The 72,089-nt window shown below is 33.4% G+C and overlaps 6 protein-coding genes across 6 annotated transcripts; 3 read left to right on the top strand and 3 right to left on the bottom strand.

Annotated features, from left to right (window-relative positions):
• Nucleotides 1-3,632: 3,632 nt before the first annotated feature.
• On the bottom strand, nucleotides 3,633-16,455 carry LOC133181733 (voltage-gated hydrogen channel 1-like). Its single transcript, XM_061316307.1, has 8 exons — nucleotides 16,403-16,455; nucleotides 8,445-8,569; nucleotides 7,333-7,433; nucleotides 6,027-6,080; nucleotides 5,518-5,656; nucleotides 5,215-5,321; nucleotides 4,172-4,221; nucleotides 3,633-3,865 (listed from the first exon to the last, which is right to left on the bottom strand). The coding sequence occupies exons 1-7, from the start codon at nucleotides 16,438-16,440 to the stop codon at nucleotides 4,216-4,218; spliced, it is 570 nt and encodes a 189-aa protein (XP_061172291.1). The 5' UTR covers nucleotides 16,441-16,455; the 3' UTR covers nucleotides 3,633-3,865; nucleotides 4,172-4,215.
• Nucleotides 16,456-19,770: 3,315 nt separating this feature from the next.
• Nucleotides 19,771-20,986, top strand: LOC133181537 (angiopoietin-4-like). The gene is made up of 4 exons (XM_061316023.1): nucleotides 19,771-19,776; nucleotides 20,292-20,477; nucleotides 20,621-20,717; nucleotides 20,799-20,986. Exons 1-4 carry the CDS (start codon nucleotides 19,771-19,773, stop codon nucleotides 20,984-20,986), a joined length of 477 nt encoding a protein of 158 aa, XP_061172007.1.
• Nucleotides 20,987-28,987: 8,001 nt separating this feature from the next.
• LOC133181536 (microfibril-associated glycoprotein 4-like) lies at nucleotides 28,988-39,739 on the top strand. Its single transcript, XM_061316022.1, has 6 exons — nucleotides 28,988-29,060; nucleotides 29,317-29,439; nucleotides 29,585-29,739; nucleotides 29,881-29,977; nucleotides 30,062-30,226; nucleotides 39,471-39,739. The coding sequence occupies exons 1-6, from the start codon at nucleotides 28,988-28,990 to the stop codon at nucleotides 39,737-39,739; spliced, it is 882 nt and encodes a 293-aa protein (XP_061172006.1).
• A 6,631-nt stretch (nucleotides 39,740-46,370) lies between these two features.
• Nucleotides 46,371-60,915, bottom strand: LOC133183260 (dual specificity mitogen-activated protein kinase kinase 5-like). Its single transcript, XM_061318221.1, has 20 exons — nucleotides 60,788-60,915; nucleotides 59,375-59,423; nucleotides 58,666-58,733; nucleotides 57,651-57,720; nucleotides 57,481-57,521; nucleotides 57,318-57,379; nucleotides 56,675-56,872; nucleotides 56,378-56,417; nucleotides 55,822-55,890; nucleotides 53,935-54,016; nucleotides 53,456-53,566; nucleotides 49,124-49,197; nucleotides 48,816-48,866; nucleotides 48,560-48,631; nucleotides 48,404-48,433; nucleotides 48,235-48,246; nucleotides 48,016-48,048; nucleotides 47,630-47,691; nucleotides 47,464-47,509; nucleotides 46,371-47,332 (listed from the first exon to the last, which is right to left on the bottom strand). Exons 1-20 carry the CDS (start codon nucleotides 60,884-60,886, stop codon nucleotides 47,228-47,230), a joined length of 1,374 nt encoding a protein of 457 aa, XP_061174205.1. The 5' UTR covers nucleotides 60,887-60,915; the 3' UTR covers nucleotides 46,371-47,227.
• Nucleotides 60,916-63,738: 2,823 nt separating this feature from the next.
• Nucleotides 63,739-66,935, top strand: LOC133183258 (uncharacterized). Its single transcript, XM_061318220.1, has 3 exons — nucleotides 63,739-63,854; nucleotides 66,008-66,152; nucleotides 66,423-66,935. Exons 1-3 carry the CDS (start codon nucleotides 63,758-63,760, stop codon nucleotides 66,859-66,861), a joined length of 681 nt encoding a protein of 226 aa, XP_061174204.1. The 5' UTR covers nucleotides 63,739-63,757; the 3' UTR covers nucleotides 66,862-66,935.
• Nucleotides 66,936-69,245: 2,310 nt separating this feature from the next.
• LOC133183257 (membrane progestin receptor alpha-B-like) lies at nucleotides 69,246-70,680 on the bottom strand. The gene has a single exon (XM_061318219.1). The coding sequence runs from the start codon at nucleotides 70,593-70,595 to the stop codon at nucleotides 69,600-69,602; it is 996 nt and encodes a 331-aa protein (XP_061174203.1). The 5' UTR covers nucleotides 70,596-70,680; the 3' UTR covers nucleotides 69,246-69,599.
• Between the last annotated feature and the right edge of the window lie 1,409 nt (nucleotides 70,681-72,089).

Below are 72,089 nucleotides of genomic sequence, written 5' to 3'. Positions count from 1 at the left end.
CTTAGCTTCTGTGAACAGACCGCAACGAAGCATGTCACGTGACCGCCTGGATCACGTGATTCGCGCATGGGCAGAACAATGGCAGATGTGCATTTACATCGGAGAAGACTACTTTAAAAAATAATGAACACTAAAATTTCATTTTATTTCTTTTAAGGAAGTAATTCAATTAGTTTGCGAACTTTTTGATCACCCCTCGTATATCATAAATAGTTTATATAAACTGGAAATTTAAATTCAATTCAATACTCTTTTGAAACTACGTTTATATATATTTTTACTTGAATTTTAAGAAAAATCTTCCTCCTTAACTTTACCTTTATATTTTGTTCGAATAATACATGTATGACAACAGTAAGTAATGAATAGAGTTTCAAAAAGTGCCAATCTTATTAAAATTAGATGTTCCGAATCCGCTACCGCTTCTCAAACATCTAACAACATCCCATTCGGAGTCACGTCAGAACGACCTTTCGATCACCCAATGAAATCGCCGTCGCCGAAATCTTGCCTTATAGTTCGGATGCGTTTCTTTTTTTACTGCCAAACCTGAACGCCCGAGTGGTTTCGTAGTAAACAAAATATGCATGGTAAAGACCGTGCTATATATATGAATGTGACGTGCGGGATATATAGTAGTTTGTGCATTTTCGTTTGCGTTATTCAGGTAAGAATGTCAGATTGGCGGACTATACGTTCAATTTATACCAAAATTACTTTAATTCAACGTAAAACAGTCTACTGAGCATCAGTAATGTAAAGATGTAGCCGGGAACTAATTTTAGAATTGTATACAGAAGGTTGAATCTGATTGGCCAAAGTTTTTATGTTTATTCATAATCGAAAGGTCGCTCTGACGTGGCCCCTAATGAGATGTTGTTAGATGTTTGAGAAGCGGTAGCGGATTCGGAACATCTAATTTTAATTAGATTGAAAAAGTGCAATTTCCCCTTTTATATGAATCGAAAAGTGCAATTTGGAGTGTTATTTCTTTCTTTCTTTCTTTTTTTTTTTTTTTTTTTTTTTTTTTTTTTTTTGATTGTTATGATTGTTGTGTATATACTTTGTGTATATACTGTATAGCATAATGAAAAAAAAAGATTCTGTATAATTTTATAATGAAATTCTTTAGTTTTTTTTTTTAAGAAAACAAATTAAAAAGATAGATTTTTAATGTACCGATTCCTATAACCGTCAAAAGAATTCTGAAATCTTTCAGCATTAGCTATTCAACCTCATTTATTTGAGAATCTAAAACGTATAATGATACAACTGTTTAACAATCATTTGGCTACTCTTTAATTGCAGGGAGAACAATTGAACTAATCATTTGCCAATCTTTTAATTTATTTCATTTATTAATCTATTGAATTAAACACATTACATACATTACAAAATGCGGACCAGCCGTTCATTGTGCACTTGCGGAGTTCAACTCTGCTAAGTCGACGCTATATAAGAAAATTTAATGTAAGAGCCTAACGATTACAAAATGTTTAGAATTTGGTTTTAATTCAGTTGCTTAAAATGTAAATATTAATTTATTCTCCACTGTAATAGACGACTTAAACATGGCTCTAAAACTCTGGATGTGAATCAATGCATTTCACAGAATTCCAACAAAATCGGGTTGAATATATAGAAAGGCATAGGCTGCTTTTGAAATTGCCACGTCTGACTGACTTTGTGAGACTGTTTTCTAGATGTGGTTAACCGGTCTAAAGGATTCCCCATTTGATTTCCTTTCACCCTGATCGTAGTCGTGAAGAACATTATCCATCTTTTCACTCATGTCAATGGTCTCAATGCGGGTGTGATCGTCAACAACTGCCCACGTTTTCTCTCCACTTTTATACCGTTTACTAACGAATAAATATAGTCCCAAAATGATGCCAATACACCCAACTATTGTGCAGGCCGCAGCAATGGCGCCAATAGAACGCTTACTTAATCCAGTTCTTTGAGGGATTTGATTGGACAAAGAGATATCAGAGGTGGAGGAGACGTGCATTTCAGTGGTGTAAAGATTATTTGTATGGTGGTTTGAACTTGAATAACCATGATCTGCGGAGGAATGTTTATGCTCTTGAGAATTTGCAGTAGTTGAAGTGAGAGGTACTGTGCTTGTGAATCTAGTTGACTTCCCGGAATCTGATCCCGAGCTAGGCAAAGGCGATAGAGATGCAGAATTTCTATGAATAGGTGAAACTGTTGTGTTCATTTTAAGGTGAGTCGCGGTTGATACAATGGCAGATGTTGATGGAGTACCTTTTGCTGTAGCAGTTGAAGCTTGAATTGTTTGTTCTGGTAAAGTAGATTTATGCACTGTCCAACGACTGGTTGTTTTCATTGAAGATTTCAGTCTTGATGCTGTGGACAGATTATTGCTGATGGTGATACCTGATGATGGCGGTTCATTTGAGGTTGGTGGATTAGAAATATGGATATTAGTGTTTGAGGATATTGTTGATGACAAATGAGACTCATCTGTAGTTGGTGGTGTTGTCTTTATGGAAGATAAACTTATAGGGATTAAAGTCTTTGAGTCTATTGTTGTTTGAATTGTTGTCTTTGTGAATGGTAGACTTTTAGGCGTTGTTGTTTTGGAAGGTACTGTTGTTGTTTGAATTGTTGTCTTTGTTAAAGGTGGGCTTTTAGTCGTTGTTGTTTTGGAAGGTTCCGCTGTTGTTTGAATTGTTGTCTTTGATAATGGTAGACTTTTAGGTGTTGTTGTTATGGAAGGTGCCATTATTGTAATTGATGTCTTTGTAAAAGGTGGAATTTTAGGCGTTGTTGTTTTGGAAGGTTCTGTTGTTGTTGTTGTTTGAATTGCTGTCTTTGTTGAATATGAACTTTTAGCCGTTGATGTTTTGGCAGCTTCTATTGTTGTTTGAATTGTCGTCTTTATTGACGGTAGACTTTTAGTCGTTGTCGTTTTGGGGGGTTCTTTTGTTGTTTGAATTGATGTTTTCGTAAAAGGAGGATTTATAGTCATTAATGTTTTGGACTGATCTGTTGATTTAGTTCTCAACGACGTTAACATCGTAGGGGTAGTGTTTGAAGCTCTTGATTTAGTAGGTGTAGTCTTAGAGCTAACGGTTTTTGTAGCTGTATCTCCAGAATGAGGTTTTTGAGTTGTGATTTTTTGGAAAGATTTCGTCGTGGTTGTCTTTGAATTATTTGTTGGTTTAGATGTAAGAACAGTGGAATGTATTACTGTTTTTTGCGAAATCGATGATGTTTGGACAATCTGCGTTGGAATTGCTTGTGTGGGCTTTGAGCTTTTCCAAACGGTAGATTGAAATGGAGCATTGGATAATTGTATAGTTCGCAATGTTGAAGAGGTTGTTAAATTTTTCGAAGCAGATGTTAAAGGACGTAAATTAGATGTTCTCAGCGTTGAAATTATCAAATTTAATGATGTCTCTTTTCTTGTACTCACTGAAGGAGTTTTGGAAGATATATTTGTACTAGTTGATACTTTTATCTGTGAAGGAGATCCAGTACTTTGGATTTTCATGTTGTAAGTTGAAGAAACTTTGGATGTTGCAAGTGCACTAGGTGTAGCATATATGGTTTGTGCACTGAAGGTCATTGGAGGAATAGAACTTGTAAATGAAGATTTTGGCATGGTTGACAAGGAACTTGGTGCATTGACCTTCAAAGTGTTTGCGAAAGATAAACGTGAAAAAGTTGATCTAGAAGTTTTGATTGCTGACAATGAGGGCGAATTACTCGATAGTAAAGAAGAAATCGTCGTATGTCTGTTCGAGGCCCCAAATGATAAAGGCGTAGGAGTGAATGAAGTTTTTCTATTAGCATCTCCATGAAGTTGAAAGTTAGAAATCGATCTTCTAAATTTACTCTGCAATAAAAGAATTAAACAAAGGAACACACATGAATTACAGAAAGTTTTGGTGACAGGCTGTTAAATATATTTATTGTTCTACCATTTAAGCTTTAATTTCAATTTTTATATAAATAAAAGCTAGATCTGTTGCCGCATTAAATGTTTGCTCAGTACTTATACACAGGATAATATTGTCCGCACCATGTACGGGGTTTCACTTTAAGATTATTATTATAAGAGTGTACTCTTAGTTGCATTCGATGTCTTTCACTCGATAATACACATCATATTTACTTTGAAATTCTACTATTTAGTATATACCTGTGCATTTTGAGAAAACCTGATGCGACTTGAGGAGCTCACAGTTAAACCTGTAAAGGAAAGTGGAAAGTCTTTTGATTAAAGTCATGTACTAAGGAAACAAAATTTTACCAATGTCACATGTATCTCTAACACTATCATTTAACATCGACGAACATGTATAACTCAGAAAAGAGATAATTCAAAGTATATTTACCACAAATAGCAATCCATATAATCAAAAAATGTGAAATATTGTTCATCATTTTGCATAACAAGAAAAGTTCAGTATAGTCCTCTAAATTATTGATAAGTTAATGCAGTATTTCATCCACGCATTATGATAGTATTTAAGCTAATAACTGATAAAAGATTAATCTCTGGCATTACAAAGGGTATTGTATTGTACACACTTTTGTTTATATAAGGTCAACTAGTTATCCGAACTATTTACATTTCATTATTCAGTTTGACCCGACATACTGGAGTTGATATATGATTGTTCATTCATACTACATCGATATCTAATCACACTATTGTTGATACAATGACAAAATATAGGCTATCACGTGATGGAAATGAAATCGTCTAATTTAATATGTACTAGTATATTAAATACAAATGAACACATCTCATTTGTCAGATATAATGAAGAAAACTTAAAAATATTTCGGGAGGACTGATAAATGGAAAATATAGTAAATCTTACTATCTAGGAGATTTACAATGTAATAAATTTAATGATCTTCGAAATATTATTTATATTCTTTTTGATAAAATATGCTTTTATTCTGTTTTGTTTGTTATTTAAAAATTAAAATCAACAAAGATATGAAGCATTTAAAGCGCATATTGTTTAAGGTATTCTTTAATCTAATAGAGGATAAAATAGTTCATTACGAATGACTTCTTATTGCGTCAATCATCAAGTATTTCCTTTGATTCATGCCTCTTATATTACACTTAATAATCTTCTCGTGTATTTTTGATTTTTACATTCTAATTACTATTGTGTATCTCTTATCTAGCACATCCTCAAACACAAAGTGTACAGTCATACTAACATTAGTGTGTGCCTCCTTGCGTCTTGCAAGCCAATCTGCTTTCTCTTTGGCCAGTTTCTCTTTATCAATGGTTTCAGGAACTTCTTTCCTCACACAATACTGGATTTCTTTGGGCAAAAATATCAGTAAAATTTCTTAACGAAGCTTGAATTGTAAAAGCTCAAACTGTGCATAATACCGGTATTTCGTTTATTATATTCACAAGTATTTACAGTTAAATATCCATTTCGTTGACAGGAAATAGATTATATAATAAAAATTTTCCTACAAAAGTATACTGGAGAAAATAAAGTGCTTTCTCACCGGCCATAATTTTGATGACTCTCCACAATCTGAAGAAGATAAGCAATGATACACTGTCCCTGACCACGTAACTAACAGGACTGAAGGCTAACGCAAGGTCAAGGCCAAAGGTCACGAAGATAATGACAGCATCAAATATCTGAGAAAAAATATAGTCTTTATAAACAACAAAAACATTATAGTGTAGATATGGATTTTTTTTTGCAGAACACTTTTAATACCTGTTAGTCTTTTCATCTTCCTCCTCATCGGGATATATATAATTTGAACAAAGTAATGAAGGTCATTATCTTTGAAACAGTAATATATATATATATATATAGATATTTACAAATATTGATTTAGATATATATGTACTTGAAATAAGGCGAACGTTTCCAATAGAATTTACCTATAAAGTTGTAACAGAGCATATATGTATAACATAAATACCTGGAAAACTAATCGATAAATTAAAAGCATATAAATCAAATACCAAAGACTTAGAAAATATTTGCATATTCTTTTACCTCCCACTTTTCATCAAAGAAGTGCTTTCCTTCTACTGCCATCTTTAAAATCACCTGTAAAATTCTAAAGCAATTATATGCATATTCATTTATGCTTTGCATTTGATATGCTGACTTCTGTATATTTCTTTCTGTAAATTTTCATATACATGTAGAAGGAAATTCATCGACTGCTCATGCTTTCATTGACGTATCTTTTATCAAACTGTTTTTGAAGTGAACTCCGAGTAAAATATTGTAGTTTATCTTGAACACAGTCTGTATTTATGCGTGTTCTAGCTCTATAACTGAATTAGCTCTGTCTACTGAAAAATATATTTTGATTGAGTACAATCTTCTTTACAGCGTTGGTTAGATGAAAGATCAAAGTGTTCGTGCGAACATTTTATAACCGAACTAAATACTCCAACAAAATTTTTGTTTCAGTTATCGAAACATAGATGTACATGCAAGTTCTAACAATAAAAACCAAATTAGTCTGACTTGAATTTTCATAACAAATATTTTGGTATACATTAAGTATATCTAGAACCATTCATTTTGACAAAAACGTCATTGTCCACAAACTTTATGGACAACCCTCGTAAATTATAGCTTGAAATCAGTTTTTTATCATATGACAATACTTGTTACATTTGTATTTTATATGCAGTTTTCATGAATAACTCAGCATTTCATATACTGCCAATCGATTGCTATGTTCGAAATGAAAAAAAGAAAGCCAGTTGAAGGTGTTAAATGTAATATCAAAGAATTACAAAACTGGCAATACTTTTGAAACACTGGTATTCCACTGTCTACTATTGATTCACGTGGGACAAAATATTGAAAACTAGAAAGGAATTCGGTAGAGGGAAAGAGCTGGTAGGGCTAGGTATGAAACCCCAATTTTCTACATTTAGTGGTTTTCTCCAGGCCTACTTTGATCTGTGTATGTTAGTTTATTAAGCCTAATAGACTCTTTTTTTAATTGATACCCTCTTATTCTTAATATTTTGTATCACATAATACAAGGTAGACGATGGAATATTCGGTCTTTCAGAAATATCGTCAGATTTAACAACTCCTTAATTATGCATTACTTACATGGACCTTCTATTTTCAATGGCAGTAATTTTAAATATCAGCAAGTATATTTAATAAATGGGAGGCTATCCATTATTTAAAACTGCATGTGTCATTAGAAAGTACGAAGTATTGTCATTAAATAAAATAGTAAAATTAAATGATTTGTATGCTATCAATTCAATATTTTAGATAAATTTATCAATAAAAAATATCTCCATAATTTCTGTGAACACTATACCTCTACCACGAAGAGGGAGATAATTGTGAGAGCGGCATAGTGTAATCCCTCCTCCACCTCCAGCTTCAGTTCCTCCTCCTCCTCGGGGGTCTCAGCGTGAACTGTTACAAAGATAAGTGTTTATATCTAACTTCCATTAAGTCAGAGTTCTGAGTGTTTGAAGGTACCCTTTTCATTAATTGAAGGTGCTTTTTAGATACGTGTTTGTACTTTCCTCTTTCAGTGAACTAAGGTGCTTTTTAGACACATGTTTGTGCGTACCCTTTTTCATTGAATTAAGGTGCGTTTTAGACACATGTTTATAAGTACCCTCTCTCATTTAAGTAAGGTGCTTTTTAGATGTTTGTACGTATCCTCTTTCAGTGAACTTAGGTACTTTTTCGATGCTGTCTTTCTTTGAACTAAGATGCTTTTTAGATTTTTGTACCTACCCTCTTACATGAAACTAAAAAGAATTTTAGATGTATGTACATACCCTATTTAAAAGAAATAACTAAAGGTGTTTTTTTTTTTTTAGATGTTTGTACGTTCCTTCTTCCATTGAACTAAGGTGCAAATTAGATGTTTTATGTGTATACCCTCTCCCATTGATTTAAGGTGCTAATCAGATGTTTACGTTCCCTCTTTCATTAAACTAAGGTGCTTTTTAGATATTTGTATGTATTCCCTTTAATTCAATTAATGTGCTTTTTATATGTGTGTACGTACTTTCAATGACGTCGTTGTGTTTGTATGTACCTTTATTGACGTCGTACATCAGGCCCTCAGGAAGCAATTTCAGTTTTGGGGGGGGGGGGCACAGCTATACATTTTCAGTTGAGGGGGCACTACCAACTACCAAAAATTCCTTGACAAGCAAAAAAAAAAAGGTCAAAAGGTCATCAGACGTTTTTATTGAGGGGGCACAAGCATATAGTAGCTATATTTTCTATAGTAAACTATAGATCGGCAAAATTATCGGGGGGAGCATGGCTCCCCCGTGCCCCCCCCCCCCCCGGTTCCTACGGCCATGTACATACCATTTATGACGTTGATATATCTTAAAATATCCTCTGTGACGTTGATATATCTATAAGTACCCCCCTCTATGACGTCAGTATGTCTGTACGTACCCTCTATGACGTCGATGTCTACCAGCAGTACCACCAGAAGGAGAAGAACGTCTATTATAATGAGAGCAATAATGACGGCGTGGGTGGCGGGACTGTGAAACACCTTCTTCATCCTCATCCTTAAGCTAGAGATTAATAAAAATCAAATCATTACAGATATACGACAGTTGAAAGACACTTGTTTGTAAAACACTCATTACAGAGCATCTTACACTATATAGATTCAATTACGTATAATGTGTCTTTCGATCTCTGAGTAAGTTTCAAATTGAGGGAGCGTAATGGAGTTTATAGTTATAACAATTAAGATTACACATGTTATATGTAATAGTGTTGGATTTGTACAAAAATAAAGTAACAGAACTTGCCAGAAGATATATTTTAACTTTTATTTAAATTTGTTATTCAAAACCTAGATCCACCCCTTAGTTCTCCCTTACCTGTACATACTTATATATATTACCTAAGGGCATTGGTCAGGTGTTTTGGAAGTGGTTATTGTTATTTTGGTTTTTATTGGTTATTGATTTGAAAGGTCTGATTCTATTGGTTTTATTGACTGGGTTGGAGTTTTCCCGCTTTATTCTGAGTATTCTTTGTTCAGTGGTTGATTTGACCAGACTATATATATATATTCATAAAAGACATTTTTGACTTTGGACAGATTTCCATTTCTGATCACCATTCATGTAGATACTTCTATATTAACAATTTGTGGGAAAGCCTATTCCCATAAAATGGGCTTACATAATACAACACTATATATTTATAATCACTCCACTGTGCAATAAATCTGATGAACCCTGACAGGAGTGTTGTGTTATATACTTCCATAGTGATACCCCTGTTACATTTTGGCGCCCACGTTGGGACACAGTGGCTTTGAGTGCAGACTGGAGACGAGTGTATGGTGTGTGGTACGTTTAAGGATCCATGGAGATCGTCAGGCCATCAGTGACGCATAAACTTACCTGTGATGACTGTGTTTATCCACCCAAGTTACAAACTTTGATCCGCGCCTAACAAGTGACATTCTGAAGGATCATCAGTGGCACCGGTGTAGTGCATTTGAGACTGCATGCAATAATTTAATCTGTGATATTTATCTTTACCAGCTGGTGAGTTACATGCATGTTTATAAACTGTAGATTTTAGAACTTGGTGCACCGTTAGAGTTGAATATGTAAATATATATATTTTTTTCTTTGTAAAGAATTTAATATTCACGATCGATCAGTGGTGTAAATTTTTTTTGGATAGGCCTACATTTAGCTAGCTAGTAATATTTTTATAGTTCAAAGTTGATCATTGTCTGTCTGTTCTGTCCGTCATAACTGGGTTATTATTTTTTTATTGTGCACATATTGGTATTAGAACTTTAAAATGTAAGAAGAACTACAGTGAGAGTGAGAGCATGGGTAAGTTGTGTAATTAACAGTGCACATATTTCCCTCATTCCATCCCCAGTATTAATTAGTAGCTAATTTCTATATCTTTCATCTGACATTTTATAGACGAGACAGTAAGACTACAACAGTTGAATTTACTAGTTATATTGGTCGTATTCAAGTCAGTTCATCTGAGTTTGTCGTGATATTTTGTGAGGTCATTGTTGCTTCAGTGTTATCAGTGGTTTTGTAATTGTCTGGTAGTTAATCCCAAAAAAACCTATTACCCAAAATTCCATTACCTTTGCATTGTACATATTATTTATTTTTTACAGCAGAGTTTGTATAATTTCATTCGTATCAATTTAGATCGGGTTCGGTTTCATCTCCGCATTTCAGTCGAGTTCGGTTTTGTTTTGCGAATTCCGTTCGAGCTCGAAATCCGTTTCATTCATAAACCGGAAGTTTACAAAACGTGATTCGGTAATTCTTAACTTTTTGTTTTCAGCACTTTAATTTTGTTTTAAAACATCAACAACAATCTTTGCATTCAGTTTTTGTGTTCTTGTGTTGTTATCTTAAAGATTCCTACGTCTCAGGTAAATATTTCTGCTTAAAACCTTGTGTTTATTTGATTATTTGCACTTCATTTCTTCAACATAAAATCAGCTGATTTTGATCGACAAGTAAGTTCATAGTGACAAAGTTATCTGTTTGTTTTCAGGATTGAAATTACTCGCTGATACTTTTGATTTGTTTTTGAATTGATTCACGCTTACCAAACTTGCTTATTACAGTGCAAAGAATTAAAAGTTATCTTTATTGCAGGTTGTAAATAGTATTTTGTGTTTCAGCCATAAGATAAAATATTTTGAGTGCATTTATTGACCGGAAGTGCAACACTTAGCGGAAGTGCATCCTACTTTCATTTTCTATTTATATTTTGACATTGTTTATACTTTCCCAAAGATTATTAGTTCATTTTGAACTACCCTCCTGGAATTATTTGCAATTTTATTTCACCATGAGATAAATTACAGGTACAAACAGTTGCTTTATTTTAAATGTTGTGTATTATTCTGCAGCATTGTAAATATTGTGTACTATTATTTGTGTTACCATACAATTATTCAACAATCATGTCTGAAGAAGCAGCGATGACAAAGGAGGAAGTGAAGAACATGCTTATTGCCTGGAAGGCAATGACGTTGAAGCCTAAGGCTGATACCCCACAGGACTTCATAGACTGGATGACAGCTACATTTATTAAGGAAGAACCTACAGAGACAACTGAATCTCCAAGCACAACAGCTTCCAGTAACACAGCTCAACCTCCACCATCTTCTGGGAAACCTATGCCTTACACTCCGTTCCCACGGATATCGACTTTCTCAGGAGATAGTAAGAGTGATGTTACTTATGATGTTTGGAAGTATGAAGTGGAATGTCTCATCAATGAATCATATCATCCAGACACTATCCATCATGCCATTAGACGTTCGTTGAAGGGAGAAGCGAGTCGTGTGATAGTGCATCTTGGACCAGGGGCATCCACTCAAAGTATCATCAAGAAATTAGATAGCATCTATGGTACTGTAGCTGAGAAAGAGGACATCCTGTCCGAGTTCTATAGTGCTAGACAAAAGGATGATGAGGAATGTGCAAGATGGAGTTGCAGATTAGAGGATATTCTAAGCAAAGCCATACAGAAAGGACTTATTGCACAGTCACAGTCCAATGAGATGCTACGAACAATGTTCTTCAAAGGATTAAGGCCATCACTGAAAGATATTTGTGGACATCTCTTTGACAAGACTCTCAACTTTGATGAGCTCAGATCAGCAGTGAGAAAAGTAGAGATGGAGCATCAACCTCAAATCAAAGAGAAGAAATCAGCAACTGCAAAAGCTGCAACACCTGCTGAACACTCTACTGATAGACTCGATGATCTTGAGGCAAAGATTAATCAACTGACCACTGCAATGCAAGGTTTTACAAATCGTCAGTACACTTAAAACCAAATGAGATTACAGTTGCCATCAATGACATTCAGTGTACTGCTCTTCTAGATACTGGTGCTACTGTATCTACTATAAGCCAGTCTTTTTATGATCAGTACCTTCAAGATGTAGAGTTACATCCCATTGAAGAGGCTATTAATATAGAATGTGCTGATGGACAACTGATGCCATATAGTGGTTATGTGTGTGTCAACCTAACACCATTTGGTATTCCAACATTGGACAGACTCCAGAATTGTTTATTCCTTGTTGTTCCAAATAGCAACTACAATATGCATGTTCCTGTGCTTATTGGAACCAACATAATCCAGAGTCTTATAGATGTCACAAAGGAGGAATATGGATCCAGATTTCTTCAAGAAGCAGCTTTAATGACACCCTGGTACTTAGCCTTCCGCTGTATTGCTATTAGAGAGAAGGAATTAAGCAGGAATGGGTATTCACTAGGCTTAGTGAAAAGTGCAGAGACATCCAGAGTGATCATTCCTCCAAACAGCAACATTACCATCAATGGGTACATTGACAAGAAGATTCCTTACCACAGATGTATTGTTATGATGCATGAATCTAACAAATCCTGTATTCCAAGTGATGTTGATATTGAGGCAACTCTCCATCCTTATCTGTTTGAGGATCATCAGATAATGCCAGTAAACATCAACAACGTCACAACTAGAACCATATCAGTTTCACCAAAGAGCATCATTTGTGAGATTCAGCCAGTAGAAATACAGGATACAGGACCAACATCTAGAGAATCTTCATCAGTGTCACCAGAATTAGAAGACATCTTATCCAAAATTCACCTACCAGAGAATATATCAGATGAAGAACAACAAGCATTCAGAGAATTAGTGGAGTCATACCAGGATATTTTTTCCACAGGTGCTACAGACATTGGAACAACAGACAAAGTGAAACACAGGATTGAACTTGCTGACTCAACACCATTTAAGCAAAAGTACCGACGGATTCCACCTGCTATGATAGATGAAGTCCGGTCACATATTAAAGAGTTGTTGGCAGCAGGAATTATTAGACCTTCACACTCACCTTTCTCCTCCAATGTTGTACTGGTCAGGAAGAGTGATGGATCTCTACGACTCTGCATAGATTATCGACAGTTGAATTCAAGAACTGTAAAAGACAACTATGCCTTGCCCAGAATTGAGGAGATACTGGACTCACTATCAGGAAACACCTATTTCAGTGTTCTCGATATGAAATCAGGATACCACCAAATAGAAATCGAAGAGCGGCATAAAGAACGAACTGCATTTACTGTGGGCCCTCTTGGATTTTATGAATTCAATAAAATGAGTTTTGGCTTAGCGAACACACCTGCAACTTACCAACGTTTACAAGAGCAAAGCTTAGGTGATTTACATCTTAAAATTTGTTTTATATATTTAGACGATTTAATTATTTTTTCAAAGTCTTTCAGGGAACATATTAACAGATTGCAGCAAGTATTCCAGCGTATCAGAGAATATGGGCTTAAACTTTCTCCCAAGAAGTGTTCACTCTTCAAGAAGAAAGTTAGATATGTTGGACACATCGTGTCTGAAGATGGGGTGGAGCCAGACCCAGACAAGTTGTTGAAAGTCAAAAACTGACCAGTTCCAACAAACGCAGAGGAAATTAGGCAATTTTTAGGCTTTGCGGGTTATTAACGTAAATTTATACAGGACTTTGCAAAAATTGCCAGACCATTAATTGACATTATGGCTGTTGGAAAGAAGTCTAGAGGGAAGCAGAAACCAGACCCAAAATGGAAATGGGAACAAGAACAACAGGAGGCATTTACTTTACTTAAGGATAAGCTTACTTCACCACCTGTTCTAGGTTATCCAGATTTCACCAAACCATTTAAGTTACACACGGATGCTTGCCAGACAGGTCTTGGTGCAGTATTATACCAAGAACAGGGAGGAAAAGATAGAGTCATTGCATACGCAAGCAGAGGATTGAGCAAGTCTGAGAAGAACTATCCAACTCACAAGCTTGAATTTTTGGCATTGAAGTGGGCGATTACTGAAAAATTTTCCGACTATCTACAAGGAAAGGAATTTACTGTCTACACTGACAACAACCCACTTACCTATGTTCTTAGTACTGCAAAATTAGATTCTACTGGACATCGTTGGATTTCTGCTTTGGCCTCCTTCAACTTCAAAATTTTATACAGACCGGGAAAATCAAACACAGATGCGGATAGACTTTCCAGACTCGACAACACAGAAACCATCGACAGCGACTCTATTAAAGCTATATGCCAAATTGGACAGCCATATGCAGAGACTTTAGCCATAGATGATGCTATTTGCCAGCTTATGCAGCCAAGTTTAGAAATAGCAGATCATTTGGACATATCAGCTATTCAAGATAAAGACCCTACTGTTTCTTTCTGGAAAACCCAAGTGGAATTAGGAACCAGACCAGATAGGGATTCTTTGAACACTGAAAATGACTTGATTTTCTACAGAAATTTTTCCAAATTCAAAGTCAAAGAAAACATGCTATTGAGAGAAGTGAAAACAGAAGATAGCACCATCCATCAATCTGTCATTCCCATGTCAACCATTCCAACTGTATTACATCACCTGCACAATAAGATGGGACATTTGGGCAGAGACAAGACTATTTCATTAGTGCGACGACGATTTTATTGGCCAAAGATGCAGAAAGATAAAATAGTGTTGGATTTGTACAAAAATAAAGTAACAGAACTTGCCAGAAGATATATTTTAACTTTTATTTAAATTTGTTATTCAAAACCTAGATCCACCCCTTAGTTCTCCCTTACCTGTACATACTTATATATATTACCTAAGGGCATTGGTCAGGTGTTTTGGAAGTGGTTATTGTTATTTTGGTTTTTATTGGTTATTGATTTGAAAGGTCTGATTCTATTGGTTTTATTGACTGGGTTGGAGTTTTCCCGCTTTATTCTGAGTATTCTTTGTTCAGTGGTTGATTTGACCAGACTATATATATATATTCATAAAAGACATTTTTGACTTTGGACAGATTTCCATTTCTGATCACCATTCATGTAGATACTTCTATATTAACAATTTGTGGGAAAGCCTATTCCCATAAAATGGGCTTACATAATACAACACTATATATTTATAATCACTCCACTGTGCAATAAATCTGATGAACCCTGACAGGAGTGTTGTGTTATATACTTCCATAGTGATACCCCTGTTACACACCAGGGTAATGATGCAACAATTCCAATGACCCTTGACCTTACATTGATAAAGAAAAAGAATATAAACAATGTAGCTGACTTTATGAGCAAAATACAAGCACATAATTGTAAACATAGTGAAGGTATACCTTTCCTTGGGTCTACATAAACAATAATATATTCAAAATTTTGCACGTCGATTTTTTTTAAAATCCGTAACGAAATTCCCACAAGCACATTTTTATAAATGAATGTTTTCGATTCTCATAAACTTGAAGCGTAACAAACCACACAAAATGTAGTACGGGGAGCGAGGTGGATATTCCTTGTTTTTAATTCCAACACAAATCGCTGCATCCAGTAATTTAGAGAATCGCTGTTCATCTCGGTCAAAAGTGGACATTTTCCCGTGCCGCACGCCACTCCTTAGCTTGAACGTTACGAGGATATTTTTTGAGAGTCTATCAAACGCTGAATTTCATGATCGGACACTTGTACAAACCTTTCATTTTTCGTCTTCGTGTCGACCTCGAGACTGGTGAAATTAACGCACTCAACTCAGTCTCCATCATGTCTAAAATATTTCCTATATCGAAATCCATAATGATAGGTCAATTTTTAGTTCCGTAGATCAAACCTCATACTTCCTAAACAATCTTCAACCTGCATCTGGTTTCCTAACTGATCTAAGGAATTTTCCTTCATAATTTCGGTTTCCGTGTCTATAAGAATTGCGAAAGCATAAAATCACAACCGTCATCCATGGCGTTCAGAATATGAATGGACGAGGTAGAAATTTCAAGAAGTACAGCGCGCTATACTTTTCGAATCACGTGCTCTTTTTTCATTGGTTATATAAAATAGTATAATGAAATTTTGATAGATCATGGCTAATTCAGTGCATGAGAATATGTAGTTGAATTAAGTGCTATTAACGTGAATTTGATAGATCATGGGTAGCTCAATACCTGAGAACAATGATACAAAACATATAGAGTACCTTTTAACTCGTGCATCTTCAGATATCAGACTCGGGGGGCAAGCCCCCTCGTCCGATATCTGAAGATACACTCGTTAAATGGTACTCTATATATTACTAATTATCTTAATATTTGCTTCAAGATTTAAGCACAAGATAAAGTCAGTGTTCTGGACTATTAATTCAGCCTATTTAGAGATGAAAAATATTAAAATTATGGAATAAATTGGGATGAGCAAAATCGCTACACTTAGGTATTATATTATCTTCTTCCTATGATTGAAAATTTGAAATTTAATGATAAATAAAATTTACTTAATGAATAAACAACTTAGTATTTAATTAAAGTATCTCCTTCCTCAATCATTTACCTGTTTCTGCCGTCTCGAAGATCTCCGCCTTCTTCCATTACTTTAAATATATATATATATATATATACAACCTCACTCGCGTCAGTATTTCTTATATTCTATTAACTCCTCGAATTCTCAGCTTCAAAGAGAGAGACCCAGTTCTCAAGGGACCCTGGGTGTCACTTCAGCAAATATGGATCTTCATGTACTTCCTAGTATCTGTTACAAAGGAAATTTTAAATATTTTTGTCGATGTTTTTTTTTCCTGTAGAATTTTCACATCCTCTATTTGGCATTAGCTTAACAACAAAATCTTAAACAGGTCCAAGACCTTTTATTCTTGAAAAATGGTACGTGATGCTAAAAAGTGTCATATTTTCTGTGTGCTTTTTACCATATTTTTTTTATCAACAAGCATACAGTTAGACTAATTTTGATCAAGGTATTCATAATATATTTCTAATTTAACCAAAAGCGTACTAACCTTGAAATTATATTGAGAAATAAAAAATGTTCTCCCACAATCTGAAGCTGGAGACTTCACGACAGTAATTTTAATACACAAGCTAACCCGATATCACTTAGTAAATAAGTATGTTGATCACTAAATCCGGGAGAGCTACTCAGTCATTTCCCCTTGTGTCTATCGTGTAGATCCTAAGATTACTCAATCCATGACTGTACTGTGTAACGTCGCACCAGCAAAGTATAACTATTATCTGCTCTCCCGAGAAACATTTTTTTTTATATTTAGTAGTAACAACTTAGAATATTAAGCATGTACTTAAAACCAGACCCGTATGAAGCGAGGTAAGGGGGAGGGGGGTTAAGGGAGTCATCCCCCCCCCATAATACTTTACAATAGAAAAACATAGCTAAAATACACATGTACCCCATCAATAATCCCTTCTTAAGAAAAATACTATTTTTATTCTAATAATGACAATAATTAAATCCTGAGATCTTGTGGATTAAAAAGAAAAAAAAATAGTAAATAAAATGCAGCTTGATATCAACAGTTCTAGCCACATTAAAACAATTTGTTAGTAGGACAGAGCATCATTTGCAGAAAATTATTTGTGGTATTGATATAATTTAGAAATCATTCAAGTAATACAAAATCATAAGCATGATTGTCAAATATATGAATAAAGCTCGACTGCAATGAGAAATAGTCGACAAGTAAAGATATAGGCCAAAACCGTCCATTCTGTGAGAAGAAAGAACTGTTGGAGGACCGTAGGGCCCAACAGTAGTTCTTTTTTTGTTAAAGAATAGATAGTTTGAGGCCTATAACCTACTTAATTAACTCTATTGTGTTCAAAATGTTCCCTCTTAGAATTTTTTTCTCATCCACTGTATGAAGTAAAACATTGTCCAATTATTACCAGTTTACCAGTTTATTAGAATCTCATTGTTTGCATAGAGATCAGAGTAACATATTAAAATTATAACATTGACATAGATGCATGAGCAGAATATATATCACATATGTACAAATTGTGTTTAAAGCATTAAATTTCGAATATTAATATTAATAACAAGGAAGTTTGACTCTCTCATTTACAATGTTTATGAATGGACACAGTTTACAAAAATACGCTCACATTTTTAGAAGAAAACAATTACATGTAATCAAATTTGATAAACAATTTCTAAAAGGAGACAAGCTATTGACAAACAAGTTGATGAAAAAAGGATATCAACAGTCTCGTTTAAAGTCGTCATTTCGCAAGTTAAATGGTCGATACAATGACTTTGTCGGGACGTACAATCTATCATGCTGACTGACGATTTTCATACTGATTGTTAGGCCATTATTTAAAGATTGAATTGTCAACGAATTTTTCCATTTGTTCGATCATAGCAAGGGGTACACGGCGGGTGTGACCGGTCGACAGGGGATGCTAACTCCTCCATGGAACCTGATCCGACCTCTGATGTTTTAAGAGGTCCTTTCTTGCCACTCCGGGTAGATGTCGAATTCCGGGGGTGCGAGTATCTGAAAAGAAGATTTTAAAATATTTTGTCATATATATATATATATATATATATATATATATATATATATATATATATATATATATATATATATATATATATATATATATATATATATGACAAAATATTTAAAAATCTTCTTTTCAACAGTACCTGATTTAGTCAAATTGAAAGCATCCACGTTTCGTTGATTTATAAGTTGTTCAAATCATGACCCCAGGAGATAGTGTGGGGCAACAAAATGGGATCAAATTTCCAATGGGAAAAATCGGGGGAAATGTCAAATTAAAGTTTAAATAATGACCTAACTTCAGTCAGCATTCGACATAAAATGATAGATTGTATTTGCTGACAAGGTCATTGTATCGACCATGGAACTTGCGAATGTTGATTTTCTTGTTTCATCAGCTTGTTTGTCAATAACTTGCCTCGTTTTAGAAATTGTTCATACGTTGAGCATGCTCTTGCTTATTGAATCAACTGGGAGATATAAACCCCATTTGTAGGTGATAGGGGTATATTGCTACATAAGTAAGAGATGTTAACGATAGAAAAGTTGAAGACATAACATTTATTACAAAGTTTTGTTGTTATGTTACCATTAATATCTTTATCTAGTAAAATATCCATTTATGAAACAGATGTGTTAGACTCTGTGGTATCTTTTATTTCAAGTTCACCGGAATATATCTAGTCGACATTAAAATTTGTGTTTATTCTTTTTGTTCTTTGTTTTTACTGTCTTTTCAATGGTAGGGCCAGTGTCCCTACAAAGCTGCTGAAGAAACACAAAGCCAAGAATTACTCAATAATAATTTATCCTGATAGGTGTATCTCAGTTGACTGTTTAAGGTTGTTGTTTAAGACCGCAAACCGTTTTGTAAAAACTATACTTGTCACATTCTTAATTTCAAAGTGACAGATCCCGATTTTTCCATGAATTCAATGTATGTATGTCAAAAAGAGACAAACACGCACGCACTAAAACGGATAAAAGACATTTATTCCTCGAATAACCAGATCTAGATTTTGTATTACTATCAATGAGTAAATAAAAAAAAATTTTACAACACATTGCAAATGGATACGAGTTGTAACGTGAATATTTATTAAATTTCAAATTACTAACACGAATACATGTATCTATCAAATGACTCTAATTTACACGCATTCATATAAAACAGTGCGCATTATTGATTTTATTTCACAATGTACAAGTATACAACGACCAATATAATTTTTAATTTGCTCGGTGGAACTAAATTATAACCATTTCTAATTTCTTGTCTAGCTACCTAAGGTTTTCATGTTTCGAGAAATGAATCTTGTTTGTGTGGTATTTATCTTTTATGTATGTGTCCAAAACTCAAGTGCAAAGGAAATAAATGAAGGTAAATAAATAATAGTTCTTACAAGTATGTATTATTCTAATATACGGTGTTCAGGAAAAAAAAATAAAAAAAAATAAAAAGACGTACAATGTTAAAATGAATTGCTTTTTTCATAAACCATTATCATAAGTATTCCATCTTTGACTTTATAGTATTTCATTCTTTAATACATGTACCAGTTTTTTCTTGCATATAATTCTGCATAGATGACGTTACCACTCTGTATATAACCTTTTCCTTTTTTATTTTATGTAGTCTTAAAGAATTTTTTATTATCAAACAAAAATTGGTCAGAGAACATTACGAAAGCTGTCGATGGGTCAACCATTTTGATAACCTCGTACCGGTTTCCGGTGATTCCCAAATCTTATAAAGGTAAGCACGACTATCCTTTGGTGCTTTCTTGCCGAAACCTTACTGGTTGCTATACACTAAAACTCGCACAAAGAAAAATTTTTCGCCATCGATTTTTCCGTAAAACCCAAATTTTATTTTTATAAAATATATATCAACAGAACTGTATTGTCACTGGAATTTTCTCTGAAGGTAAACTTATTCAGTCTGGTCTGGTTCCCGTAGACTGTAGTGATGTTCGTAAGGCTTTGCCGAGTGCACCTAGTGGAGTTTATAAAATATACCCGGCAGGAGGTCATGGTCACACAGCATACTGTGATATGACCATGGATGGCGGGGGATGGACGGTATTGTAAATCCTTTATATATAACGTTTATACTTGTTTGGAAATGAGGTCATGTAAGCTAAAATTTGGCAAGGTCATTATTGTTTAACTTTTTGTAAATTAATATGCAAAGTATATGGGCATAAAAAATATTTTTAACAAAGGTTTTCCAAAGAAGAATGGATGGGTCTGTGAATTTTTTTCGGACGTGGAAGGAATATAAAGACGGATTCGGAAATTTAAAGGGAGAGCACTGGCTTGGTCAGTATTTGGAATGAACAAATCTTAATTGCCTTAAAATTGCAAGATTTTTACTGCAATTGTAAATGTTTAAATTTCAAGGAAACCAGGTGTTGTATGAAATAACAAATCTCGGGTGGTACGAATTAAGGATCGATCTTGAAGATTTTGATGGTAAAAGGAGGTTTGCAAAATACAGTCACTTCAAAATCAGTACGGAGTCGCGGGGATACAGATTGGCAATCTCAGGATATACTGGAAATGCGGGTAAGCGATTCGGAAGTTCATAATTATTTGATTTTCCAATAAGAAAGGAAATTGCTCATTTTTCATTGAATGAAAACTTTTCTCATCAATCAACAATATGAATTGTCCGAATAATATTTCCTTAGTTTTGAATCATATTTATTGTGCATAAAATACATTATGTGAAAGTTGTGCAACGCATCTAAATGTATTCGAAAAGTTAAAGATCAAAGATCTAGAGATGGTAATCCTGAATTTATATTCAATAAATAAGTGCAGTATTCTTCTTTGACAACAAAGATATTATTTAGCCCGAGTTTTGATTTGTGTTTATATTTTTGTGGGGCAGTCTTTTGTTTAAGATATGAAATCACGTGACATTGATAACTACTTTATTAAATACTGCCATTGTAATGTTCATAGGAGATTCTATGGCTTTCGCAAATGATATCAAGTTTACAACCTATGATCGGGATCAAGATTCGTACAGAGAAAACTGTGCAGTCCAAACCAGCGGCGCTTGGTGGTTTACTAACTGTCATCATAGTCACCTTAATGGGTTTTATTATAGGAATCCTACTATCGCCGCCAATACACATGGTATCGTTTGGTATCACTGGAAGGGGCATAAGTATTCTCTCAAAAGTACAACCATGATGCTGAGAAAGCACACTAGCAAGAAATCAAATCAAAAAAATTAAACTAATTGTTGTTATGCTTGTTGTCTTATCTTTTATCATTGCGTCTTCAAAGCACGTGTTCGTGGTACCCCTGACAAACTTTATTGGGTTTCCTACGAGCTGGCTTCTCTCACTGCGAATAAAACTATTCTGTAAAAAGGGCATAAAATTCCAGAGGTTGGATCATGTTCCTAGGAGAAGTAACCATCCCTTTTTGACCGGTCAAACCCGCCATGAGCTCTATGTATTGATCAGGTAGACAAAACATTGCGTAGTCAAATTCATTATAAAAAACAAAGGCCTAACAGTTGGTATGAAACATGTCAGCCAAAAAAGAACCAAATGATAGATTATATTTGCTAACAAGGTCACGATAACTTTTAACGAGGTTGTAAAAAGAACCCTGTGACATCAACATATCAGTCAGTAGCCTGTCTCGGTTTAAAACTGATAGTACTCAGAGCATTCTCTTGAGTATCGAATAAGTTTGGCGATGTAAACACCATTTACAGGTGATAGTGGGATATTACTACATAAATAAGGAAAGTTGACGATCGAAAAGCTGAAGTCAACTTGTTTGTCATACAATTTAGCTGTTAGTTGGCCCTTATCGTCAGTAAAAAAAATCCAAATATAAAACAGATGTGCCAGACTCTGTGGTTTCTTTAATTTTAAGTTCACTGGGATATATCGAGGCGACATATGAATTGAAGTAACTATAGCTTTCTGTTTATACGTCGTCGATATTCTAAATGTCGAGTTGAAGGCAAGAGCAAGTTTTATTCTTCTTCTCATGTAGAAGTCTTTGAATAAATTCTGCTTCAGTGGAATATAAAAAAATGTTGGCTAATAAAGGAGCACAAATAGTGCCCAACACAATTCCAAAAGTTTATTGGAAGACCTTGTATCCGAAGACTACACGAACCTAAATGTTGTCAACTCCAGCATCCTTTTAAAAACAATTTCAGAGTACTTGATTTTTAACAAAGTAAATTTGTAGATGACCAATCACAAGATACGAAAATTTATACTTCCATTTTTGTTGAAGAAGCCATTGTTTATGATATCAAAAAGCCTAATTTTTAATTTATTGTGAGGAATGGTTGTGTAAAATGTAGCAAAGTCGTAAGTTTTTATGTTAATGACTTTTGAAAAATTGGGCGATTTTGAATTTTCTAAAAGTTCTTTGGGTTTTTTGAGAATCCGCATCTGATTTTCACCACTTCTAGAATACGCTGTAGCACAGTACGTCTTAAGTTTCTCCTTCACAGCAGTTAATATTTTTGTAAGGAGTAAAGATACGGGTTTAATAGATCATTTGCTGGACCCAGCAATGTATATCTGTTTGAATGGATTTTATGAAGTTTAGGATTGCAATATAGGTAGGCTAGATCGATCTCACCTTGGTTGACTGGAAGAATATCATATTTAGAAAGTGAACTGCGTGTATGCTTTGGATTTCCAAAAGTAGAATTAAAACCAAGTTCTTCTAAAATACAGTTATAATAATGAGCCTTATAAACAAAGACGATATTGATACAAACCTTTTCGGCTGGAACCATTGTAAATATTGTTCATGTGGCCTTTTAGTTCTTTTATCACCTCCGATTATATGAAAACGGAAGAATAGATGGTTCGTATATTTCCTTTTAAATTTCATATACGATATGAGCAAACAAAAAACTTTCTCTTGATATTTGATTTTACAATAAAAAGGAATCGTTTCTTTTTGGTACTTATATAATAAAAATAATTCTGTTTTCTAATATAAGAGACTGCCATAGTCATGTTGTATACAAGTATATTAAAATTCCAAGGTCGTAATTAAATACAAAGTATGCCAATTATATGCCAATGTGTTCTTGTGTCACCTGCAGAGCAGACCGACATTTAGGGATCACTTTACCCGGGGTGTTTGTCCATCTGTCTGTCTGATTGTCACACCTTTTATCTCGAGAACTGTGAGAGATATGGTTTGATATTTTACACATATATTGCTTGGCTTTATGGCTTTTGTAAATTTCCATGGCTACCGACCTAGTAACCTTTGAACTCATCCTTTGATCTAATTTTCAAAGTAGATCATAGTGCCGATATACCACATTTAAGAGGTAAAGCTTTGCTATTTAGGAAGTGCCTTGTTTCTCATAACACATTATGAAAAATACTTGCGTTACAATCTTCTTGACCTTTTGAACTACTTTACACAAAATGCCCTTGGCAGTTTAATTTGACTTACGTCTTTTGAATTTTGAGAGGCAGAGTTTTGATATTTGGCATTTATACATGTTTATGAGCTAATAATATATATGATATTCAGTTATCACACAAACTTATATTTAATTACTATGAAAATACATCGGGATTGGTATTCCACAATGGGGTCGTGTAGACTGAGTGAAATCTCTTATGGAGGATTGTTGGAAAACAATGAAAAAGGTTAAGGTAACGGACGGTGATCGATCTCAAAAATCTATAAAAAAACAATTCTGTGAAAAGGATATAAATCACACCCCTGGAAGTTCCAGAGATGGAATCAGGTGTCTACGAAGAGTAAGCTTTCTCTGTCGACCGGTCAAACCCGCCATGGGCCCTATGTATTGATCAAGTAGACAAAACATTGCATAGTCAAATTCAGTATAAAAACAAATGCCTAACAAATGGTATAAAACGTGTCAGTCAAAAAGGTTATATTTTCTAACAAGGTCATTATAACGACCATATAATTTACGAAATGCTGACTTTAAGCGAGGTTGTTGAAATCCTTGTAACATGAACTTATCTTTCAATAGCCTGCCTCAGTTTAATGATCTTTTTGGAGCATGCTCTTGAATGTGAATAAATTGGGAGATGTTAACACCATTTGCAGGTGATAGCGGGATTTAACTACATAAATAAGGAAAATTGACGATGGAAAAGTTGAAATCTCGTTTCTCATGCGATTTATTTGTTTATTTGATTATTTCCTTTAATTTCATTTTTTTATTCATTTGAGTGCAGGGGAATAGTATTTTCTTTGATTGTCAGATTCTATTGCAGTCTTATACCATTCAAGGATGTTTTTACAGTGCCTGGATATCGAGCATCTGAAACATAATTCTCCAACGTGGTCATGTTCTTCTTCACACTACAACTTTAGTCCTGCTGAACACGTCATTACTCGCGACGTAAATATAGTTAATAACGAAGATCTAAATTCACTTATTATAAGAGTGCCAAAGTTTAGGGAACCCCGATCTTTCAACTGGCGTCATAATTTCATAAATATTATGAATTCAGTAGAAGATTACGACAGACGACGGACCAAACATAAAAAAGAAGACCATGACACTTTGTTGAAATGGATAAAATGTATGAGATGGATGTTGAAATCGCGCAGTAAGCGATTAGGGGGTAATATGGAAACATCTATCCTTCTGTCTTCGACAATGCAGAAGTAAAACAAGAATTAGAGAGATTACACGATCAGTATGTACTGGTTCCCGCTGACAAAGCAGGTAACACTGTTTGTAAGGCTCATTATTTGAAAAGTATTTTAGAGGAACTGGGATTTAATTCTGCAAGTGGTAATCCAACATATACCCATAGCTCCCTTTCTAAGGAAGAAATTCTTAAAACCCATATGTCAGTTTTAGACATTTTTAATATTCCGTACAATCAAAATGAATTTGAATTACCATATCTATACTTGATTTCAAAACTCCATAAAAATCCTTACAAAGATACATAGCAGGTTCCAGTTAATGTTCTACCAAGCCTCTTTCTATACTCCTCACTAAAATATATACAACAGAAGGAGAAACTTCAGGAGTACTGTACAACAGTATATTCAAGAAGTGGCGTAAATCAGATGTGGATGCTTAAAAACTCCAAACAACCTTTTAAAAATTTGAAATCAAAAAATTCTAACAAAGCCAATAACATCAAAACGACTACGACTTTTCATCTCTGTATACAACCATTCCAAACGATAAATTAAAGACCTGGCTTTTTGACTAAAATATTTTTATAGACAGCTTTTTTTTTTCTATAAAATGGAACTTGTAAATATACTTACCTTGTCACTGGTCATCTGCAAAATTATTTTGTTAAAAAAACATTCTAATTGTACACACACCTACTCTGAAGTTGATATTAAAAAGATGCTTGAGATTCTGAAAATACATGTACCTATGTAGTTTTTGGAGATCATGTCTTCCAAAAATCTATTGGAATACCTATGGGTACCAATTGCGCCCCGTTATTAGCAGACCTTTTTTTGTATTCATATGAAGCAGAATTTGTCCAAAATCTTGTACGTGAAAAGAAGAAAACACTTGCTGTGGCCTTCAACTCGACATTTAGATATATCGACGACGTATTGTCAATTAACAATGGCTATTTTCATTCTTATGTCGATACGATATATCCTGGTGAACTTGAGATAAAAGATACCACAGAGTCTGACACATCTGTTTCATATTTGGATATTTTACTTGAAAAAGACGTTAATGGTAATCTAACAACCAAGCTTTATGATAAACGTGATGACTTTAACTTTTCAATCGTCAACTTCCCTTACTTATGCAGCAATATACCTTCATCACCTGCATACGGGGTATATATCTCTCAGTTGATTCGATACGCAAGAGCATGCTCTACGTATGTACAATTTCTAAAACGAGGTAAATTATTGACAAATAAGTTGATGAAACAAGAATATCAGCTGTCTCGTTTAAAGTCATCATTTCGTAAGTTCTATGGTCGATACAATGACCTTGTCAGCAAATACAATTTATCATTGAGTCAAATGCTGACTGACGTTTTTCATACTAATTGTTAGGCCATTATTTACACACTGAATTGTCGACGGATTTTTCCGTTATTTCCCGATCATGACAAAGAGCACACGGCGGGTGTGACCGGTCGGCAGGGGATGCTCACTCCTCCATGGCACCTGATCCCACCTCTGATGTTTGGAGGTCAGTGTTTGCTCTGCTCCTATTTTGTATTGTATAATGGACTTTGAGCTTGAATACTGTTCGTTATCTCCATATATTTCATTTACGTGAGAAGAAGAAAACACTTATTGTGGCCTTCAACTCGACAATTAGATATATCGACAACCTATTACATTCATACAATATAAAAGTTAAATTGTACATATATCAGAAATTTGCATTCTAATTTGATTTTGATAATTTATGAAAAATATAGCAGCTGTTGAAGCTCGTCATTTTTTGGCACAATATTGAATACAGGGTAACCCATTTTTCCGGATAAATCCTACTACCATTTTCAAGATGGGAAGTCCTTTTTGTAGATTATAATTATATATATATTGTACAAATATAAGAGATTTGTAAAGTACTCGAATTTTTGAGAAAAATATAAGCTATTGAACTTCCAGCAAAATATTGCATATAGGTTACAACATTTGTCCGAATAATTCCTACTACAATTTTGAAGATACATGTGTATTTTTTTTAGATCAATTGCACATGTATCAGAGATGTGCATAGTATTTGGAATTTTGATAATTTATAAGAAAAATAAAAGTTTATGAACGTAGTCATTGAGTACATTGATATTGTTCGAATGTCATCTCCTACAGTTTTCAGAACGGTTTTTTTTTATAATTTATATGAGTAATACTAGAACTCTTCATACTAAAGAAAACCAGGTTTGCTCTTGCATTGACAGTCCCCTCCTTTTTTGGTCGCATTTCCAAATAATATTATCAAATGCCGCAATGTGTTGGTTATATCTGCATACACATAATATTTGATATGGAAAATTTTATAACAAAAAGAAAATTAAACACAGTGTCAAATTTATGCTTCAGACGAGTTTTATCAGACACACGATTCCAGAAGTTCACAAACGAGCTAATTTTGATGTCGTCAATGTTGTGCCGACAGCGATTTTGTACGATTGGTTTACCAGAGAGAAAAAAATGTTATTTATAGATATATTTTATTGATTTTTTAGGCCTTATTCAAAAAATGGTGTTTATGATGTATGCCAATTTTTAACTTTATAGTATTAGTGAAACAAAAGATATTGAAAATGTTCGCGTTTTTATGGGACAGCCCTCGTAATGGCCTAACAATTAGTACGAAAAACGTCAGAAAGCATTTGACTTAAGCAAATAGACACGTATTCCTTAAATAGCTAATTAAGTACCCTGGTGCAATACACCACAGAGGTGAGTTTCATGAGATTGTATAGTATACAAATAACATTGAAGATTTGTACTGTCAAGAAAATGTTACCATATATATTTGAGAGTTAGAGAAACATTTCCACAATGAAAAAATACAAAATTTTATAGCCAAAATGATAAATATGTTTTGTCGTTACTGCGCGCATTATTGAAGTGAATTGTCATAACTTAATCGCAAGAGACACCTGAGTATATTATAAATTTCAATAAAGTTTTAACAATGTATAGTTTTACCTACCCATGAATATGAGGATGCTCTAACGCGCCAAATCTGATTACCTTTAAAACACCCAGATGTCTCTTGCGATTGAGCTATGTCCAAGAACAGAATAGGACAATAAATTCGAATAAATCGATGTAGACCAATATTATTGCTCCTAGTTTGACAAAATCGTAATTCTTTTAATTTATTTTTTTAGTTCTATAAAATAGAAAATTTCTATTGTGTTACGTAACAGTTTTCTTTACTTCAATAAAAACAACACAAACTCCCAAGACATCAGGGATATGTTCATGGTGAGATGACATGAAATAAAAATGAATACATGTATGTGTTCTTATTATTTAGAAGAAAGAAAACATCCAATAACAGTGAAGAGACTAATGAATATCTAACTATACAATTCAATATAAGGAATTCGACTTATTTTTTATGACAATAATAACGATAATAATCACCTTATTGAACGTGCAAACAATTTTTGTTCAATTGATCGATTTATTTAGACGTTAAGGGTTAGATAATCTACTAATTTGTCGCCTTAAAATACATTTTCATGTCGTCTCAGATAAACACACACGGGCAAAAACCAACAACAACAACTGCACAATAAAAACCATTTAATCATTGAATAACCTGATCAATATTGAGATTCTGTATCATGTAAAAAAAATTCTATTAAAAGTCACCTTGCAAAGGGATACTAGTATTAGCATGAATACTTATTTTATTTCAGATTACTAACACGAATATCTATCAAATGACTAATTTACACGCATTCGATATAAATGTGTGCGCAATATTGATTTTATTTCAGAGTGTACGGTTTTTCATCGACAATGCTTAGTACTTTATCATTCTGTTAATTTTGAATTTACTGGGTGGAGGTAAATAATTCGTCATTTCCTTTCTAGCTACTAAGGTTTACATGTATATAGAAATGGATTTTATGTGTGTGGTTTTTATTTTATATGCTTGCGTCATAAAGATCAATGCAAAAGAAGAAAAGCAAGGTAAATAATTGATGGTCCTTATGTACATATATAATTCTATAATACACTGCGCTCAAGAAAATATTTAATCATTAAAAAATATTAAAATCATTTAACAGAACGACCATTCAAAATGAACTGTCTCTATTTAGATACCATTTCTCTGTGAATTTACATTATTTCATCCACTGATGCCAGCTTCTATTGTACATTTGTACGGATACTTATATAACGCTAGCATAATGTAAAATAAAAAAAAATTATTTTCCTTTTCTAGTCTTAAAGGAATTTATATTATCTACCAAGAATTGGTCACAGAACATTTCAAAAGCCGTCGATGGGTCGACCATCTTGATAACTTCATATCGGTTTCCAGTCATTCAAAAAAATTATCCCAAAGGTAATCACTTCTTTTTTTATTTAACTAGGTGTCATTGAGTTCTGTTGAGTTTATTGAGATCGGTACAATCCCTCTGGTTGCCATACACAAAAATCTCCTGAAAAAAAATTATTTCTTATCTTTAAGTATATATTTATCTCTGAAGGTAAACTTATTCAGTCTGGTCTGGTTCCCGTAGACTGTAGTGATGTTCGTAAGGCTTTGCCGAGTGCACCTAGTGGAGTTTATAAAATATACCCGGCAGGAGGTCATGGTCACACAGCGTACTGTGACATGACCATGGATGGTGGAGGATGGACGGTATTGTAAATCCTTTATATATAAGGTTTATAATTGTTTGAAATGAGGTCATGTAAGCTAAAATTTGGTAAGGTCATGATTGTGCAACTTTTGTAAATTAATTTGCTAAGTATACGGGCATAAAAATTTTTTTCAACAAAGGTTTTCCAAAGAAGAATGGATGGGTCTGTGAATTTTTTTCGGACGTGGAAGGAATATAAAGACGGATTCGGAAATTTGAATGGGGAACACTGGCTTGGTCAGTATTTAGAATAAACAAATCTTAATTGCCTTAAAATGCAAGATTGCTCAGTATACCGCTATTGTGCACGTTCAATTTTAGGCAATCAAGTTTTGTATGAAATAACAAATCTCGGGTGGTACGAATTAAGGATCGATCTTGAAGATTTTGATGGTAAAAAGAGGTTTGCAAAATACAGTCACTTCAAAATTAGTACGGAGTCGCAGGGATACAAACTAACAATCTCAGGATACACTGGAAATGCCGGTAAGCTATGTTGATAGTCCTTTCATTTATATTTCAAGTGCGCAATTTTACCATTGAATTAGAATTGACTTTCTTCATGAACTTCCTACTTGAATCAACAATCAATCTGATCTATTTTGTGTGCGAATGATATTTTCCTCCTTTTGAGTCTTATTCAATGCGCATAAAAATTTGATCATGTAAAGACAAAGAACAAAGATTTAAAGCTTTAAAATTGCTAAATCCGGATTTTTATTTAATTACATGCAGTACTGTTCTTTTGACATTGAAGAAAATACAAATGTATTATACTGTCTTGATCGTACGGACCATAATGAAAGCTGGTTTTGAACATGGACATGCTTTTTGTATTTTTCGGAGATTGCCATATTTTTATTCTTTTGCTTAAGGTAGAGGGCCGTTCAATAAATAATGCAACATGTAGTATATCATAATAAATGTACAAGTATAATTTAATTTTATCCTTTCACAGTTGAAAAGTTTTATTAAAAGAAAATCTCTTGATTTTTCCTATTGTCCTCGCAAAGGAATTCCACTTTTAAAGTAAAGTAAGCACGGTCACTTCACTGAGCTGAAAACTGTTTAAAATGATCTCTGCCAAGAAGCGTGTGTGAAAACTGTGCTTCTTCACACAAATCGCTGAAGAATTTATACTAAGGCTTAATTTTTATATGTGGAAAAAAGAGTCTTTGACGCTATATAGTTTTCAGATGGAACCAGAAATTTAAAAGTACGAAAGGAGAGTTAAAATATAATGGTCTAACTGGTCGATTGAAATCTGTAGGGACAACAAAAATATCGATGCTGTGTGCAACTTGATATCTGAAAATGCCAGATTTACACTGAAAGACATTGCTAAGACACTAAACATTTCATCATCACAACATTTTATAGAATTCTGACAAAGGAAATGATAATAATAACATTTTTATCAGATATGTGCTTTATTTTCTTACAAAAAGTCTAAGAGAAAAACGCGTTAAATGTGCCAATGATCTATTTAAAAACAAATATTTTAACAAAATGGAGGATTTGATAAACTTCCGTGATGAATGACGAAACATGGATGCACTTTTTATAGCCAAAAAGGAAGATCAATATTAAAATGTGGAATCAAAGAAAAAGCTGTCTTCTTATTTTTGTAAAGAGAAACAAGGGCTATAAACGTGTTTTTCTAGTTTTCATTTTTCTTAAGGAGGTCCAGTAAAACATGTAAATACACCCAAATGAAAGACAATCAATGGAAACTTTTATGTTCAAATTGCACTGAGGAAATTTAAACAGATTTCCTGCAAAGGAAGTCCAAATACCGGTCCCCAGGCTAATGTTCCTGTACCTGACACAGATGCTGCAAATAAACATAAAGAAATAAATGAAATTTTGAAGAAGAGAAAGTTTACAGAGCTTTGCCACCCCCACCCTTATATTCGCTAGATCTCAGCCATTATTAGATCTTTCCTATTCCAAAAAATGCATGAAAACAATCAAAGGAAGATTGTACAATGTCAGATATGTCATGGGAAGTGATATTCATCAGTGTCTTTTGAGCACCCCTAAGGAAGAGTGTGCTGACGTTTTCTGGTCATGGGTACAAAGACCTAAGCCATTTGTAAAGGGTACATGTAAGAGGTATTGAAAATAGTAAGAATATGTATTACCTACTTTTTTTATTTTTAGATGACCTTTGCATTATTTATTGAACTACCCTCGTATGTAACTCCCGACATTAATTATATCAAAGATTTTTAGAAGTATAATTTATCTACTCATATAGAATAATTCAAAACTGCAAAGAAAATTGGGGCACCGTGTACATTTTATTGAGCAACACAAAATTAAATTGACCTTTTTGTACTTAAAATATCAACGTTCTGGTTAATCACTTTAGCTTTACCAGATGTAATTAATCCGACTAGTATTTTATGCAAAACAGTTTTGAATAATTTAATTTTGTTTGTATTCTAGCGTCTGATTGGTTAATATCCAAAATGGAACACAAATTATTTCTGTATAACCTGGTTAGGTATGGGGACCCCCCCCCCCCCGACATCCAGCTGAATCATCTGTATCCATACATGCAATCCTCTCATTTCCAGTCCTCGGGATTCATGGAAAATTCCAGATTTAATAAATGTACCTTTAACTTCAAACAATAATTCGATCTTACCACATGTAAACAAACAACAAGGTTGCTAGGCCTATGTATTAGTTTTTACCTCCCCTTGCTTCCCATCACTTCCGTTACTACGGTTTTATATTGAGCGGCAAATTTGAACTAATAAAATGCAACGAAATTTTACACCCATAGTTATTTAATGATTTTAAAATTAAATTATAAGGAATGACTCTAATTCTTGGCCAAAATATTTAAGAAACAAGGTATCATTTTTAAACATCTATCGGGATATAAATACGGGTTGGTCACGAGATCAAATTCCATAAAGCCCGAAGGGCTTTATGGTAAATTTGATCTCGTACCAACCCGTATTTATATCCCGATAGATGTTTTAAAATGATACCTTATTACTTATATTTACATTTGTGACTTATTCATATTATATATTAGCCTGATTATAACCTTCAACGTGTGAAATGTTTTATTTTTTCAAACTCAACGGCACAACTTTGATCTATAGATTGCGCGTCGACCCTTAATGACGTCACTGAGAAATTACGTCGAACGTTTATGACGCGGGAACCAGTGTTTACACAGATATAGACACGCGTTGCTTTTAATAGTGTTATATAAAAGAAAACATTTGCAAATGTAAATATTCGAGTATAACCTGGTTTGGGTCAGTTTACGCTGTTTTATAATCCGCTTCGCGGATTATAAAGCGTAAACTGACCCAAACCAGGTTATACTCGAATAATTTGGCCAAGAATTAGAGTCATTCCTAAAATATTATTTATTTTGAAGGGAAAAAATGTTGCAAATTATAATTATTTTTGTGTTACTTTTTCGTACAAAAAAATATGAAATTAGGGGCATTAAATTTTATTATAATGATTGAATAATTCCAAGCTCTCTGATTGGCTAAGATCCAACATTGTAGAAAAAATGCTACGTTTTGTTCACCTGCACGTGAATTTCCAGGTAAACATAAGGATTTATTTTTCCAACATTAGACTATAATAGAATGACAACTTCCAAATTGACATAAATAGTTCTGGAAAATTATTCCACTTGCACCTGACTGCCACTCAGGTGAACATAACATCCAGATACATAGAATCGGGGGTGGGGGAGATAAGAGGGGGTGCAGGGGGCCTGCCCCTCCACGTTTTTACTGATCATAAATTTTTAATATTTTTTCTTTATAATCCCCCCCCCCCCCCCCCACCTTCAAAATCGACCCCAGCTACGTGTCTGACATTGTTTTTCTACATCACACCTAAAATAGATTTCAAAATTCCAAATGAATATAAAACGTTATATTTTTTAACTTATTTAATTCTTGGCTACATGTACATGTAGGACTTCAGCGAATGTAAACAACTAAGATTAGATGGCATCAATTGCTAATTACTTATTAAAATAGCAATACTTCAATGACAAATTCTTGGAAAAAATATATATTATTGAGGAACATGTCACCTGACCTTAACAGGAGATTCGATGGCTTTCGCACAAAGTATCGAGTTAACAACCTATGATCGGGATCAAGATTTGCACAGAGTAAACTGTGCAGTGATGGTTAACGGCTGCTGGTGGTTTACCAGCTGTCTTAATAGCCACCTTAATGGGTTCTACTATAGGAACCCTAATCGCCGAAAATACACATGGAAGGGGGATGTGTATTCTTTGAAAAGCACAACAATGATACTGAGAAAATAAGAGGCTTAAAATCATCAAATTCTGTCAGTTGGTGCAACATACTGTGTTAACTAAGAAGTAGGTCACAGTGACCTACTTTTGGGATTTCAAGTTGTTTCTCAATATTTAGGGAAACAGTTCTGCCTTTCCCTCAATCTGCCTAATTTTAGTAATAGACTTGCTTATTCATTTGAACATGTCTACAAAATAATAATCATTGAAGTTCTTCGAGTGTAGAGAACTTCCTTAAATACATACGTAAACGCGACAACTCGGATTTGATGGGGAACGCAGATTGTTAAATTTGGTGACTAGTACATGAAGAACTTCCGGTTAGATAATATGTATTTGTCCTATTTAAAGACGATTCTTCTATACCATTTTTGACTTTTAAGGTGAAGGTAGGCATATTAAACACCATCAATGTCCTCAATCATTAACAATTTTTTTGTTTGTTTAAGCTAAATATTCCTTGAACATACCTATATCAACGTAACATTCTAAAAAAATCAAAAGTAGTAATTCAGACCTTAGTAGGTATAAGAATGCATATTTTTATTTTTATTTTTATTCGGGGGGGGGGGGGGCATAAGTTTTGCTCTTCACAAGTGTATTTTTTAATAAGACATTTACTTAGGAACATATATATGTGATCTTTTTACCTTGACCGAGGAGTTTGACCCGATAATAGAAAACTTAAGTCTTGGTCATACGTTTTGAATGGTTGGTGCTAGGTATTTCATACTCAACGTGTATTTCTTGTAATAAGACCTTTTCCTGGACACAAAGATACCTTGACATTGGAGTTTGATCCACGTTTAAGAAACTTAAACATTGATCGTTAAAGCTGAACATGATTCGTAAAAGCAATGTGTCCGCCATTTTTGTTCGGATTCTCGCTATATCTGAGGACCCCTATATAAAGGGTCTGACTTGGACACTGTTCAGTATAATAAGTCGACACCGGTGTAGACGGACGTATGCTATACAGCACTCGGTAGTGACAAAAATAACTGTAATACCTCTTCTAATGCAGGAAAGTAGATACAAAAGAAACTTACAATTATAGTTGTACAGGTCAGTGCATTATACAAACAAACACAGGTACATGTAACTACAATAAAATGTAAACAAAGGTAATGCAAGATAATCAGCACGAACACGGGTCGCCATTCCACGCCGATTCCCGTGACAATAAAGCAGTCAGGTGTAACGAATGCGAAGAGTATACCGTGGTGTTGATGTATCGTAGATATAATATTGAAAATGGCGTATGCCTATTTACGAGTCGTGTTCAGCTTTAAGTTTTAAATGTTTTGTGATAGGGCTTTCATATTATATATTGCATTCCTTGTGATAAGACCCTTGGGTACTAACAATTTTGAACCTATCACTTTGATCTTTGAGTTTGACCAACTATCTAAAAACTTTAACCTTAGCCATAACTTATGAACGGTTAGTGCTAGGGCTTTCATATTCCACAGCTGCATTCCTTATGACAAGAACTTCCCTCATGTACCATCAATTTTGACCCTTTGATGAAATATATGGAGATAACGAACAGTATTCAAGCTCAAAAGTCCACTATACAATACAAAATAGGAGCAGAGCAAACACGGACCTCCAAACATCAGAGGTGGGATCAGGTGCCATGGAGGAGTGAGCATCCCCTGCCGACCGGTCACACCCGCCGTGTGCTCCTTGTCATGATCGGGAAATAACGGAAAAATCCGTCGACAATTCAGTGTGTAAATAATGGCCTAACAATTAATATGAAAAACGTCAGTCAGCATTTGACTCAATGATAAATTGTATTTGCTGACAAGGTCATTGTATCGACCATAGAACTTACGAAATGATGACTTTAAACGAGACAGCTGACAGCTGATCTTGACCATGGAATTTTACCTAATTTTGAAAAACATGAACCTTGGCCATAACTTTTTGAACAGTTGGTGCTAGAGCTCTCGTATTTCACAAGCAATACCTTTCTTTGGGTACCAACAATTTTGATCCTTTGACCTTGACCTTAAAGTTTGACTTGCATTTGAAAAAATTTAATCTTCTTCATAAGTTGCCATACGGGGACATCAGTGTTTAACAAACTCATCTTGTTATGAATGTTTTTCGATTCCAGGTTTTGCATTAAACGGAGAGCATCAAAGTAACAATATTAAGTTTGCACATGTCAAACGTTTTGGAGAACCAAAAGGAATCAATGTGCAATCGTACAATGAAAAAGATGAAGATAACGAACAGTAATCTACAAACAATATAAATCTGTGAACAGGACATAAAACATGGACCCCCGGAAATTCCAGAGGTGAGATGAGGTGCCTAGGGGGAGTACGTTAGTACAACTAGGAAAAACGATAAACTTGTAGATTTTCTTAGATTTTTACTGTGTATATTTTGTACATGTAAGACTTTATTTGTCAAAAAATAATTTCTGTTACAATTAGTTTGACATTGGGTCTATATTTTCGCTAAATTGACTGGACTAAAATGAATTAGTAAGTCATTGTATACATATACTATTGTAATGTTAACAGGGGATGCAATGGCTTTTGCACAAGGTGTCAAGTTTTCAACCAATGATCGGGATCAAGATTCGTACAGAGACAACTGTGCAAAGATACTCAAAGGCGCTTGGTGGTTTACTAATTGTCATCATAGTCACCTTAATGGGTTTTATTATAGGAATCCTACCACGAACAAACAGGGTATCGGTATCGTGTGGTATCACTGGAAGGGGCATAAGTATTCTCTGAAAAGTACAACCATGATGCTGAGAAAGCACACTAGCAAGAAATTATAGTTAAGAACCTAAAAAAAAAGTTTTATTTTTATATTTCACAAAGAGCGCTTTTATTTCCCTTTATCATTGTAAACTTTCTTCTTACTGTTAAATACTCTATGTATGCCTGTGTTAATGTCTCTCACCTTCCTTGAAGATAAATCATGAAGAAAATAAGATTTTTTTTCTTTAAATTAATTCCTTTATTAGAAGTATTGATGGGTCGTGCTTTGGAGATGTGTTGAAGATGCATTCACTTCAAATAACAATCCTTCCTACTCGCCGACCTTATTATAACTATATATAAGTTTATTTTTAATATTTATATTTTTTGTTAATTACGATCTACTAGTAATATATTTTTTAAAAATATTTAACATATTCAAGGAGTGATGTAAATCAAATATGGATTCTCAACTTTTGGAAAGTACATTTTTTTCTCAGAAATCCAAAACATCAAAATGTATGACATTTCAACGCGATATACAACCATTCCTCATGTCGAATTAAAGACTAGGCTTTCGGGCATCATAAACTACTGCTTCTCCTATAAAAAATGGAACTCATAAATTCACTTATCTTGTGATTGATAATTAACAAATTCCCTTGCTTAAGGTTCGTAAACCCTCTCCTCACATATATGAAATGTTTCTTTAACTCTTATGATTTTCCAAAAGAAATATATTTTGTTAAATAAAATACAAACAATTAAAGCATAACTTGCGGGGCAAAATTGGAAAAAAGACAATTCAACTTGACAAATTTATAGAGGGATAATAGACATTTATGTCATTAAGAGTTATCTCTCTTATTAGAGTATTGATAAACATTAAATCATTCTGATTTTGTACACAAGTACTCTGATGTTGATATTTTAAAAAACGTGTTTCTCATTGATAATACGTGTATGGAGGCTTTGAAGACAATATCTTCCAACCATTTGATGGAATTCCGATGGGCACTTACTGTGTTCTTCTATTAGCTGACTTGCTTTTTATTGTAACGACTAAAGTCAAGTTCTTTTTTATGGTTCTTTATTTTGAATTAAATTATCAAATTGGCAATGAGCTACAAACAAGCAAAAATATATACACACATTACCAATAGAACACACAAACAAAAATAAAAGAATTAATCAGTATATGAATTTAAATTCAAACGAACACATACCACCAAAATATGGCAATGCCACACCCAGTCACTCACTCGTACTTTTACTGCGCGTGTGGTGTCTACATTTAAATAAACAGAATTACCGGTATTTATTATATTAACGATAAAAAGATATAATAATTAGTATAATTCAAGTTTAATAAAACACAAGATTAACAAACATTCTTACCGTAACACGCATCACTCTCAAACTCAATCGAACACGTTCAGTTCATAACGGGGGCGTCAGCACAGTGAGTATTAATAGATAACTTGACAAACCAGTTTAAATCTTAGAGATTTACTCAACAAAATAATAAATTCAAATCACTGCACTGAAAATTAATTAAAAATAGATAACAACTAAATTAATATTCAAATAGAATTTTTATAAAGTTTTTAATAATATAATCTCTAAATAAAATTAAATACCTGGCGCAAGGACAGAAACTCTATAAATAGACAATCGGTTTAATAAAGTATGGTGCTCGTTTCGTGTTCTTTTAGTATGCGCAAAATCAACCGTTACATTATATTCATAGAAAGCAAGATTAAAAAACCTTCCTGCTGTGGCTTCGTTATTTCTATAACGTTTTGTCAATTAACAAGTTATTCATATGTCAACTTGATATATCCCAGTGACTCGAAATAAACGACACCACAGTCTGCCACATCTGTTTCATACTTGGATGTTTCACTGACTATAGACGTTAATCTCCATTTCTATCAACTAAATTATACGATAAACGGGATAACTTCCGCTTTTTCATCGTCATCTTTCCCTATTCGTATCGTAAACTTCCACTATCATCTGCATATGGTGTTTATGTCTCTTTACTGATTCGGTGCCTAAGAGCATGTTTCAAGTATGATCAATTTTTAAACAGAGACAGGCTACTGACAAAACAAATTTCTTTACAGGGTTGTCAAATATCTCGTTTATATTTCAGCATTTCACAAATTCTAAGGTCATTATAATGACCTTGTTTAAATTTTCAACCTGTCGTTGGACTGCATTATGACTGGCGTGTTTCCAACCTATTGTTAGCCCATTGTTTTACACCAGTTTGATTACTACTCCGTTTACCTGATCTATACAGAGGTCTCACAGTAGATGCGAATGATTTACAGGGGATGCTTAGTCCTTCTGGCTCCAATCTCATAGCAGTTTATTGATATGTAATTATTAAGTGGCTGGACACCCCTCAGTCTTTAAAATAGGTCTATTATGCGTTTGTTTTTATAAGTATGGAAGACCTTTATTTTTAAGCGATAGATGGTTTGTTTACAGAATGGTGTGTATAACGATTGTGTAGTATCTTTTGACAAAGGAATGATTTTTCATCGTATGGCCTTATGTATGGGGGTTTTTTCTGGGTCTGTCATATTTTCATTAATTTTTCTAAAACCATGAAGTCACATGACAATGATACATATATATATTTTTTAATGAAACACTGTCATTGTAATATTAACAGGAGATTCGATGGCCTTTGCACAAGGTATCAAGTTTACAACCTATGATCGGGATCAAGATTCGAGTAGAGACAACTGCGCAGTGAGAGTCAAAGGCGCATGGTGGTTTACTGGCTGTCATTATAGTCACCTTAATGGGTTTTATTATAGGAATCCTACTATCGCCACAAAAACACATGGTATCGTGTGGTATCATTGGAAAGGGTATAGTTATTCCCTGAAAAGAACAACCATGATGTTGAGGAAGCACACTAGCAAGAAATCAAAATAAAACAAACTAAACTTTTTGATTAAATATTTTTTGTCGTAAATCACAAATTTCTCCTCCTTTTCTTCCTTATCGCATTATACTGAACTTTCTGCTTTCTACGTATATTCTGAACATGTCTCTCACCTTCCTTATATACAAGTCATGAATAAAATATCAAGTTTCTGCGTTAAACTGTTAAATACATTTCTTTTTCTTGGTATTAATGAGAAAAACTTCGAAAATCCAACCAGAACAGTATTGTCAAATTTAAATATGGAGATAATGGACAGTATCCAAGCCCAAAGTCCATCAAAACAATACAAATCGGGAGCAGGGCAAACACGGACCTCCAAAAACATCAGAGGTGGGATCAGGCTTCATGGAGGAGTGAGCATCCCCTGCCAACCGGTCACACCCGCCGTGTGCCTCTTGCCATGATCGGTAAATAAAGGAAAAATTCCGACAATTCAGTGTGTAAATAATGGCCTAACAATTAGTATGAAAAACGTCAGCCAGCATATGACTTAATGATAGATTGTATTTACTGACAAGGTCATTATATCGACCATAGAACTTGCAAAATGATGACCTCAAACGAGACTTTCATCAACTTGTTTCTCAAAAAGCTACCTCGTTTTAGGAATTGTTCATACGTGGAGCGTGCTCTTGCGCATCGAACTAACTGAGAGATATACTACAAATATACAGACGACAAGGGTACATTGCTGCACAAGTAAGGGAAGTTGACGATTGAGAAGCTATAGTCATCACGTTTATCATAAAGCTTTTTTGTTAAATTACTATTGATGTCTTTTTCTAGTAAAATATCCAAATATGAAACAGATGTGTCAGACTCTATGGTATCTTTTATTTCAAGCTCACTGGGATATATATTGTCGACATATGTATGGAAATAACTAAAGCAAGCATTCTGAGAGTATTGCATTAGCAATACTAGTCCCCTACCAGCAAGAATAATCTGGTTCCCGCTAAAAATTGAAAATGCCATAATTCCGTCAAAAATCAATGAAGCGGTACGAAATGCGAACTTGATCTATAACTCATCAAGGTTAAGTCACAAGCCAAAAATCAGCTCAATATCTGCAAGAGTTTAGAAAAAAATTGCAGAAAACCTGAAAAATAGAAAAGGTCATAATTCCGTCAAAAATCATTGAAGCAGAAAGAAATGTAACTTGATCTATAACTCATCAAGATACACTCACATACCAAAAATCAGCTCAATATCTGCAAGCGTTTAGAAAAAAAAGTGCGGAAAACCAGGTGGGACAGACTAAAAGACAGACAGATGGACAGACAGACTCAGAGGAAACCTATAGTCCCCTCCGGTTTCACCGCTAGGGGACTAATTAATTGATGATAATACGTCGTCGATATATATATATATATATATATATATATATATATATATATATATATATATATATATATATATATATATATATATATATATATATATATATATATATATATATATATATATATATATATTAATAATATATATATATATATATTAATATCGGATAGGCAAACGTCGTGCTTGTAAGACCCTTGTATGTTCACTTGTGACTCTCATTTAGATTGTAGCAAAGCCTTACCTTACAGTATATGTACCAGCTTCTTGGCTAGACTTCAATGGATTCAAAACACAGCCGCCAGGATCATTTATTACACATACAAAGAAATATGATCACATAACACCCGTGTTAGTCAACCTGCACTGGCTCCCCGTAGATAAGCCAATCCAGTACAAGCTGCTTCTACAGACTTTTAAAGGTGCTTAGACACAGATTTGAAGTTAATATTTACTCAAATTTTCTGTATAATTTCATGAGTTATATGTTGCTATAGCATTTCATATGAAAATTTGATAAAGGTCTTATTTGATCTGGAAGTTATTGAAACTTCTAATTTCTGGACGCGTTTGATAGAAACAACTTTGCACTTTCACAAATTTTAACTTTATCCTTATTACTTTAGAAAAGTAGCAATTTTGTTGATTATTAATGAAAAATATCAAAACTATAATGCAGAAATTTCATAGTAGAAATGTAGAAAGCAAAATCCTCTCACCAGTATTGTCAGTCCGTGCTCAGTGGTGTGTGCAGAGTTTAACAATTGAACACACCCGGTGAAACGTAAACATTAAGAACAACAGAGCTCGTGCCCTGCTTACAAAAACAGTTTACGTTTCACGGGTGTATTCAATTTGTTTAACTCTGTACACAACTACACAACACTGGGCACGGGCTGACAATACTTAAGTGAGTGGGTTTTGCTTTCGCACATTTTTACTCTGAATTTTCTAGATTATAGATGTAATATTATTCATTAATACACAACAAAATTGCTACTTTTCTTAAGTATTAAGGATAAAATTAAAAATTGTGAAAGCGCAAGGATGTGTTAATCAAACGCCTCCCGAAATTCGTACTTTCAATAATTTCCAGATTAAATAAGTTATTAATTTTATTTTCGTGTGAAATGCTATAGCAATATATAAGTTGTGATATTATCATAAAATTTGAGAAAATATAAACTTCAAATCTGTGTCTATGCACCTTTAAAGCCTTAAACGGAACATCGCCATTATATATACAAGAACTGGTTCAGGTTTACACGCCAAGTGAAGTAGATCCTTACACTCAAAGAACTCTTATCCTTGTTCAGTCGCGTGCGCTAAATTATATGGTCACAGGCGGTTCGATGTGGCTAGTGCAACATTGTGGAACAGTCTACTTCAAAACTTGAGATTTGAGAGGAATTTTATTCGTTTTAAAAAAAAAATATTAAAAACTTACCTATTTACTATTGTATATCCAGATTATTCTTAAGTGTTTATTTTTAAAGTTCCTCATCTTTTTTTTAATTATCTTTTAACAAGGGACAGCACAGCATTTTTACATGTAAACATACCTAGTCCTTTTTAAAGTATTTATATATTTATGTATATTCTTAAGGGTTACAACATGTATTTTTAAGTCCTAGTATTTGTAATTTTTATGTTTTTATGTCTATAAATGTTTTTATGTACAGCGCTTTATAGTAATTTTATAGTATATTTAGCGCTTTATAAATTGTGCAAAATAAATAAAATTTAAAAATATATCTAAACATCGAGTTGAAGGCCACAGCAAGAGATTTCTTTTTCTCGTGTATAAGATTTTGAATAAATTCTGCTTCATATGAATACAAAAATAAGTCTGCTAACAACGGGGGCACAATTGGTACCCATGGAAATTCCAACATTACCTTGTTGGAAGACAAGGCCCCGGGATCATGAAACACCTTAGGCTTAAGTAAAAAATCTTCATATTGTTCTAAAATGTTATAGGAGTCAAGCAGACCTTAAAATATTTTTCAATATTGCTTTACAAAAGTGTTTTTATCTGCAAATTTTGAGATTAAGTTGACAATTACGAAACATTTTAAAGGTGATTGAAAATTTGACTGAAGTCTAAGTTTGTTTCATGATCCTGGGACCTGGTCTCCAAAAACCACATAGATATAGTCAATCAGAAACTCAAGCAAACTCTGTTAAAAAATTACTTTCTATTCACTTGCTTTTCTCCTGGTCAAAATTTTCATACATATTTTAAAAGATTTCATTCATACTTTGATTCGACATATCTCAATGAACGAACTCGAAATAAAAGAGATCAAAAGGTCGGACACATCTTTTTCGTATTTGGATATTTTTCTAGAGAAAGACATTGAGAGCAAACTAACAACTTTTATGATAAACGTGTTAACTTCAACTTTTCTATCGTCAACTTCCTTTACCTATTTAGCAATATACCAATATCACTTACATATGGGCTTAATTTTCCTCGGTTGATTCGATAAGCAAGAGTATGTTCTTTATATGAACAAAAACGAGGTAAACTACAGACAAATAAGTTGATGATACAACAGTTATCTAAAATCTCGTTAAAAGTGAACATTTATCAATTTTCTATGGTCAATACAATGACCTTGTTTGCAAACATGTAAGGTTCAATGGTGACCTCAAGGTCTATCTTACAAATTGGCAATTATTTTCAAATTGAATTGACTACAGATTTCTCCGTTTCCCCGATCATGGCAAAGAAGCACACGTCAGGTGTGACAGGTCGACAGGGGATGCTTTCTCCTTCATGGTACCTGATCCTTCCTCTGACGTTTTCAGCAGTCCGTGATTGTTTTGCTCACAATTTACATTGTTTCATTGGCTTTTTGGGCCTGGTTACTGTTCGATATCCTCGTATTTCCTTGAGTTGGTAAAATTGGAAGCGTAGGAAAAACTTATATATTTTGCTTTGCAAATTTCCAACAGAATAATAAATTTAGATCACATTTTAAAACAACAAAAAGTTTAAAGAAATTTCTAAAGTAAATGAAATTGATCAATAGGAACTTGAGTTTGCTGGATGTGAAAATATCATTTTTTCTTAAAGGGACTTGGACACAGATTTGATATTAATATTTTCTAAAAAAAAAAAAAAAAAAATTGTATTATATCATGATTACATGTTCCTAGAGCATTTCAGACCGATTTATTATAAAAGCGCATTTACAAACTTCTGTAATATGAAACCCTTGAAAACTACAATTTTTAGGACGCGTTTGATTGACACACATCCTTGCACTTTCACGAAGTATGACTTAATTTTAATACATGCATGCATCCCTATATGCATCATCCATGCAAGTTTACACCCGCCGTGTGCTCCATGTCATGATCGGGAAATAACGGAAAAATCCGTCGACAATTCAGTATGTAAATAATGACCTAACAATTAGTATGAGAAAAGTCAGTCAGCATTTGACTTAATGATAGACTGTATTTGCTGACAAGGTCATTGTATCGACCATAGAACTTATGAAATGATGACTTTAAACGAGACTGCTGATATTTTTGTTTCATCAACTTGTTTGTCAATAACTTACCTCGTTTTAGAAATTGTTCATACGTAGAGCATGCTCTGGCGTATCGAATCAACTGAGAGATATAAACCCTGTATGCAGGTGATAAGGGTATATTGCTGCATAAGTAAGGGAAGTTGACGATTGAAAAGTTAAAGTCATCACGTTTATCATAAAGCTTTAACGTCTTTTTCTAATAAAATATCCAAATATGAAACAGATATGTCAGACTCTGTGGTATCTTTTATCTCAAGCTCACCGGGATATATCGTGTCGACATAAGAATGGAAATAACCATTGTTAATTGACAATACGTCGTCGATATATCTAAATGTCGAGTTGAAGGCCACAGCAAGTTTTTTCTTCTTTTCACGTAAAAGATTTTGAACAAATTCTGCTTCATAGGAATACAAGAATAGGTCTGCTAATAACGGGGCGCAGTTGGTACCCATGGGAATTCCAATAGATTGTTGGAAGACCTGGTCTCCAAAAACCACATAGATATTGTCAATCAGAAACTCGAGCATCTTTTTAATGTCAACTTCAGAGTACTTGTGTGTACAATCAGATTGTTTTTTAACAAAGTAATTTTGCAAATGACCAATGACAAGGTTAAGTAAATTTACGAGTTGCATTTTTATTGAAAAAGCAGTTGTCAACGATGTCAGAAAGTCTGGACTTTATCGTGGGGAATAGTTGTATATGAAGTTGAAAAGTCGTAAGTTTTTATGTTGTTGATTTTGGTAAAATTCTGTGATTTCAAATGTTCCAAAAGTTCCTTGGAATTTTTTAGTATCCACATCTGATTTACACCACTTCTCGAATATTGTTGCACAGTACTCTTGAAGTTTCTCCTTCACTACTGTTAATATCTTAGTGAGGAGTAAAGAAAGAGGCTTGGTAGAACATTTACTGGAACCTGCTATGTATCTTTGTTTGTAAGGATTTTTATAAAGTTTCGGAATCCAATATAGATATTGTAATTCGAATTCATTTTGGTTGTTGGGAATATTAAAAATATTCAAAACTGACATATGACTTTGAAGAAATTGCTCCTTAGAAATGAGCTATGGGTATAAGTTGGATTTCCACTTGTAGAATTAAATCCCAGTTCCTCTAAAATACAATTTATATAATGAGCCTTACACACAAAGACAATGTTGTTACCTGTTTTGTCAGCAGGGACCAGTACGTACTGATCGTGTGATCTATCTTTTTTCACTTCTGAATTATTGAATACAGAAGGATAGATGTTTTCATACTGCCCCTCAGTCGTTTAATGCGAGATTTTTAACATATATCTGATACATTTAATCCATTCTGACAAAGTGTTACGGTCTTCTTTTTCATGTCTGACCCAACGCCTGGCATAATCCTCTACAGAATCCATAATATGTGTATGAAATTACTATGCCAGTTAAAGGATCGGGGTTCCCTATATTTAAGACCTTTTAAAATTAGTGATCTAAGGTCCTCATTATTAACTTTATTTACGTCACCAGTTATAATATGTCCAGCAGGACTATAGTTACGGTATAATGAAACATATTGGATGCATCATCCAAGCAACTCTGATCAATGTAGAGCAAAGAAATACTTGGAAAGAACTTGGGATGCTGATGCCGAAGGATTACAGCTCCATCAGCTGCAGACTGGAACTAACGTAATAATTCAAAGAAGTAAATATGAGGAAATCTGAAAAAGATGTAGTATGATATAATTCATTAAGTTCTTATTTCAAACGTTTTATTCACTAAATAAATATAAAATACATAACATAACCATGATCAACTCAAATGAATTAAATAAAATGGCAATAAAAATCTTTTGGTTGACATTTGATTAGACTGTGTTGCAGTCTTTAAGAAAACTGTATTCCTCCACTGGCCTGTAGGACCTGCCAGTCAATGAAACCTACAGGCAATCTATAAAATTGCTGTTGTTATAAAAGCAATCTGCAGGAGACTAGCTCTTCCGAAGTGAGGTGATCGACACAATTCTCATTTTTCTTGTATTAAATACTTGTAATGCTCTGTAAACATATTTTTTGTATCTGAAATCACTCCTAAACCACTGACTCCTCAATTCAATAGGGAACAGGGAATATAAATGTAGTGGTATTATCTCTTTGTATTTAGAATGAACAGAGGCATGAAGGAAATTTGGACTAAGAAAAAAGACAATTGTTTGAAGAAATAAATTGTGTAGCATTTGCAAAATAGTTTAAATGAAGATGACGTCTGAAAAATACAGTCATACTGCTTTGATTTTTCATTGGTTTGAAACTTTTAAACAAATATATGGGGAGAAATACAATTCTTTATATCATTGGGAGTCGGGTCATAAAAATCCCTGCAGGCCCATCGGACTTATTAAATTTTCAACTTTACGGGCCCCCTGCCAATTTTACTGGCCACTGGCCTCAGACCTGTGGGTTTTGGTAAAGACTGGAGTTGAAATCTAAATTTGCCTGTCAAAATACTATTTATAGCACTGTACTAGACAGAAACATTCACAATATTTTCTTCCATTATGACTAGTTTAAGTATATGAAAATAAAGTGCACTTTGAGATGTCCCCTTTATACTATGAAGCCATTCTATTGTGAGATAACTCCTCCAGTCTGTTTTGAACCCAGGAAGCAATCACTGCTATGTTTCCATCATTGTGTCTTTGTATAAATGGATGAATCTGAAATATGATTTATGAAAAGTTTTAAAAAATATTAATAGCTGCTATAAATGAAACTTGATAAAGATTTCCCACTGGATTATTGTATTTAAAATGTATTTTCAAAAAAATCAAAATGACTGTTTTCTTACAGATATGTCCTCTAAGGTGAGTCGGTCCTCAGGTTTCTGCTGCATACTGCAATGAATTTTAAAAACAAACACAATTTACACATAACATGAAACGACATAAAATTATCAATTAAATATTAGGCAATGTAAATATCAAACAAAGAAATTAATTCAAAGATGACCATACCAGTGTGCCACAAGATTGACAAAGTCTGGAGAGAAGTGGTCATCTGATAACTGCGGAGTCTCCTATAGGACAAAGAACTTATTAAATTTCTTCTATCTTTGTTCCCAAAATGACAAATCAGCTTGATCATATATACATGGAAAAATGAATTCATTCATATTCTGATGCTTTTGATAACATAAGGTAAATACAGCTATCCTTTCATAAATAAAAAATGTGCTGTCTTTTAGATAAAATTTGAAATCAAACATATTAAAGGCATGACAAAAATGTAAATTCCAAATTTTTATTGTTATTGCATGTGTCAAAAGTTATTAAGGCATTTTGAAAGTAAGTAAAGAATATGTAACATTCTGAATTTTACAACAAAACACAAACATACTTACTTCATTTATAATGGATGATAAGAGACCCATTGGCTGTAAAATAACAGAGTATAAGGAAATTATAACAAAGGAAAAAGCCTAATCACATACATGTAACTGAATTTTTATGCCAAAAACAAATTTTACTCCATACCATATTTTATATGCTGGATACCTGAACAAGAATCCTATTACACTTAGGACACATACAGTATTTATGAATACTTAAAAAAGACCTACCTTCTCAGGATTCTAAAAATAAAAATTTAAAAAATCATTTTTATTATTGAAAGATGCAACTTAAGTCTTATGGATAAAAATAGACCAGTACAGATATTAAAATTATATAAAGTGATTTCAATTTCCATCCAACTTTGTCAGTCAAGTGAATAAAACCCCATTTACTCACATGCTTGTATGGAAATCTTCCTGTAGCTAACTGAAAAATGATAATAAATTTAGTCTTAACAGTGTATATACATGTATACATGTAGCTCAAAATATTTTTACTTTAAAATGAATCTGAGTACACAAGAGTTCTTATACATGTAAATCAAAGACCCACCTCAAACAATGTGATGCCCAGACTCCAGATTTCAGCTGGTGTCCCATAATCCTCGCCTTTTATCCTCTCAGGCTGAAAGTCAACCATACATAATATAATCCTCTATAGTACACATACTTAACACCTCATAAACTGTCAAAACATAGTATCTACACTGCCACTCACTGAGTTTGGCTGTCAATAATACAGCCTTAAGTACAAAATAATTCAGCTTAATCCATAGTTCAACAACTAACTAAATGAATCTGATACTTACTGCCATGTATGCATTAGATCCTATATAGGTTTTGGCAATGGACCTCTCAAGCTGCAAATACACATAGAACAAAGAAACCTATGGAAATTCTACATTCATTTCAATTTTTCACTTGATTAAATTAATAGTTCACAGGTATGATTTGCATGTTTTTTTTATTAATTAACAGATGCAAATATTGTTAAAACAGCAAGACAATATTGTTTGTAAAACTTTTTTTACAGTAATAGACTTATAAACATTTTGGTAAAGTTAATGATAGTACACAGTTTTAAACATCTTCAATTTTCTTTAAATACTGTCCCTACCTGTGTACTGACTCCAAAGTCACACAATTTCACCTGCCCCTGAGTATTGACTAAAATGTTGGATGGCTTGATGTCTGCAACGATACTGACCAAAATCAAAATATGCCATTTGTTAATCAATGGCTTAATTGATTAAGGACCCTCTCTACACTCAACAAAAAAGTTTTTTGGACATTGAGAAAAATATGTTGTATAAAGGTATAAACATTGAGCTTATTGATATCATTTTCAACATAGGGTGACAGGCTTTTACCCCCAGGAAAAATGTTCAAAGTCAACAAAGTTTACATGAGGGTGAATTAAAAAAAAAATGACCAAACGCATATTTATCAACCCACACTAAAAATACAGGTAATGAAAACAGATTTCTATGTCTCAGCATATGTCTTTAGATAGTGTCTAAATACCTGCCAAATATCTCGTTGATATCTCAATTAACAAAAAAGTTATGCCCAAAAATGATGCTAAAATTGTCAGGAGTGCAACACCTTTTTGTGACATTTTGAAATTTCAATATTTTTTGGAGATCTGTGAAATAAAAAATAATGCTTCATGTTAAAAATAAAGACTTTCCTGATAATATTCAAAGTATTGAGCTTTAAATGTGGACTGTCATAACTTAATTCTGTTTAATCAAGTTGTGGTCATGGCTGATGTTTAAAAAAATGTTATACCATGTCAGGAGTGCAACAGAAAAAATGTAGTGTTGCCAAAAAAACATCAATTGTAAAATTCTGAAAGAAAATTAAGACAAAAAAGAATTTTGGAAGTGTAAAACAATAACTGATATACATTTTAAAACTTAAAAATGTTATATAAATCACAAGCAGCATTAATGAAAGTCAAGTGTATGTACATACCCAAAAATGTCAGGAGTGCAACATTTGATGTTTTGCTCCCAAGCATTGAAAAACTATTATCATTATATGATTTTCTGATTTTTATTTTGGAAAATAAAGACATAAAAAACATTTTTACCAAATAGATTTATCAATTACAGGATCTGTCTGTGCTTCAGATCCATATTTCTATGGTCAGGAGTGCAACACATTTTTTTAAAGATTCAAGTTGTGTGATGAAAAGACTTCTATTCATGCTTAGAAGTATTCATTAATTAATAATGATCTTTTTGTATAATTTAATACTAAATTATTGACAGTTTTATTATTAAAATCCTTCCTTTTTCAATTTTATCAATTCAGATGTGTTTTTATCTTTTTGTGATTTTTTTAATGAACGTTAAAAATAAACACACTAAAACATTGTCAGAAAAATTGAAGTAATTCCTCCTCAACTTCACTGAAACAACAGAGCAAGTTCTTATGTGATTTTCACTTCACAATTCTACTTTAAAAAGGCCCCAATGCTTTTGGTCAGGAGTGCAATAAATATGTTAGAATTATAAATCATCCAATAAGAATAAAAATAAAGAAAAAATGACGAGTAGAATTTTTCTGGTGGGTTACTGTGTTTGTCTTCTAAAGGAAAATATGCTTTAAAATATATTTTATCTTCTAAATATACATTTAAGCTAGTTTTTGGCATAAAATAGGGTATAATTCCAGATAAAATGCGAATTTTAAATACTTTCATCTGTTTTAATTATGAAGTATTGGACTATAAGTATTGCACAATATCATTACCACTTGATGTTGCCAACACTTTATGAATTTTTGTGTTCTACGGTTTTAATTTTAAGCTTTACTGCAGTCAGGAGTGCAACAAAACTGCTTCATAATTACCGATGCTTTTTAACTATCTTTACTAAAAAATAAGTTGAAAAAAAATGCTTGATACTATCTGATGTTCAAAACACTATGTCTATCAACAAATTACAGAAATTTTACGGTCAATTCATGGAATAGTTTTCATCATTTCACATATATTTTAAATACAATTTATATATATTACACTTTTCAAATAATCATGTTTTAAGGTCTTCAAAACATGAAAAACCTGCTGTAAACGATGAAAAATATCAACATGACAAATTGATTTACAAAGTAAGAATGGGTTATTGTGTGTTATAATTTTTAAAACAATGTTAAATAAAATACATATCAGATGTCAGGAGTGCAACACAATAATGTAACATAGGGTCACTTCAAAATCTAGTATTTTTTGTAAGAGAACGCATATATAACAATTCTTGTTTGGCTTAGATTTAAAGAATTGACTTGAACGGACAAAAAAGTGAATTTTGGGGAATTTTATTGCTTCATATTTTTTTCATATTAAAACTTTTCAAACCAGAATTGAAAAAATAATGTAAAATAACAATCAAAAAGCCAGTTTTTTGTCACATGTACAAGAGAAGATACTCATTCAAGGTCCTGATTTAATCATTTATACCCCTTTTACCATTTTGAAGCATAAGAAACTATGATTTCTTGTGATTATGTATTTTAGAAAGTCTTTTAAAGTGTAATGATATTTTCTTTTTTCATAAGAAATTTTACTGATAAAAATTCTGAAACTTTTTAATCCAATTGTCTATTCTATTGCCACTTCAGGATTTTAAACTAGAATGCATTTGCAATATGATGATATAAGTGAAAAATATGTTATAAGTAGTTGAATTTTGCCAAAAAAATTCAGTTTGGTGGTCATTTTTTTTTAATTCACCCATGAACAGAAATCACTGTTGCTTACCTAAGTAGGGAAAAAGCATGCAGATGAGGTGCTCAGTTAATTTATATTGGCCTATCAAAATGTTAGGAATGTTTGAATTGATTAGAAATTGATTGATAAACTGTAGATTTCAATTTATTTTATTTTAGATCTAAGGGCAGATTACTCTACCTACATAAAAATACCACAGAATCAGAACTCTCTAGTGTGCAGTGTAGAGAGGGTTCTTAAGTTAAAAGAAGTGTATGAGAAAACTATAGGTAATGTGAACCACCTCATAAAGTTATTCTCTTGCTGCATTTTTTTTAAAATAACCCATATAAATTTTCTAAATGTAACCTTAAACTTGCCAAAATGAATTTGGTTTAAAAAGAGTGACACATCCTTTAGTAGTAAATAGTCTTTGAGTGCAATGTGGACATCCAATGTTTCTCCATTAGAAAATTATGGACTTGATATGAATTTTGCACACTTTTTCTGCCAGTAACCTTGAACATGTCACAATGACCTTGGATCAAGGTAATGTTATACCTTCAACACAAATAATCTTTGTTTAATGTTTCAACTTCCAATACTATCCATTCAAGAGTGATGAACTGGGCATCAATTTTATACTTTTATATTTCATCCAGTGTATTGCCTTGAGTCAAGGTCATGATACACCATCAAGATATATAGATAATTGTGTGAAGTATAAACTTCCAATGTTTTTCAATTCAGAAGTTATAGACCAGACACAAATTTATTAGTTTTCTGCAAGTAAGCTTGAACTTGCCAAAAGATCTTGGGTCAGATTATGACACAGTCTTATGCCACAAGCAATCTTTTGTCTTAAAACTTCCACTTAGTCTCCATTGTAGAGTTATAGACTGGGCAAAAATAATACACTTTGTCAACCAGTGACCTTGAACTTGTGTAATGACATTTGGTCAAAGTCCTTACATATCTTTAGGTCATATGTAATATTATTGATAATTATGAGCCTCTAATGTTCTCTATTACAAGATATGGTCAAGATAGGAATTAAACATTTTTTTTGAAAAGTGGCCTTTAACTTCCTCAAATAACCTTGGATCAAAGTCATGACTCACTTCAGGTCATATATAAGCAATCTTTGTGTGAACTTCAGGTCATAAGCAATCTTTGTATGAACTTCAGGTCATAAGCAATTTCATACATGCAAGCAATTGAGAAATTTTAGACCAGTCAGGAATTTTATACTTTACTGCCAGTAACCTTAAACTTGCCAAAATTTTGGGTCAAGATCATGACACACCCTCTGGACATAAACAATCCTTTTACCAAGTAAGAGCTCTTTTTTCAGTGATAATTTTATGTATTTTTTCAACAGATTGAGAGTTGACTCTGTAAATGGCCATTAAATTTCTTCCTATTCTATTACAAGTGTAGTCCTTGTACATTAAAAGTGTGGTATTAAATATTACGGTTGTGATGACCATATTAGTTTTGTAAGTGTATGACAATGTGATTGTATATTACAATTTGTGTTGACTGTAATAGTTCTGTGTGTGTATGAGCATGTAACTGTATAATACAAGTGTGATATGTGTTAGTTTTATGAGTATAGGAGTGTGTGATTGTATATTGCAAGTGTGATGACTACATTAGTTTTGTGAGTGTGTGAGCATGGTTGTATATATTATTAGTGCGTTGATTTCATATGACCCCTGAAAGACCTACCTCGGTGTAAAATTTTCAGGCTCCACATGTAGCAGAGGCCTTTAATTATATTTACTGCCATTCGTCCCAATACTGGTTCAGGAATTGGAGCATATTTATCTAACGCACCTCCTGAAAAACAAACAAACATCTTTTTACTCAGAGAAGGTATGCAAAAAGATAACATACAATGTATGAGAGGAGCAAAAGAAACTTTAGGATCTTCATGATTTTTTTTTAATTATCTACTGAATGTAAAATTTCACAACACAATTGTAAATATTTTAAGATTTTCCAATACTGGTACAGTAAAACACATATATCACAAAGCTTATGATGAAGTCTCTTCTTTCCTGATAATTCCCACTAAAGAAATACAAGTATTGACTGTCAAAAAATATGTATCATAATGATTTATACTCAGTTCTCTAAATTTCGTTTTACTGCAAATTTTGAAGTGTGAATTTTGTTGATTAGTACAAATGTATTATATGATTTACCATCCATAAACTCTGTGCAGATGTAGATGCGGTTTTCATTGAAAAAAGCTTTGTAGAATCCTATTATGACAGAGGACTGGCACTAAAAAGAAATCAAACAACTATTTAATAAGTTACATTTATCAACCATGTCAATTTTTAATGATTCCGATTGAACTGCAACTGATGACACATAATATTGCAGTAAGAAGGCACTACTTTAAGGCCAAGATCTAGTATATTAAAGGCGCCTGCAGTTTTCTCAAACCTGAGAAATGAATTTCTTTAATGATGCTTAATTCCCAAATAAAGCATATAATTAAGGACAAAGGTGTATTGGGGCATACTTGTTTGGTAAACACAAAAATAACCTATTTTGAACTGTCATTTTTCAATGAGAAATGAAAGAAACAGTTTTAAAATTTGGACTTTTTTCCATTTCACACAAAATGAAATGTACCCATTCTCTCAGAAAATGGTAGTCTGTATATTCTTCTTTGTTAAAATAATATTTATAGATTGAATATGGGTGTCCAGATTTCTTTTCACATGATTTCAAATTTGATGCCTTGAAAATGCGTCCTGTATAATTTAACGATAGCTGTAAAGTACGAGAAAAAGCAAGTTTGAAATATTATGACACCATAATGGATCCAGCACCAAAAAGGAGTCAAACTCTTTTCCTAGATTACATTTTCAATACTGTAAATACTGTATTAATCCATTGAATATAATTGATATTTCACAGATGTGTTTACACAGTGAAAATAACAAATTTGCAGCAAAACTTTCCTTCCCTGCATGAAGAGTTTTAAAGAAAATAACCCATACAGATAGCAAGAGGGAATAAACCATCCTGACACTGCCAATCCATTTTACAATATTCAATTTTACAATCGCTTTGCTATGGCATCTCAAAACCAATCGGCTACATGTATGACAGCACAGCCTATATGCCACTGCGATACACAGACAGCTCATAGGTGATAGAGGCAAAAAGAAAAAAACCAAAGACAAATGTAATAAACAGAGAATTCAATGTTTTGTAGTTGGATATGGAATTTATTTCATTTAGGAGACAAGATTTTTTTTTTATTTTCACAAGTGCCAAGCACTCATGAAAATATAGGTAAAAATACTGTCGTCTTAGTGAAATTCCGTATCCAACTATGAAACATTGAATATCCTCTACACTCATGAAATATGCCTGGATGTAAAGTATAAGGTCATACCTTCATGAATATTCAAATCTGGAATACATTCAAACCTCTTTATCTCAACCTTGATGGGACCAAGAAAAAAACATTGAGATATCCAAGATTCGAGATATCAAGGGTAAAATACTTATAAAATAAGTGGGTTGGGACTTCCAAATCACTTTGACATATCCATGGTATTCGAGATATTGGTGTCCAAAGTTTAACTTCAAACATTGCATGGCCGTAGGAACCGGAAGGGGGGGCACTGGGGGCTGTGCCCCCCAATAATTTTGCCAATATATATAGATTACTTTAGTAAACATAGATACTATATGTTTGTGCCCCCTCAATAAAAACATCTGATGACCTTTTTTTTTTTTTTTTTTTTTTTGGCTTGTCAAGGAATTTTTGGTATTTTTTTTCTTTCCTTGTCAGGAAATTTTTGTTAGTGCCTCCTCAACTATCAACTGAAAATGTATGACTGTGCCCCCCCCCCCCCCCTCCAAACTGAATTTGCTTCCTACAGGCCTGCATTGGCACAATCATGAAGTAATGTGAATGTGATTAAATAGGTATATGAATACTGTGTACACGTATTTACACTTATCCAGGAAATATATTCTGCATTGATCATAAGTTACATTTTAACAGTAATGGAAAATGAACAAATAACTAAAATAACTTCAGATACAGTATGTAATATATTCACCTTATTGAGAATGTCCAGTTCAGATAAAATTTGTTCTTGTGTCTTCTGATCAACCTCCAACTTCACCATCTATAAAACAGCACAGAAGACTGAACAATGGTAGTATTTTGAAACAGATATTAAATGAAACATTACCTTAGAATTTAATATGTTTCTTATATAGCTGTCATTTTGAGATCTTTCTTACTTACACGTACATGTAGACCTGATACTGTCATATGATTCTAATCTTTACCTGTTTGTTATATCATGTGACATGTTTCTTCCCATCACCTGACATTATATTTTTTTACACTGTTCTATCACTGTGACATTTCTTACCTTGCCTGGCACTGATACATGCTTTTTACCTGCATTGGCATTGTGCCAAGCTACTTACCTTTACCTAACATTGACATGTTCCTGGGCCTCATCAGATGTATATCTAATATAGATCTGACATTGACTTTTGTGTGACATTGTGTTCCTTAATGCTCCAATTCATATTGTAACATATTTTGCTTACACTCAGTATGGTGACTTGTCAGTCACCTTTTCCATTGTAACCTTTCCTTACCTTGACTGCCATAACAGTCCCTGTTGGCTGATGTAAAGCTCTACAAAAATTGAAAAAAAAGTTCTTCATATATGACGATACAAATTTTCATAAGCTTTAGAAGATTATCTATAATTTTCATTTCATCAGTCAGTATTTGTTCCAAATTTACACGTAAATCCAACAGTTGCCTGCAGCTAAAAAGTAGACTGCACATACATGTATAGGGTATACTGATATCTTTTGTCTAAATGTCCAGTGTCACAGGCATCTTATAATTATCATTTTGTTTAATATACCAAATACAGCCTGAGTTACCTATACACCTGTCCTCCACTTCCTCCTCCAAGCACCTGTAAAAACTTCAAGTCAGGCTCATTTTGTAAGTGAAACTCTGATTGGTTCTGAGACTGAGGAACCAGTATAGTGGGGGCTCCAGCTACATTAGGGTCATTTACGGGGACCCGAGTAGGTGCTAGGTTCTCAACAGGCTCTGTCTTTGGTTTTTGATTTTGTCTAAATTCAAAAAAAATCATTTGAAAATAAATTATAAAACAAAGCCCTGTTCCCATAAATTGATATGTTTGAACAATAATGAAATTAATGCAAAGAATAACTTTGTACATATACATCAAATTTACTTCTTCTACGATGTTTGACACAGAAAAGATCTGAATACCACAGATTACAATGAAACTAAAATATTTAGTTTATGTATGCAAAGAATTCTCATTATTTCAGTCTGATTTGCATATGTAATAATCTATGTCTATAGGGTAAACTACATGTAATAGGGATGCATGCATTTGTATAGGTAAATATAATAGATGGGATGTAATATTACCAATTAGTTGTCATAATTGTCTGATATAAAGATATTCAGACAAATTACTGACTGATAACCATATAAACTGCAACTAGGCTAGGAAACATTTGATGACTGAATATTATTTCACAATACCTTGGAATATGCTTGACAGTTTGAACTGGCTTGGAGGACTTAGAATTTGGATGAGTATCAATCTATAATAGAAAAAAAGGGAAATTCTCTCCAAATTAGTTGGACAAGGAATTAGCCAATTAAAATGTTTGTTAAATCATTACTGTTTTATATATAAATGTACCTTTAATCCAAATTTGTTTCTGTTTTGTGGAGTTTTTCCAACTGAAAATTCAAAGACAAGAGCATCAAATTTAGTGTATATATTTATTCATGTTATACATGCACTTATAAAATCTTAAACACTGTTGTGATCATGGTGATGTCAGGTATACTCTGTTTATTAACACTGACCTCTGGGGTAGATGATGAGGGGAGGAAGGAGCCCGCATTGTATGTCATCCTCACTAAGAGTCTCAAAGTACTGAAATACAATATATACCATTGTGTATATATATTTATCATTTCACTGAGAGTCTTAAAGTACTGAAATACAATATACCATTGTGTATATATATTCATCATTTCACTGAGAGTCTCAAAGTACTGAAACACAATATATACCATTGTGTAAATATATATTTATCATTTCACTGAGGGTCTCAAAGTACTGAAACACAATATATACCATTATGTAAATATATATTTATCATTTCACTGAGAGTCTCAAAGTACTGAAACACAATATAAACCATTGTGTAAATATATATTTATCATTTCACTGAGAGTCTCAAAGTACTGAAACACAATATATACCATTGTGTAAATATATATTTATCATTTCACTGAGGGTCTCAAAGTACTGAAACACAATATATACCATTGTGTAAATATATATTTATCATTTCACTGAGAGTCTCAAAGTACTGAAACACAATATATACCATTGTGTAAATATATATTTATCATTTCACTGAGGGTCTCAAACTCAAAGTCAAAGTACTGAAATAAAAGATATACATGTACAGTGTACCATTTTATATGAGGGGTGATCAGAAAGTTTTTAAACTAGTTCAGTAACTTACACGGAAGAATTCAAATTGTATTTCAGTGTTAATTCCTTTTTAAAGTTGGCCCCTCTGGCTTTAATACACATCTGCCATGGTTCTGCCCATGCAGGAAATGCATGGTCCATGGCATCAAGTAATATGGGCTCCGTTACCTACTGTTAACAGTAGCCCAAAGAGTTTCCCGGGTTTCATATCTCTTTTCTTTGATGACATCATAAACATGGGGCAAAATATTATGTAACTACCACATGCTATTTTCAGCACGTTTATAACTACAATGTACATGTGTGCACATGTACTTTGCTATCTAATTGATTAAACAATTCAAAAGCATTTGTATAAGGAAAATAAAATCATACAGCTTGAAACATTGCTGCCATTTCTTCATCACTCCGTACTGTTATCCGTTCATTGTCTTCGTCCTCATCTACAAGAGGAAAATAAGATTTACACTCCTGGTTCCCCATGTAATGGAGTCAACTTGATCATATAGGTGGAAAATTCTCACTTAGCTGTAGCACAGAAGATACATGGCAGTACAGCACATAAAACTGTCAAACATTATGTTATCTTATATGATATCTAGTAGGGCTGGACCGATATTCCGGTATATTGCGGTATGTTGACAAAAAATATCATACTGTGATACATTTTTGCAATACTGATATACCAGCAAAATGCTTGGACTTGGCAATTCTATCATAAAATATTAAGAAAAGTTGTCATAAAGGTTTGCAATCATATTTGCCAAACAGTAAAACAAAACCTGTTGTATGGGTGTATTTAGCATGTTTAGTGTTTGCATAAAGTTCTCTAATTCAATCAACAAGATATCTTTTATTGGTTATTTATCATAGTTATGTACATTCTACATGTAAAAGGAAGTTAATATAATATGAAAATACCATTTAAAATTTTTGTTGAAAATATTGCATTGCATACTGCAATACAGTTAAAAATATCGCAATACAAAATCTCTAGCCAATACCCAGCCCTAATATTTAGCAACTCAATGAACTCATAGTATTAGTAAAATATATTTATCAAGAAGTTCTATTGAATACGCACATTCAAACGCTGTGACACTTGTCTGAGGTAAAACTTGTGCTATCACCTCCTGTAATGTATAAATCATTGTGATCATATCAAGAGTATTAACTATTATTCACATAACAGTGAAATACATCATTAGTTTTAATATACATATACCGTAAGTACCTGTAGATTATACGTTTTTTAAAGAATATATTTTAGGAATGACTCTTATTCTTGGCCAAATTATTCGAGTATAACCTGGTTTGGGTCAGTTTATGCTTTATAATCCGCGAATACTCGAATAATTTGGCCAAGAATTAGAGTCATTCCTTATAATTTAATTTTAAAATCATTAAATAACTAAGGGTGTAGAATTTCGTTGCTTTTTATTAGTTCAAATTTGCAGCTCAATAATACAACCATAGTAACGGAAGTGATGGGAAGCGAGGGGAGGTAAAAACTGATGCATAGGCCTAGCGGCAGCCTTGTTGTTTGTTTACATGTGGTAAGATCGAATTATTGTTAACATGGTTAAGTTAAAGGTACATTTATTAAATCTGGAATTTTCCACGAATCCCGAGGACTGGAAATGAGAGGATTGTATGGATACAGATGATTCAGATGGTTGTCGGGGGGGGTGTCCCCATACCAAACCAGGTTATACAGAAATAATTTGTGTTCCTTTTTGGATATTATCCAATCAGAGGCTAGAATACAAACAAAATTAAATTATATGATAATATTCTTACCAAAAATGTTAATACTTTAAGCAGTTCTGTCACTAGCATTTATGCTATTCTTTTTTTTTTCCCAAACAGAACATGCAGAATTATGAATATTAAATATTAAATGTTTATCTGACTTCAACGGTGGCCGACTTCAACAGCTATAGGATACACAATTATTCATGTCTTCTTTGAAATTATGTTCTTTTTGTTCGAAGTTGCATGTATTATTCTTCAAAGGTGCTTTTTTGAACAGCATGCACTATAGCCTAGGTAACAATAATCTGAAATCAACGAACCCCTGCAAAATAGAAATCGCCTGCATGCAAGCTTTTTTGTCTTGTTTATTGACTTTGCAATGAAAAACACCAGACCTGTTTGCCAAGTTATTAGAATTGTTGTCTCGTGAAAAATCCACTAGATTCTATAAAACAAGCCAAGTCGAGGAGTCATGCTTTTAAAATTTGTGGTTGCATGAAAAATAATAATCTGATAATGTTTAATGCGAACCAGTTTAATAATTTAACCTTTTTACGGACTTTTAGAATATGAATTTTATGATTATAAAAAAGGCTGTTGATATGCATTCCAAGTTAAAATTAAAAAAAAAAATAATAATCTTTTCAGTTTAGAGTGAACTATGTAATGTAAAACCCTCGAGTATAGAATCTCGAGGAAATTCGAAATACAACTAAAAAAAACTTATTAAGAAATGACAAACCAATGCCTGATGAAATGTAATCGCATTCGGCTGAACCATCCAGTCCATGTCCTGTTCCTGTTCCGTCCGTATTCTGATCGTGAAGGGAGGCTGATTCATTTTCTTTTAACCTCTTATAATCATAATGATATTTCTTCATTTGACAAGTGATACAGAATTTCGATCCCGATGAAAATGCTATTATTTTCGCAACTCTGTGGCACTTTTTTACTCTTATTTTATTTTATTTTATTTATTTATTATTTTATTTTATTTTATTTTAATTATTTTATTTTATTTTATTTTATTATTTTATTTTATTTATTTATTTATTTATTTATTTATTTATTTTACGATCAATGAAAAATATCAAATTTAAACTTGGAATACATACCACAAGCAATAAATTGGATATTTTGGTTGCAAACGATGCATATATACAATGTAGTTATTGAATAAAAGTGGTATTTTGTCACAGTGTGAAAAAAATATCAAATTGTATATTTTCTTAAAGTGTGAAAGTGAAATAAATTCTTTATCCCATTACTTTTAAAAGAAATAATAAACTTTTTATAATGTTTCTTCCTTTATTCATCTCCCCTATAAATCTATGCATTTTTTTAATCACTTTATAGGACATTATCTTGCTTATTGAGACGTCTGACCTCAAAATTGAATCAGGTTCAAAGGTCATTGTAAGCATAGAGAAATGCTGAAGGCAATGATAGGATGTTACTTAGAGCTTACCCATGATCTTCAGGTTACAAGGAACCCTTCCTGATTATATACCTGACTACTTACATGTATATTACTTATTACTTTCAACCTACATTGCACCCCCATTCCCTACCCCACCACACACCCTCTTTTCTCAGCGCAACAGACAATATCGACAATAACTTCGGTTATGTACGTGGCTAAAATTTCTCAACAGGTGAGCAGTAAATAAGATATACATGTACCTTCTTACCTGGAAATTCAGATGACATTAATGGCATTTATTTCCCCGATATGATTCGTTATTTTCCTGCCAGATATTCTTCTACTATTTAGCATGTGTATTTTTCAGTTAAAAAAAAATCGCAGTTCGTGCTTTCATTCTTATATTTCATACATTCATGAATTAAATTTAATGCTACTTATACAATCAACTCAACGCGAACAGTAGCATCTTATTAAATCTTATCTCTTCTTTCCGGATATGCTTGGGTCCACTACTGGCCTTCCAAGTTTTCCATATATTCTAAACAGAATATTACTGATTGGGTGGTTCCATGTCAGACTCGAATTTTTTAAAATCCAAATTAAAACAAAAACAACAACAACAAAAAATGCTCAAACCTGAAAACTGGGTTTTGTTGGAGATGGGGCAAGATCGACTTTCTCCTAAATCATTTTTCTTTTCAAACACATGACATACTGTCTTTTAAATAGGGATCCGTGTTTCCTACGGCGAAGAAGGGGAGGGAGGAAGTCATTTAATACCTCTGAAAATTTTAGGGGAGTTCTGACCCCCCCCCCTTTAGATCTACCCCTGTATCTTAATCTTTGAATCTAGGACATGTCGGTGTCTATGATCTGTTTCTGTTTTACACTGATAGGGTTTACACTGACAGGTTTACTTCAGTATATGAACACCTACGGGTTCTCTCCGTATTCAATCGTTCATTGGATGAAGTGCAGAGACCTCACGGGTTCCGACGATGCTGAAAATCTGCGACAGTTGATTATAAAGTAGTTGAGGATTCTCTTTATTTTTTTTAAAAAAAGGACTTTTTTCGCCAGATAACTGATTTGAACTATTCTACATTTTCTGATTTTCTGTGATGAACGACAAAACTTCAGTTACTGATGTTTTGCACACTGAATGATGTCACATGTGAGCAGAGTAGCCAAATACCTCTTTGATTATATTGTCCTTTTGCATCATGAATTGAAAGAAGAAAAAATTTTTTAACAATATTTACTTCATAAAATAAAGGTCAATGTACTTTTAAAAAATTATAAACGGGGTTTTCCTTTAATTTTGGAGAGAGAAAAAAAAGTTCATTGTACCATTCCAACACAAGAACTTGCTTAAAAACAATCCAATTGCAAAAAGTACAGATATACCATACACTTATTGGTTTATAATAAGAATGTTCCTTGATCTTGTCCATTCAGTACCTTATATACATGGCCAAAACGCAAGTGACTATCGCTGGGAAAACTTATGCAACTTTACGTGACCATTATTATCATGAATTATTACCATATACACGTGTACCTAAACCAACAGCCCGTTACAAGACAATTAACACGGTTCTTATGGCGTAATAACTGATTAATCGACAACTACATGTGTTTTATCCAATTTATTATATACAATTAATAAAATAATTTCTTAAATAGTCAGTATTGGAATAGCTAGAATGAAACTGAAGACATTGAAATAGGATCACTGTAATTATTTATGCATCTTTTCAAATAAAAAAAAATATTCGCAAAACTTTTTAACCTTGATTTTACTGAATATATAAACTCATATATACTGCCAATATATTCCACGCAAACATTAATAGAAATTATAAAGAACACGTATGTTTTCACTAACTGCAGAAATGCTTCCATTTGTCTGGAAATTTTGAACGAAAGATCAATCACACAGCCGTTGAGGTACTGTCCCGCCGCTATTTAACACCCGAGTAGACAAGCTGAGCGTTGCGATAGTCCACATTTGTCTCAGTGACAGGTACCATTAAGTCCCCGTAATTAATTGGCCCGTGTTCGACAGACAGGAGTAAAAATAATTTACTATTTGCTGTGTATCCAGGTAATGTTTTTTATGGATGTTGTACAAGTAAAAAGTCATGGATATATATTGTCGGCAATTAAATGAAAGTACTTCTCTGTCGAGTTAGCATCATGTATACGAACTAGGGCTGTACACTCCAGAGAAGTTCGCGGATCTTAAAAGAATTAAATCCACTTTTACAATCGCTTTGAATACCTATGATGTTACGTTTAGCAGTTTTGGGGATAATTCTAGGATCAGTGACGTATGTATTCAGTAAATGCACAGTTACACCATTACGGACAGAAACTACAAGTAAGTATCGAATTCGACTATCAGTGATATATACTAGTATATAGGTTCCTGATACTATAAACATGTATGACTGCTCAACATTTGTTTTTTTCCCTGATTTCTTTACTTCAAGTTTGATACAGATTGAATTCAGTCTCCCCGGATTAAACAGTGAGAAATTGTTAAAGACCCTCTATACACTAAAACAAAAAAAAGATTTTTAGGAGGCACTGAGAACAAATTTAATGTATTTTTTCTCAACGATACTTGTATATAAAATCCCTGTCGAGAGTTGAAATTAAAATATGGACAGCATATTTTTTTTGTTTTACATGAAGGGTTGCACTTAAAAAATCAGTTATTTATTCTTAATGTAAGAATTTTATAATATAATCGTTTTTACATCAAAAGTTGCAAAAATACTTCTCTAGGTTTTAGTCTTTAAAACTACCAGAATTCAATGCATTTTAGCAAGTATTTTAAAAATAAAAGGGAAAAATATAAATATAACATTTTTAAATTATCTTATTCATTTAAGAAATAAACAACAATGTTAAAAAGTTCTCTGGGAAATGAACTTGGTTGGTCACGTGATCAAATCCTGTGAAGCCCGAAGGGCTTCTCAGAAGATTTGATCACGTACCAACCAAGTTCATTTCCCAGTGAACTTTTTAACATTGTTGTTTATTACTTTTATTTACATTTGAGACGAATATTCTGAGTAGAACTGCATTTATTACACAAACGGCCCGCCGTATTGCTATGTTGTGACGCGCAATGACCTAGAAGCTGTTTGTTCTTCAGAGTTCGCCTCGCTCCAACATTTGAATATTTACATGGATGTTAAGCCGTCCAGTTCAGGAAATAACTGTTCGTAATGAAAAAACAATGATCGCTACTGAGAATAATCTTACTATTATTGTATGAGTTCTTTATATATGAAGTCAAAAGCGGTGGTATATCGTCTTCAGTTTACATACCTTCAAAGGAATTTCGGGTTAAAAAGGTAAGCGTGATTTTAGGCTAATTATAAACATTCTTCACACCCAAGAAAGATATAATTATCATTTGTTGAACAAAAAAAATATATGTTTCAATAATTTTATCTTTTTCATCGCTTTAACGGCTCAGAAGTTCCGAAACAGTGTCACTGTGACAGAAATATATATGTAGACAAGATATCGTCTTGCTGTGTGATTCGGTCACGCCATGACCTCTGACCCCCTAATAAGTTCATTTAAGAAATAAACAACAATGTTAAAAAGTTCTCTGGGAAATGAACTTGGTTGGTCACGTGATCAAATCCTGTGAAGCCCGAAGGGCTTCTCAGAAGATTTGATCACGTACCAACCAAGTTCATTTCCCAGTGAACTTTTTAACATTGTTGTTTATTACTTTTATTTACATTTGAGACGAATATTCTGAGTAGAACTGCATTTATTACACAAACGGCCCGCCGTATTGCTATGTTGTGACGCGCAATGACCTAGAAGCTGTTTGTTCTTCAGAGTTCGCCTCGCTCCAACATTTGAATATTTACATGGATGTTAAGCCGTCCAGTTCAGGGAATAACTGTTCGTAATGAAAAAACAATGATCGCTACTGAGAATAATCTTACTATTATTGTATGAGTTCTTTATATATGAAGTCAAAAGCGGTGGTATATCGTCTTCAGTTTACATACCTTCAAAGGAATTTCGGGTTAAAAAGGTAAGCGTGATTTTAGGCTAATTATAAACATTCTTCACACCCAAGAAAGATATAATTATCATTTGTTGAACAAAAAAAATATATGTTTCAATAATTTTATCTTTTTCATCGCTTTAACGGCTCAGAAGTTCCGAAACAGTGTCACTGTGACAGAAATATGTAGACAAGATATCGTCTTGCTGTGTGATTCGGTCACGCCATGACCTCTGACCCCCTAATAAGTTCATACAGAATTGAACATATTTCCTCTTCAATAGGTTCATCTAAGAAAAATATTTGCAAATGTAAATAAACAGAATTGAACATATTTCCTCTTCAATAGGTTCATCTAAGAAAAATATTTGCAAATGTAAATAATATTATTTATTACTAGTATCCATTGTCGGAGTTCAAAGAAAAATCGAACCCTGTTCTTGACAAATACACTTTTGATGTTAATTATGATATTTGCGTTTTAAATTCAGAATTGGGCAACAAAAGACAATTTTGTGTACACAACGTTACCCAGGGTAACAACACGGTTCCTGTGGAGATATTGGTGGGTTCACAATTCCAGACGCCGGACTGTGTGAGGTGCAAGTGCACCACTATGGGGATGAGCTGCTGCGGGTAGGTGGGATTTTCTTCGTATTTACAATCCCCATTGCAAAGTAGAGGAGGTCAGGTGTAGCTAGGGACAAACAATAAACTCTTTTCAAGAATTTTAGTTTATTTAGGTCTTCATATATCCATGCTTTTTGCCTAATAAACATAGTTCACATAAAATGATGAAAAGATGATTAAATGCACATCATATCCGGTTTCTTATTTGTTTTCATTAAAGAGTGGTAAAAAATCACTCACTTGACAAGCTGCTTACAATATCTCATTTTGTCTAAGGTTTGGGGTTGCAGATGATGCTGCACTACATGTACCACCAGGTTGTGCTGCTGTTGCTGATGGTTGCGAGGTTGTTCTCGTATCACTACAAGACATGCGTACTGATTGTTACGTTAAAAGCCCCATGGCTTATGAAAGAAATATGCACATGAGGAACCAACAAACGATATTGGACTATTTCTCTTACTCCAACCCCCGTGCCATGGAGATTCTACGAAGCCCTGAATTTAGTAGACCACCCCGGCGACGCGGTAATGGACGAGGTTCCGGGGGAGCTGGGGCGGAGGGTGGGGCCGGTGCTGCAGCAGAGGGGGGTCAAGAAGCCAGACCCATGATTACTGACGCGCACTTAGACGCAATGATGATCTCAGCATTGTTAGGCAGACCAACTTATGGCGGATTCCGACCTATGGATGTATTTGGAGCAATGTTTGCCTGACAAGACACTGACACAAAAATATTACTGTAGTGTTGATTTTTTTAGTTCATATTTTTATGTGTGTCGAAGGATATATGAACGTTCCTATTATAAACATTAAAAGGTATTTGTCAAGATCGGCTGTTGAATTGCAATTCTAAATGTAATATCAACATTATCACGTTAGTTATTTGCAAAAAGATTCACTATAAAGTCTCTCTCTTGTTCCATAAACAAGCGTTTGTTTTATTTCTCCAGTAGAGTAAGCATTGACTGAGTGTTCCTCTCTTGTGTATGTCGCCCGCGTGGCGCAGTGGTTCATGGCCGTAGGAACGGGGGGGGGGGGGGGCACGGGGGACCGTGCCCCCCAATAATTTTGCCGATATATAGAATACTATAGAAAACATAGCTGCTGTAAGCTTGTGCCCCCCTCAATAATAACGTCTGATGACTTTTTTTTTTTTTTTTTTTTTTTTTTTGCTTGTCAAGGAATTTTGGTACTTGATAGTGCCCCCCTCAACTGAAAATGTATGGTTGTGCCCCCTCAAAGTGAAATAGCTTACTACTAATCAAATGTGCACAAGAAAGTCTCCCAAATCATATAAATTGCGTACCCAATAGCAGTTTTAACGACGTCAGCAAACCCGCGACCTACGTTAAGTGAAGGGAAAAAGCTATACAAAAAGAAAAGCTCAAAGTAAGGAAAGCCAAGATTGAAGTAGGCTAAGCCAAACTATATATATATATATATATATACATATATGGAGATAACGAACAGTATTCAAGCTCAAAAGTCTATTAAACAATACAAATTTTGGAGCAGAGCAAACACGGAACTCTAAATAATCAGGGGTGGGATCAGGTGCCATGGAGGAGTGAGCATCCCCTGCCGACTGGTCACACCCGCCTTGTGCTCCTTGTCATGATCGGGATATAACGGAAAAACCCGTTGACAATTCAGTGTGTAAATAATGGCCTAACAATTAGTATGAAAAACGTCAGTCAGCATTTGACTTAATGATAAATTGTATTTGCTGACAAGGTCATTGTATCGACCATAGAACGACTTTAAACGAGACTGCTGATATTCTTGTTTCATCAACTTGTTTGTCAATAACTTACCTCGTTTTAGAAATTGTTCATACGTAGAACATGCTCTTGCGTATCGAATCAACTGAGAGATATAAACCCCGTATGCATGCAGTTGATGAAGGTATATTGCTGCATAAGTAAGGGAAGTTGACGATTGAAAAGTTAAAGTCATCACGTTTATCATAAAGCTTGGTTGTTAGATTACAATTAACGTCTTTTTCTAGTAAAATATCCAAATATGACACAGATGTGTCAGACTCTGTGTTTTATTTCAAGCTAACCTGAATATATTGTATGGACATAAGAATGGAAATAACCATTGTTAATTTACAATACGTCGTCGATATATCTAAATGTCGAGTTGAAGGCCACAGCAAGTGTTTTCTTTTTTTCACGTATAAGATTTTGGACAAACTCTGCTTCCTATGAATAATAAAATAGGTCTGCTAATAACGGGGCACAATTGGTACCCTTTGAGAATTCCACTAGATTTTTGGAAGACCTGGTCTCCAAAAACCACAAAGATATTGTCAATCAGAGATTATAGAGTAACTATTGTGGCTTCTCCTCTCCGCTACCCAGGTACACGGTACAGGGTACACGGGCGAGTACATTTAGGAGCAAACACTTACGTCAGATCGAACTATCACCGTTTGTGGTTTTTTCACTGATGAATATTCTTTTCGATGGAATTAACAATAGCACAAAATCAGTTTACGTCAGATTAAGTATCATTTTCAGAGTATATTCTTTCAATGTATCCTTGACAGGACTAGAAAAAAACAGACTATGCTAGCATCGTTTGGGCTTAGCGGTGAAGACGATTTTTTTTTTTTAAAAGTATGAATACATTTAGTAAAAATCAAAGGCAGTTGCACTGTCATAAGCTTTTTTCTCCTCAAAGTAAACTTTTTCTTGAATACAATTTTTTCGATGGTTTTGGTTCGACTTCATTTTATTGAATTTAATATAGAAACTTTAAAACAAATTTTAAAAAGAAAATTGTCTGAAGTGTTTAACCTCCATCGCTGTTTTGTGTCTCGACATTCTAGTTGCATCTCTAATAGGAAGCTTGTATGTAACTTTTTATGTGATTATAAATACATCATCATATAAAAACCTACAAGAGCTTGGAATAATTCAAAACTTTAAAACCCAAATTTATTATATTTTTATATTCAAATCAACTTTATCTCTGTCTATTGCTTGAAAAAAAAAATCACGATGAACGAATGCATCTAAATTAATGCTTGTCTTTAATTGACAAAATGACATGCAATGTAAATGTAATCTAAAAAAAATGACAGTGTAAATGTAAAAATGACAAAGTAAATGTAATAATAAACTATGCAATAATATTCGTTGTGCATAAAAATCACATTAAAATGTGAAAAAAGATATCACCAACATAATCACTTTACTTATTGATTATCACAGACAGGTCAAAGTTTCTCTGTCAGAGATAATACTATCAATAAAAAAATCTATCACATCAAAAATCTTTTATAATTCTAAAGAAAATACTATGACAAGTAACTGTTACCAACAATTATTCTCGGACACAATTCTGGGTCGTCATAATAGCAACCCATAAAATTCTTTCAATTATTATTTTTAAAAAGTAGTTAGTTGAGAATTCAATCTAAAACTTGACAAAAAGCAAACTTTCATTTAGATTTCCTTTCTCGTTCTTTTACAAGAGTATGAAAGTAATAAACACTACATATATCGACTAGCAGAACGAATAATATGACCCCAAAAGTGTGGGAGAAAGTCGACTTCGATCCCGTCAAATGGTGGATACCACTTTCGGTTAAGTTAGCAATGTCGATTCTTAAAGCATTAGTCTGCTCAACAGCTACCAAAACTATGAATACATGAAATATCTGATGACTATGTCCAATCAAATCAAACCTCCCTGGATACCAACGCTCAGGGATGTGTGAACCGAAGAAAAAGGCTGCAGTAATGAAAAGGGTCATGTGACCTATATGGTGGACGAGACTCTCGTCATGAATCTCGTGTGAGGAATACAAATAAAGTCGATGTATTATCGGAATTTCCACCAGAACAAACACCAGGCCGACTGGGATTATGATCCATAGTTTCCGTTGAAAAGGATACGGCCTACTGTAGCTGAATTTAGACACGCAACCACAAATACACACGCATATAGCGAGAATGACACCTATCGGTACAGAGTATTCTTGTATAAAAGATCCTTTGGCAGAGTGGTGAATTGCATAGTTAAAGTGAAGTAGTACGCTTCCAATACCGTACAAGCTTAGTCCAGCATAGTCTACTCCAAAACCAGTATAATGCACCACGCTTGATGTATTAGCAAGCAGGTGTGCGCATGCGCTGAATAAAAACATGGCGCTCATACCAGCGTACCCAGCAACCAATGGCCACATGTACGGGTCCGTTATAAGATCGTAACTTTGCTGGAAGGACAGTAAACTGTATACACAGACAACGAATCCAATAAGATGGGTCCAAACATTGACCGTTTCATTGTGCATTTGAAACAGACTTGAGATGTAGTATATCCATGGAAGGTCATTTTGTCGATAGCCTTCCTCGATATGTGGCTCATGATACAGTGATGGAATCTCCTTAGTTGAGACCGTCTTTGGCAGTCCCTGAAGATATTTTACCACCATGCTGTCTGTAAATAATAAAAATGACAGTCAAATGTTAATGGTCTGATATATACCTATGGAAGATTAATCCGTTCCAAGTTTCCCCCCGCAGATCTCTTTACAATTCTCTGTTCTCGGTATCCATTAGTCATGAAATCAATAAAGATTTCCGATCACCTGGCAGTCTTACATGTATAAAACATGAAGTCAATACCAGCTCAGGGTCATCTACAAACATCTACAACTGTCTGTAACTACACCAAAGTGCTCAGTGCATGGTCCGCGATTCTTTTTGTATTGAATATTGACTTGTGTGTAGTTGTCGATATGGCATGCACTTGCAGCTTGTTAACCGCTAAAGTTTTGAACGTTGAGGAATAAATCAATAAATTCAAGTAAATGTTAGGGTCCAATTTCTTGATATTCTCTTGGACCCAAATAGCAAACGCTGAGTCAGCACACTGCACACACTGAATGAGAAGCTTAAGCATAAAATGGTTAAAATCAATTCTTATACGTACCACTGGTAGATCAAACTGTCCAAATATGAAGGATATCAAGTTCATTCATTATTGTGTGTACAAAAATCAATTATGTTCGGACATTTAAACATTCTTAGAGCTATTTCAAGGCCGACTGAACGCAAGTTCAACATGTCATATTGTAGAAGAGGCTTTAAAATCCGCTTGCTAAATGTCCTAGTTTGATTTGGCCGGTGTAAGGAAATGACCATAACGGTGTAACAAATGACCATAACGATGTAACAAATGCAGATTTAAACTGTCCTAGTCTCAAATTAGTCAGTGCAATTAGCTAGGTTTATTGATCCACAATTAGTGAGTGCATCTTCAACTCTGAAATCTCTAGAAACCGATGAGAAATGTGGTAAAGATTCTAATTGTGCTCACTTCATTAATTTAAACTACTTGTTGACCCAACAATCAGCAAAAAGAATGGGCTGAAAAGTAACGATGTCACACGGTATTGCGGAACGTTTTCAATTCTATTAATTCTGATCTGTCAATAAAAGTTTTGAATGCAGAAATTTTTGCATTAATTTCATCTAAAAACTAGAAATGTCGAGATATATATATATATATATATATATATATATATATATATATATATATATATATATATATATATATATATATATATATATATATATATATATATATATATATATATTCAGGATGGCAATCGAATACAGATCAAGAATTGCCAATCGGTTAATAGCACGACGTTCCCTCCGGAAAATTGTATTATAAAGCACATTTTTATTTTTGCCATATTTTCAGGTAAGGTCTATTCATACAAACACAAGAAAGCTAAAAAAGACGTTAACTTGTAATATTATGTTTATGTTTGATCAGAACACTATGTATTTATTCCTTATTTTTGCTTGTTAAACAAAACAATAGATATATATGTATAAAGAATATTATATTAAATAGCTCGATAACGGAATGGTAATTTTATTGCACCGATAAATCATTTAATTGCCACAATGATTAA

This window comes from Saccostrea echinata, unplaced genomic scaffold (genome assembly GCF_033153115.1).
Source record: "Saccostrea echinata isolate AGI-Se365-2 ecotype Australia unplaced genomic scaffold, CSIRO_AGI_Sech_v1 ptg000009l, whole genome shotgun sequence".
Taxonomy (NCBI): domain Eukaryota; kingdom Metazoa; phylum Mollusca; class Bivalvia; order Ostreida; family Ostreidae; genus Saccostrea; species Saccostrea echinata.
This window is presented reverse-complemented; position numbering and strand designations above follow the sequence as displayed.

Bases quoted from the DNA above. Each gene is read 5' to 3' on its own strand.
- LOC133181536 (XM_061316022.1), top strand. From the start codon at position 28,988: ATGGATTTTATGTGTGTGGTTTTTATTTTATATGCTTGCGTCATAAAG. The intron at 29,061-29,316 runs GTAAATAATTGA...TTCCTTTTCTAG, and splicing joins TGCAAAAGAAGAAAAGCAAG to TCTTAAAGGAATTTATATTA. The intron at 30,227-39,470 runs GTAAGCTATGTT...TAATATTAACAG, and splicing joins AGGATACACTGGAAATGCCG to GAGATTCGATGGCCTTTGCA.
- LOC133181733 (XM_061316307.1), bottom strand. From the start codon at position 16,440: ATGGAAGAAGGCGGAGATCTTCGAGACGGCAGAAACAG. The intron at 8,570-16,402 runs GTAAATGATTGA...ATTAATCTCTAG, and splicing joins CTTCGAGACGGCAGAAACAG to CTTAAGGATGAGGATGAAGA. The intron at 5,322-5,517 runs GTGAGAAAGCAC...TTTTGCCCAAAG, and splicing joins AGTCATCAAAATTATGGCCG to AAATCCAGTATTGTGTGAGG.
- LOC133183258 (XM_061318220.1), top strand. From the start codon at position 63,758: ATGATGTTACGTTTAGCAGTTTTGGGGATAATTCTAGGATCAGTGACG. The intron at 63,855-66,007 runs GTAAGTATCGAA...TTTTAAATTCAG, and splicing joins ATTACGGACAGAAACTACAA to AATTGGGCAACAAAAGACAA. The intron at 66,153-66,422 runs GTAGGTGGGATT...ATTTTGTCTAAG, and splicing joins ATGGGGATGAGCTGCTGCGG to GTTTGGGGTTGCAGATGATG.
- LOC133181537 (XM_061316023.1), top strand. The intron at 20,478-20,620 runs GTATTGTAAATC...TTTTTAACAAAG, and splicing joins TGGATGGCGGGGGATGGACG to GTTTTCCAAAGAAGAATGGA. The intron at 20,718-20,798 runs GTCAGTATTTGG...TTAAATTTCAAG, and splicing joins AAAGGGAGAGCACTGGCTTG to GAAACCAGGTGTTGTATGAA.
- LOC133183257 (XM_061318219.1), bottom strand. From the start codon at position 70,595: ATGGTGGTAAAATATCTTCAGGGACTGCCAAAGACGGTCTCAACTAAG.
- LOC133183260 (XM_061318221.1), bottom strand. From the start codon at position 60,886: ATGAATCAGCCTCCCTTCACGATCAGAATACGGACGGAACAGGAACAG. The intron at 48,632-48,815 runs GTAAGTATCAGA...GTTGACTTTCAG, and splicing joins GATCTAATGCATACATGGCA to CCTGAGAGGATAAAAGGCGA. The intron at 47,333-47,463 runs GTAAGAAAACAG...ATCATATTTCAG, and splicing joins TCACCTTAGAGGACATATCT to ATTCATCCATTTATACAAAG.